We start from the raw sequence: 70,861 nt of genomic DNA, 5'->3' as shown, positions 1-70,861 counted from the left end.
TGTTGTGAGAGTGGAGGAGGGGGTCTCTCTGTTCCAAACCACAAAGCAGAAGAATTTTAGTTGGTAAAATAATGGCAAATTTTTGGAGAAATCGGCCAAATTGATCCCTGCTTTGAAACGACCCAAGCAAGGCAGTCACAAAAGCCATCCTGGTCATTTTACACAGACAAGCCTGAGTTATTGAGGCAAATTCATGGACCTGGCCCCGTGGTTATCATCAGCCTGTTTTTTTTTTTAATTATTATTATTACTATCACAACCTCTAAGGAGAAAAAAATAATTTAAAGTCTATCTAACAAGAAAAACTAAATACAGAGGAATAAGATACTGTCAAATAGGGTTGAGCATGATGGGTCACAAACCATCGTAGTGTCTAAGATTTTTTTGTCCCCCAAGAACCAATTTCTCCCCCTTTGAGGGCAGTATCACCCCAAGTGAGAATGCGTGTTTTTACCTAATGCTATATACCACAATGCTTCACTGGCCAGTCTCACTCTATGTGTCAATCCCTGTTAGGACTTACTCCTCTGTCTGTAATTATATTTTTTACTCACCTCCCTCCCCACCTGCCTGGAAGCATCTTAGTGGAATTTTTGAAACCCCAGAAAACAGCTCAAAAGTGTTGAATTAGTGAACAAACACATGAATAAATGAATTATAAACACTGACTACTACTACAACAATTAAGAGGCCAGTATGTCCTTAATAGCCCTGCCTCTTTATTCCTTGACGACCTGACCCAAGTTTCAAACATTAAAGACCTCTCCAGGCATTGCCCTAGATAAGCAGAGAGGGAGAAAAGCACTCAAGGCTTTTTTTTCAAACACCCACAAGGTCTTGCCCACTTTTTGGAGGATGACAGGTGCAGGAGGCGGTGACAGAGTTTTGAGGGTTGTTTGATGTCTTTGTGACCACTTCTCTACCAGACACAATAAGGTGTGGGAAGTAGTAATTATGTTGTCTCCAAGCTGCATTGCAAACATACGCACCAAAATGAGAACTTAACCTTTCTCCCTGTTGTGCCTGGTTTTGCTATGAGGAGTGATGGCCAACAGCACGGCCGATGGCCTGGGCAAAGCGGAACAGAGCACCCTGCAGTTAGGAGGGAGGGGATCCCTAAGGATACTATGCAGGGCGGCCAGCAGTTCTCAGACACCCACTCCCGCCAAACCCTGAAATGCCACCAGATGTAGGGAGGCCAGTCAGGAAGAGTCAAATCATTGCCAGTCATGTTTCTTCCTTTCAAAGAGCACTGTCTGTCCACCTCAGTTCCCTCCAGCTCCATCATCACCCGTGTCCCCAGACAACTGCTCAACCAGAGTTCAGTCTGTTTCAGGGATTGCTGGCGCAGAGCAGGTTGATGGAGGTACTAGCGATTATGGGTAAGAAACAGTGTATAATAACAGTAATAATAATGGGGTGCCTGGGTGACTCAGTCTGTTAAGCTTCCAACTCTTGAGATCAGCTCAGGTCATGATCTCACAGTCATGAGATCAAGCCCTGGGTCAGACTCCATGCTGGGTGTGGAGACTGCTTAAGATTCTCTTTCTCCTTCTCCCCTTGCTCCTCCCACCCACCATCTCTCTCTCTCTCTTTCTCTCTCTCTCTCAAAAAATAAGAAGAACAACAAAAGTACCAGGATGCCAGCTGGCTCAGTCAGCTGAGCATGAGACTCTGGATCTCAGGGCTGTCAGTTCGAACCCCACGATGGATTTAGAGATTACTTAAAAATAAACTCTTTAAAATAAAATAATAACAGAAGTATTATATATTTACAATATATTTCAATACTTACAAAGTGTTTTATAAATGGATCAAATTTTATCTGTACCACACTGTCTATAATATAAACTAGACCAATACTAACTACCTTTTATAGATAAGAAAGCTGAGGACAAATGGCTTGCCCTTGATCACAGTGGCTGAAAGTCCCGTGGCAGGTGTACTCACCCTTCTAGTGTCCTAAGTTCCAGATCACAAATTGCCAGTTACTCACAGGTGGCCTGAGACAGGTTACTTACCCCCTTCCCTTCAGCCTTGGTTCCCTCCTTTAAAAAATAACGATACTAACAACAGGATTTCTCTGAAAGGGTTGTTGAGAGTTTAAGCGAGGTAAAGCCTATAAGGCACTGAGCAGAGTAACTGGCAAAAGGCACAGGCTAAAAAAAATAATAATAGTTATTAGTATTAGTATTCATATTTAGAGAACTTGAAATATTAAGCCATATACACAAAGCTAAAATGACTTGATTTCAGCAACTCTCGAAGGGAACAGGAAAATATTCAAATTGTCCTACATATTTACAAAAAAATAAATCTGTTTTTTTCTCTTTCAGAAGAAATAAAGACTTAAGACAAAATGACCCTATTAAAGAAATATAAAACATCCTCCTTCAAAACATATTCTTTAAAAATGTGATACACAGGGGCACCTGGGTGGCTCAGTGGGTTAAGCCGCTGCCTTCGGCTCAGGTCATGATCCCAGGTCCTGGGTTCAAGCCCCGCATCGGGCTTTCTGCTCAGCAGGGAGCCTGCTTCCTCCTCTCTCTCTGCCTGCCTCTCTGCCTACTTGTGATTTCTCTCTGTCAAATAAATAAATAAAATCTTTAAAAAAATAAAAATAAAAATGTGATACACACACATACACATATATGCATAATAGAATATTATTCAGCCTTAAAAAACAAGGAAATCTTGCCACTTGTAACAATGTGGGTGAACCTGGAGGACATTATGCTAAGTGAAATAAGCCAGACACAGAAAGACAAATATTGCATGAGCCCACTTATAGATGGAATCTAAAACAGTCCAACTCGGGGCGCCTGGGTGGCTCAGTGGGTTAGGCTGCTGCCTTCGGCTCGGGTCATGATCTCAGGGTCCTGGGATCGAGTCCTGCGTCGGGCTCTCTGCTCAGCGGGGAGCCTGCTTCCCTCTGTCTCTCTCTCTGCCTGCCTCTCTGTCTACTTGTGATCTCTCTCTCTGTCAAATAAATAAATAAAATCTTTAAATAAATAAATAAATAAATAAAACAGTCCAACTCATAGAAGCTGACTAGAACGGTGGTTGCCAGGGGCTGGGGGCAGAGGGAAATGATGAGATCTTAGTGATAGGATACAAAGTTTCAGTCACACAAGAGCAATGAATCTAATGTACAGTGTGGTGACTACTGTTGTAGGTTGTAACATTGCTGTATCACATACTTGAAATTTGCTACATTTTAAGAATTGTCACCAAGAAAAGTGAGGTGATGGATATGTTAGTTAGCTGGAGGGTGGTGATCATTTCATTTCACAATTTATACATATATCAAAACACCAAGTTGTATTCCTATTTGCCCAATTCTTTATCAGTAAAGCTGAAGGAAGGAAGGAAGGAGGAAGGAAGGAAAGAAGGAAACAAAAGCATATGCTTTATATCATGACTTTCACCAGCAGACCTTAAATGTCTTCTCCTAAGCTCCATTTAGTAAAGAGGGATTTGGAAGATAAAAATTAAAGCATTTCCCCGAAGTTAGATAAGAAGCTATTTGCCCAGCCATGTAAAACAATACATCTACCAAAACGTCCCAAATCAAAATGTCAACTTCATGAGGGAAAGAATTTTTGCCTATTATGGTTGCTTGCTATACCCCTAGTGCCAAGAACTGCTCCTATCCATAATAAGTTATGAAAAATAGGGCGCCTGGGTAGCACAGCCGGTTAATCGTCTGCGGTCGGGTCAGGTCATGATCCCAGGGTCCTGGGATCCAGCCCTGCACTGGGCTTCCCTGCTCAGCAGGGAGCCTGCTTCTCCCTCTTCCACTCCCTCTGCTTGTGTTCCCTCTCTCACTGTGTCTCTGTCAAATGAATAAATAAAACCTTTAACAGATTTATATATATATGTATATATACATATATATATATAATCTAGATAATATAATGTAGATTATATCTACCTGATAGCATCTGAAGATGGACCAAGATGCTGGAGCTATCTATTTTCTATATGTATATAGAAAATAGATTGCTATTTTCTAGATAATATTATCTAGAATATATATATGTATGTGTATATATATACATACATATGTGTATATATATACATATATATCTATTTTATATAGATATATATCTATTTTATAAAATATATCTATTTTATATATATAAAATAGATATTAATATATCTATTAATATTAATATCTATTAATATATTAATATCTATTTTATATATATGTATATGTATATATTAATATCTATTTTATATATATATATATATATATATATAATAGATTGCTCCAGCATCTTGGTCCATCTTCAGATGCTATCAGGTAGATAGCCCATTTCACTTTCTGTTATTGGTCCATTTAATCATTTACTTATGCAACACACAGCTATTAATCCCCTACGGTGTGCCAAACGCGGGGCTGGATACTGAAGATAGAGGTACCAGAATAAGGTCTGCTCTGAGAGCTTACAGTCCCATGGCAGAGAGGAAGGAAGGAGTAATGACTGTCCTGTAGGTTGTAAAAGACAATGAACTCGCCTTGAGGTCTTCCCTCTTCTCCCAGGCATTTCCATGGGGCGGCTTTTCCTGCCTGCATTTTGAGGACGTTTGAGTCACTAACTAGCATTCGGTTGCAAAAGAAGAGAAAGAGAAGAGCCTTTCATTTTTATGTTCACTCTGCCCCACCAGCCCCTGCGCCTCGACGTCTTGGGTTGCGGCGATGCAGCAGCTGCATGGCACTGGTTCCCGTCCAGTGAAACACCGTGGCCAGCCCAGATGGATGTAATGGTGCGGCGCTGGACGAGACCTCCAACCACATTAGCCATAGGCCGCATTGTTGCTGCCGCTGCTGTTATTTTAATTATGATTGTACGTTAACTACCACCTTCCTTCCTCTGCCTTCCTTCAGCTGCAATGATGTATGTTACTTTTTGGTAACTGGATTTCATTAACATTTATGAACTCTCATAAAGTAGTAGAAAAAGCAATTTGTGTGGAAGAATTTTCCACCTCATTAAACAGTGTTCTTTTGGGGGTCAAGCTGATATTTTTTTTGTTGTTGTTGGATTTTTTTTATAGGTCCTTTGTCCTTCCCCGAGCCCTGGGGGATGAAAGGAGAGCGGTCCACAGCCGGCGGGGCTCGTGAGCCCTGCAGAGGGCGCTAGACCGAGCGCGGGCTTCTCGCTCGCCTCCGCCGGCCTTTACCCGCCGGCTTTGCAGACCAGTCCCGGTGCCCACTCTGGGTCGCTACGCCCTTCTCCCTCCTGGGCCACGTCTGACTCCTTTCCCGCCTGCGGATGATGTCGCCTGGCTAAGGGGAGTGGGGGTGGCGGTGGTCCCCTGTCCTGAATGCAACTAACACCTGGCCTAAGAGGGTGCTGCGGGGCTTTGTCTGCAGTCCACTGTGCTAGGCAGGCGTGGGTTGTCCCCAGCTCGGCTCTGGCTCTACGACACCAGCCCTTGGCAAAGGCGCACTAGCATCCTCCACCCAAGCCCCCTTGCCTTTGAGGCGAGCTCCAACCCCGGAAGAAAGGCCTGGGGGAAGTGGGAGGAGAGACCAGAATAGAGTCTTTGAAAAGCCCTTCCCGACGTTTCAAGTTTAGTTGCATCGTCTAGCCACCGGCTCCTGGCCCAAACAGATTGTGTTTCTTTTCACACCCGGACTGCAAGCGAGCCGGCCTCGGTGGGCAGGGGCTGGAGCGAGGCAGTTCTCGGCATATGCGGGCGACGCCTGCACTCCCCAGCCAACCCTCCCGCCAACCACCACCAATGTGGCATCCACCCTCTGGGCCTGGGCCCCGGGACCAACCAGAGGACGTGCTGGAGCCACTGAAGGGGGCAAAGGAAAGCAATGCCCGAAAGAAACTCCCCAACGGCGGATCCAAGGGAGCTGGGCAATATGGCAGCGATTTCAAGAGGCTTTGGTTAGGGACGTGCTCTGTCCCCAGCTGAGCTTTGTGACCTGCCTCTGGGTGGGGGGGGGGGGGGTAGTGAAAAGGGCAGGGTGGCCCTAATACTAGGGCAAATAAAGCAGAATCCCGAAGACGCTGCGGCCTGAGTGCGCTGCAAAGTAACCAAGGAACCAGGTGACAGGTGCTGGGGGGAAATTAACATGTAAGAACCTCCTTTCTCTCGAAATGTGAAAATGTAAAAACAATAGTCCAAACTCAACGATCTGTGTGTCCACCGAGATTAAAAAACCAAACTCAGCTCTCCAAGAAACCGCTTATTGGGTGCCTGTGGCATGGTTTCCTGCCGGACAGCTCCCAACCCAGATCTTATGACCTCTAAGACCTTTCAGCAGGTGACTGGGGCGGGGGCAGGAGCGCGTCTGCTCTTCAGCCTCTGGACAGGCTCTTCGCATCAGCCGGTGTGGTGTGGACGCGGTCCCTGGGCTTTTCCGATTTGCTGAGTCAGCCGCCGGCGCCGCGGGCTTTGCTGTTTCCAACCCAGGCGACTGTGCTTCGCTGACTGGTGTGTCGACTTGGTGGTGTAATTATTGTTTTGTTTTCTAATATGTAATTACTCTTTGTCGTCGCTATTATGAATCCGCCGAGCCTGACTTGAGCAGCAAGATGGATTCAAGCTTGGGGTGAGGACTCGATGCGTGGGAAATACTGACTTCTCCCCACGCAGTGGGCCCACGCATCTCTCCGCCGCCCCCTCCAGCCCAGCAGGAAAGGGTGCGCCCCCTGGGGTTCCCTGGCTGGCGAGGGGCCCTTAAGCCCTAACTCCACAGGCTGGGGCTCCACTCTCTGTTAGCAGGAATTGCTGGGACTTTTTTCTTTTTCCTCTTCTGCATATTTATAAAGAGGGAGGGAGATAGAGGGTGGGAGGAAGGTGGGGGGAGGGAGGGAGAAAGGAAAGATTGAGATAGACGGGCCAGAGACTGGAGGACAAGGGGGAAAAAAGAGGCAGAGAGATTGATTCAGGGAGTTAAGAGACAAAGAAGGAAGGGCACAGAAAAAGGGAGATAAGAGGAGAGAAGCAGAGACGCTCGCTTACTTTCAAAATGTTTCTTTCCAAGATTTAAAACGAGATACTGGAAAGTTCCCACCATTGCCCACTGTTTTACCACGCCCTGCATTACTAAATCCCCACCCCCACACACACACCCCCACCACACACACCAAGTGGCCGCTGGGTCCCAACACTAGGGCACCCCCAACCGTGTCTCCCGCTCGGAGCCAGGCCAGCAGGGTCCGGTCCCCCCCACACACACCCGACGGGGCGACTTCCCGGAGGCCTTGAAAGTGCCAGAACAAAGAACTGACGCTGCGAGCGCCTCCAGCTCCGTCCGAGCTCAGTGGGCCCCGCCCTACAGTTGGATCTCAGGGCTGAGCTGGGCCGCAAAGGCCCCCAACCGCTTCGCGGGCGGAAGTTCACGGCTGGGCTGGGCGCCGCCCGGGCCCTGCCCGCCGGCCTGCAGGGCTGGCGGAGCGGAGCGGTCAGCCCTGCAGGGCTGGCGGAGCGGAGCGGTCAGCCCTGCAGAGCCTTTCCCAGGCCGGGAAGTGAAGTCTCTGGCCCAGGAAAGCGATCCGTTTTCTCTAACCATTTGCCCAAGAGCTGTCAGGTTAGCGCTGCCTCCTCGGCCACCCAGAGAAGAATGTGTTTAAAAAAATTCTTGGCACGAGAGTCTCCCCAGGCCCAAATATACCACATCGTGGCATTCGCGGCGCCGACCGCGGGTCCCTAACCTCGGCCACCTTCTCCCGTTGAAATATGCACATCGCTCTTCAATAATTTAGACACCTGGGAGACTGGACAGGTATAATTTTTTTTCTAAACACACGAGCATCCGGGTTGCCATCAATCATGCTTTTGTTTTATGTGAGATGGGCTTTGGGTTAGCTGCCCGGCTCCATCCTATTTGCATGCGGCTACTTAATGGGCATTTATGTCAGCTTTGAAGATCTGCTTAAAAATCTAAACCCAGAAAAGGGAGGATGGGGCGCCCCCACCCCTTGTGGTTCGGGTGAATTTGCCTCTGGGACCCCTTCCTTTCAGGAGACGGGCCCTGCGGGTCTCGATTACAGATGAATTTTGATTCCGAGGTGGGACACGTAATGGAACGGAAAAGATACGTCCTTTCCCCCTAAATCTCAGGGTTTCTTTCTAGCAAACAATGCTCCAGTCAGTATTTGTGTATGAGACAAGTAATTGTGCTCCAAATGCTTAAATAAATCATTGATGGGTGAAATTACACATGCTCACTTAAAGTGTAATGTGATTAAGAGATTATGAGATTGAAGCTAATATCTTGTCTCCCAGCTCCTGGCCCCAAATCTTGACACCAGAAATTTATCAACTACAACTGTCCTGAAATTTACAGATACAATAGGTGTCTATGGACAGCGAGTCAAAAACAACCTCTAAAAATATATAAAAATATGGACGCGTGCATCCATATCACATTGGTCGTGGTTTTCTTGTAGAAGGGCGTCAGAGGGGAAGAAAAAAAAAAGACTGAGAGGTTACGGAGAGGGTGTTTGCTTGTTTTATCTCTCATTTTTAAAAAAGTAAATGGCTGGTGGGGGCGGGGGGGCGGAGAGGGGCGGGAGGACCGTGGCGGGCGCTACGTCTGCGAGCTGATTACTCCCCGTCTGAAAGCGGCTCCATTTCCCGCACCGTGGGTAAGTCCTTTATCGGGGGAAGCCCCGGCCTCGCCCGCAGCCATCCTTCGCCTCGAGGCGCGCGCTGGGCCGGGGCGCGGGAGCCGCTCGGCGACTCCGTAATGACCCGGGTTCGCCGCAGCTGCGCCCTGACCCTTTGTGATGGCGCAGATAGCGCTCGGATGAAATTATGTCCTTCTCCGGGTGTGAAATTACCATGTTTATTAATTGAGCCAGACATTAGCTTTACCTTTTCTTTTTAAGCCGTGAAAATTTGTGATTCAGGGCAAATGATTCTCCGACAGACGCTGCGCTCCGCGCCCGACCCCTCCCGGCCCGCCACCCCTCCCTTCCCCGCGCTCCCCTTCCCCCCACGTCCCGGGCAGTTCGCGAGAGCTTTCTAGGTTTCCAAGCTGGAGAGCCCAAGGAGAAAAAGCGAGAGGGCCTGAGTATGAGAGCGCGCGTGTGCGTCAGTGCGCACGCGGGATTTTTTTCCTCCTCGGGAAGTGTTCTCAAACAATAATAATAACCCCCGACTTGGAATTACAGCATTTCCCCCAGAATTCTTGATCAGTAAAACCCAAATCGTTTTCAAGACAAAGAGGCATCAATCAGCGACAAAGACAGATTTAACGTATTAAATCTTTATTAAAGTGAAGTCATTCTTTTTGAAATGATGTATTGGGTGTTCAAAAAGATTGGACTTTTTTTTTTTTTTTTTTAACAATGCTTACGATGGAGTTGGTGGCGGAGAGCGAGAGCTGTGTCTTGCCCTTATTGTTCTGGGCTGGGGTTGGGTTCCCGGGGCTCTGCTCAAGATCTCGCGCCCCAGGGAACCCTGCCTTGGACTACGGAGAGAGGCTGTTGCCCTCCTTCTGCCTGACCCCACTCTGGTATCCCGCAGAGCAAGTGCCGCCAGTCCCCTCAAATGCCTGCCTTTGTCGCCGCATTAGGGAAACTGGGGTACCACAGGCACGGATGTCCATAAGTTCGAGAAGTTAGCGACCCCGGGGGACCTAGAGAGGAACGTCCTAGGGTGTCCCTTGGTTTTCTGAGAAAAAGCCTGCCTCAGTTCTCTTGATAGCCTCAAGAAGGTCCTTGCGCCCCAAGTCTGAAGGGGAGGGGGGAGGCTTGTGTTTTCTCCCAGCGCATTCTCAGGTGGTCTCCACGTCCGTCCTTCCTCTGGGCCAGGGCCAGGAGTCAGGTAGTTGACCTCTTCCCCCTCACCCCCGCCCCCCCCCCCCCCCCCCGCAACCCGTCTGGGAAAGACTCTCAATTCAGCTGGCCCTTCAGACCTGGAGTCCTGTCAACGGTGGGGGAAACCAGGGCCAAAGCATGTTCAAAGAAGAGTCCTCTCTCCCCCAGGGACAGCTGCCCCGAGTTTTGGGCATTGCCCGTTAAATGGCTCAAATTCTTATCTCCCCTAGAAGAGGTGGAAGGGGGAGGGGGATCTAAAACCCTAGGCTGCTTCTCAGAATGGCAGCCACAATTTTAACAAGATTTATTTGCGTCTCCACCTTCAGACAACACAGACATCCACCCCACTGAAAATGAACTATTGGAATCAATTTCCTTGGAATACTCCACTTTTTTTCTATCATATTTCAGCAATGGGCTGAACACTATAGCTCCTTGATTCAATTTAGTATTTGCATAACCAGGAGAAGAAGGTGCCTTTGCAGACTCAATGAATAGGCCTCTTGTTTGTTGTGTGTGTTTTGGGATTGGACTTCTAAATACAGGTAGGGGAGGAGGGCAATGGGAGGCCACATCTAGGACTGTGTTGCTGCCCCATGAGTCGGAAGCAGAGAAGTCACTGCTGGGAGAGTAACAGACTATTGTTCCCTGCCCCTCCGGATTTTCTTACGCCTCCCTCATACCCACCCATAGAATTCTCTACTTTCGAATATTCACGAATTGGATCCTCTTTTTTTTTTTTTTTTAACGAATTGGATCCTTCTTTCATTTGTTCCAGGCACTCCTGCTTTAAAGAGAAATCACTTTGGTAAACTATTTGAAATAATTCAGTGGCAAGGAGAGATAGCGATGCTATTTTATACTCTGCGTAGAGGAAAGGAACAAGCAGATTTTTCAGGACAGTCTTCAGAAATAGAGCCAGTTTTAATAAGATCCCAACCAGTGCACTAATTAAATATTTCACAGGTCCCAAAGTTAATGTGCTAACAGGGGGGACTTTTCCCCCCACCAAGTCATACAAATTGGCCTTCTGTAACACCATCCCCCTCCCCCAAGATCCCCTCCCATCCCCACCCACACACACATACACACTCCCTGCCGCAAACTCCTACCCACCCATTTTCTGAATGGCATTACAAAGAATTTTGTTAAAGAAAAGTCAGACTAATTGCTGCCAGAAGACCCGTCTCTTAGAGAAGTCTGGTTTTCATAAACCAGATTCTGTAAGGGTTGTGGTTAAATCTAAGCCTAGTAGAAGGTTACTAGGGTTTTCTCAGCAGAAGAGGGAAATACAAAGAAACACTAAGTTCAGCCAGAATGCTCAGTGGGGAGAAAGGGGGAAGAAGATGGTGTGGGAGGGAAATTCAACAGGAGTCCCTGAACTTTTGTTTTTTTCTAGATTCCTCTCCTTGGGAGAGCTTTCTCCAAACTCACTAAGACCCACTGAGATCATTTTCCTAACTACCTCTAGCATTGTACGGTCACAGACCAGTGACTTGCTTCTCTTAATGTGGTTGGGAGTTCTACTAGAGAGTATAGTAACAGACTTTCCAGCCCCAAGATTCTCTGTGGCACCCCCTGCTCAGTCAGCTCCAGCCTTTCTCTCAGACCTCCTGACTGATTAGTAGCAAAAGGCCTCTTCAGACACGTGCAGGTAGATACCCCCCACCCCCCACCCCAATCAAGTCATGTTGCTGGAGGGGTGGTCCCAGTCCAGACATTCCTGCCAGCCCTCTCCCCATCTTACAAGCAAGATGCTTCTTGGCCTTGAAACAAAGTTAGATGGCAGTGGTGTAGGTGGGGTTTAGAGAGATCAGTGTCTCTTTAAGTGTTTGAAAAAGAAACCCCTCTCTAAGACAGGTCTCATTATTAACTGGTGACTGAATTTTAGATTTTCCTCATCTGAACTTTCCTCCGTTCTGCTATTCCTGAAGCTTTTATGGGCACAGTCCCAGGATGGTTAGAAGTCCCCTGGAATTCATCATCAGGATGGGTCTCCCCCCCATGCCACCTTGATTCAGGTGACCCTGAATGCTGGAGCCACCAGCTTGTGTCTTGAGATGAAAGAGGAGAAACCTGCTCAACTCCCAGCCTCTGGAGAACTTCATGGGGATCTCCAAGACCCTTCTTGCTTGGAGAAATATCCACAAAGTCAGGACTCATCACTCCCCATGTTCCCTGGTATTCCAGAAAACAGTTTCCTACCTGGGACCTATTATTTTGGGTCCTTCCATTCAACCCGCTATTGAGGTGTGTGTGTGTGTGTGTGTGATAAATAAAACATCCAATAGTGATGCTCACTGAGCACCATTAGGGGGTTCTCCCACTCCTTGCCATCCTGATCTATCATATTTAACTTCTTCCTCCTCCCCAAGATTCCTTCTGCATTCCCTTCCCAACCCCCAGTCTTACTGCAGGGTTGACAAGAGGGATGGAGGAGGTCTTGGTGTTACTGTCTTCTTTTTGTTGTATAATTACCAAAAGATCATGATATAAGCCCATGAACAAGAACTAAAAAATCCCTTTTCATCTCTTTCCCACTGACAATCCTCATGGTTTAGGTTTTGAAGGATTTTAACCATACTTCAGTGGTTCACATAACCATAAGAAAGTAATGTTTTTGCTCTCAAGATATAAAGCTACTTAGCTAAGAGATGGGTCTCATTTTCCAGTTTCCAGGATGAGTCAGGACAGCCTTCTGCCCAGAGACCTATCACTTCCCCATCCCACAGGCTGAACATTTCAGAGGATGTAAGACAGCACATTTCCTATTAAAACTGTGGTCATGAAGGTCTGACAAAATAAATACCTGGACCTTGACATCAACAACAAATATGGCTTATCTGCTTGGTTAATCCAGGGGACCTCAAGGATTCATTTGACTCCAGATATGGGTCAAGGCTAGTGGTGTTGGCATTGACGGGCTGTATGTATGGAGAGATTATAACCCTTTCAAGTACTTTATGAAGTGCTTCCTTAGCCTGGGTTTGTGCCAAGTAAGGGGAATCACCAGAAAGCCCCATGGTGTTTCATGCCATAAAGCGCACTGTATTCTAAGACGGAAGAACACATGGCATGTCCCTTTACATTGCCTTTCTCCTCCTTGATCATCATGAAATAAATTGTTGCAAAAGGAAAACTACCTAAGTCCCTGAAATCCACCTAATATAGGGTGATTTGAGATTTGAAGAAAACTGTTCATTACTCTGACGTTCTCATTTTATAAACAAGCAGCAAAGCTGTGTTCCTATAATAGAACTACAATGTCTTCTGTTTGTGTATATTTGCATAATAATTGCTACACAAAATCAAACTCCAAGCTTCATCTTTTGCATTCGGCTTCATTATTTTTTTTCTACAGCATCAAAAATATTTTGTCTATCTGCTTCTAAGGTCTTTTCCAGAGTTTATCTTTTCACTCTGTCATTCCCTCTTTCTTTTTTGCCTAATCAATGAAAGCTTTTTGCTCCCTAAGCTAGAAATCCAGCCCAACTATCAAATCAGGAGACGTAAGACTTGCATATTCACCAAGAGGATATTACCATAAGGCAGAGATCTTCAGATTCAACTTTTATTTGTGCCTGTCACTGGCAACAAGAGAGGTTGGATGTGTCCAAGGGAATCAGTGCTGGGGATCTTTTTTTTGTCAAAGCTGTGTGATAAACAGACTACCAGTAATATCCTTTAGACAGGATCCTTCCCTGCTGCCTATTTTTGCTGAGCTTGTTTTTGCCTGTCTTTTTCTCCCACTACACTGCCCCAACACTCCACAGAGGCAGTCGATTTCTGTAATTTCAAGGAAAAAAATAACTGAGATGAAACATGTTTTCTCTTTGAGGGTGACCTCTGACCTTTCCTATCCAATACACCTGACACCAGGGCTTTAGAAAGAGACCCGTTTAGGTCTGGGATGCTGATGTTACCTTTCTCTTTTTCTCTTTCCTTTCTTTTATTTTTCCTTCTCTCTCTCTCTCTCTCTCTCTCTCTCTCTCTCTCTCTTTCTTTCCCTCTCTCTCTTTCTTTCTTTCCGTCTCTCTGCCCGCTTCGGTCCCTCCCTCCCTCACTCCTTTCCTCCCTTTTCCCCTCTCTGCCTTCTCAGAGGCCGAACTCAATGAAAAGTTGTTGCAATCCTCGCAGCTCCCCGCTCCGCCCGGGCCGAGGAAGACGGGCGGAACACGCAGGGTGTTTTGTTAAATGCTCCCGTCGTTCGCAGGGGCTGGGACTTGATAAAAGGAGACAGTTTTCTGAAAAGATTTGATTGAAATGGCGTGTGCCAGGGCTGATGGGAGCCAGCGAGGGACAAAGCGCCGAGAATCCATGGACACCCGAGCAATTATGCCTCCGCGCTGAAGGTGGATTAGCGCGCTGGAAAGAAGCATATGTTTGGCCCGGGGCGACACTTCCCCCCGGCTGAGCTTAGAGAATGGGAGCGCGGAGAGCGGCTGGACCCGGAATATCAACTATCTGCGAAGCCCCCCTCCCCAGCCCAGCCCAGCCCAGCCAGTCTCCCCGCCCCCGCCCAGAAAAGTCAGAGCGCATTTTTACAAAGAGAGGTGGAGGAAAAGGAGGAGGAGGAGAGGGCTGGGAGGAGGGGGAAAGGGATGGGGGCAGGGAATCCCAGAAGTGCCAGTGGGCCTGGGATTGGCGAGAAGGGCCACCCAAGGCTTTTATCTCGGGTCATCCTAATGGGACGTCCAGGCTTGGGTGCGGAGACCCAGAGGAGGTCACCGAAACGCTCCTCCATGAAATTTCAGTAGTTCAGTCCGGGATGTTCGCTCAAACGGGTGTTGGAAGGTCAACCAAATTGTTGCAATAAAACAAGGTCTTAATGACTCTTTAAAGATTCAGGTGGCTAATGGTCAATGTCGCGGGAGGGCAGGAGGCGCTGAGCGCGCGACACAGGTTCTCCGCGTCCGGGTGGGTCTAGATGAAGGCAAGGCCTCGGGAGAGGTGTCCGACAGTGAGGTGTTTGGTGAAATGGGTTGAGTTGTGGAAAGAAGCTTGGGGAGGCCTGGTCAGAAAGAAAGGGTGAAGGTGCCTGGGGTCGAAGTCCCACGCAGTCTTAGCTGCTTAGAGACCCAGGCCAGGGATGCAAAAACTGCGCGCCGCCCTGGGAGTCGTGGAGGCAGAAAGTTTCCGAGATCCTGCCTCCGATCATTAATTAAAGCACCGCTCCTGTGAAAAAGGCCCTTAAAACTCTGACCCGGAGCCTCCCGGCTCGCTCTCACTGCACCGGTGAGCGCGCGCAGGGAGGCAGGAGGCTCAGGCAGGTCCCAAAACTCTTTCTCAAGGTTTTACAGCAGCTTAATTGGGTCTAACCTAGTCGCAAGGGTCGGTGGCCGCCGCCCAAGCTGCCCACACCCCATCCCGGGGCTGCCCTCCCGGCTCCCTACGGTCCCCAACCCCGCCTCCATCCAACCCCAGGCTGGGCTCGAACCACTGTCTCCCGTTCCGCCGTCACCAGTCCCGCCTCCCACCTCTAACGCCAGACTTTCAAAATCAAGTTGCACTTTGCTTCCGATCCAAAGAGGCACACGACGGTATTCGGGGGCGAATTTAGCTAGGGTGGCGCCCAGGCCGGCGGGCGGGATCTGGGTGGATCTGGCGGGGTATATGGAGGGGGTGCGGATCGTGCCGCTTCCTCCTAGGCTGGGGTCCTGGCGCCCGGAGCTGAGATCTGGCGCTGGGGACCGACTCCATGCTGCGGACAAAGGCACAGCCCAGACTTGGGGGCTCCAAAAAAGACGGGGGTGGGGGGGAATTCTGAAATAGGATTTGGTAGCTGACAAAGCAGACGGAAATTTGATCCTAGCATTAACTCAGCGCCTTAGGGGGAAAAAAAATCTTTTAAGCTATATTAGCTAAATTTAGTTTGACCAAACAGTTCAAATAAAAATATAAATAAATCTGTGTACATAGATGTGTATATTTCCCCAGGAGAGACTAGATTCTAAAAGGGTGATGAACGAGAACAAGAGAGAGCTCAGGGGCAGAAACAGGGGCCCAGGCTTCCTGACTTGCAAAATTTGAGATTTAGGGTGGATAATGGGACAGCAGGGCATGGTGGTGCAGGGAGAGGCTGGACCAGGAGACTCCACTTCTGTTTGAGGCTTGGGTTTAGGATTGTAACTGGAATTTAGTGTATATAATCTTAATTTCCATAGAAAAATCACCAGCAGCAAAAGCAGAGCATAGAACTGGGCCACAAAAAAAAAAAAAAAAAAAAAAAAAAAAAAAAAAAAAAAAAAAAAAAAAAAGAACAACAACAAAAAACCCCCACCTGGTCCTGCTGTTGAAAATATTCCCACCTCTAAGGGGAAGTTAGTATGGAAAGTCAAAGTAATTCTGTGGAGTTTCCCCACAGATGATCAGACTCGGTTTCACATTAAAAACTGAGAAAGAGAAAGAAAAGGAAGGAAGAGAGGAGGGAGGGAGAGAGGAAGGAAGGAAGGAAAGAAGGAAGGTCCATGTTATAAATACCATTAAGTATCTCCACTATTGAAAGTTCATGTCACCTGCACTTGCTTCTCCTCTAACATAGATTTCTCCAGTAATATCCTAAGTGTTGCTTTTTTTGTTGAGAAATACATCTCTGTGTGAAAGCAAAATTGGCTATGCTGTTCTTTTCAGGCATCAAAGATGAAAAAGAAACAACAAAGTCGGGGCACCTGGGTGGCTCAGTGGGTTAAAGCCTCTGCCTTCAGCTCAGGTCATGATTCCAGGGTCTTGGGATCAAGCCCCGCATCGGGCTCTCTGCTCAGCGGGGAGCCTGCTTCCTCCTCTCTCTCTCTCTCTCTCTGCCTGCCTCTCTGCCTACTTGTGATCTCTCTCTGTCAAATAAATAAATAAAACCTTTAAAAAAAAAAAAAGAAACAACACAGTTTTACACATGAATAACATTTAAAGTTAGTTGTAGCCCCCACCCCCCCACCCCGGGGTTCAACCTCAAATTTCCTTCATTCCCTCCTGTGCTTTTGCAGTCATGATCCTAAGGGGCAGAATATTATTTTTCAAACCCAGGAACCTCTCATATACATGAATTACTTAGGCTTCCCTCCCAATATCCTTCTCTCTTCCCACTCTGGATAACCATCCTGCTGTCCTCAGTGGGGAAACCCCAGTTACTTCTTTGGAGGGAGAATTAAATTGTGTTGGTGATTTGATTGAGAATGTTTCTCATCTATATCCACGTGGGCACAGATGAGTTTGGGCTACTGCTTTGGTAGAAAGAAATCAATGTCATGTTCAATCATACAACTGCTCTCTGTTTATAAATACTCCACCTCGGACTAATTCATCCCTGCCTTCAGAAACACAGTTGAGTAAATTCTGATCATTAATGGGATTTTCAGTTCTAACTCAGGGTTAACTTGGCAAATAACATATCTACAGACAAGCTTCTGAGAGGAACCCATAACAGGGTCAAACTTTTTCAGTTTCTCTCCCACAGAGTATTCACAAGGAGGACAGTATCCTTAAGAGAAGTAAGTAGTAACTGTTGGAAACTGAGATGGCTATCTGCGCAGCAATCAAGGTTAGTATAGAAAAGAATTGTTCATTGACATTCACAAGGAAAAATACCCCTGAGCATCCTAAGAGGGGATGCAGGGGTATGAGAACTGCTGTTACCTGGTGTGTTGTGTGGTTTCATTCTTCTCAGATGGGTGGTTGGGTGAGGCGAGCAGTTGACTTGGATTTGTCTGTGGTGTGGGGGGTATTTTCTCTCCTTGCATTCTAGATTTCTTTTTTACCATATGATACTAAGCGATGGGGAAACATAGATATGTTTCTTCAAATGTCCAACTTGGATAATCAAGCACATTAAAGAACAAATTTCAGTCCTCTGGCCTCAGGACCGCTGACATCTCTGTACCTGTAACTCAAAGAATGAAAACGCTGGTTATTTATGTCGTACTTTCCGCCTCTTGGATCTCCAGTGAGTTGACCCGGTTTTTATGGCCCTTTTACCCAAGCAATGAGGATTCTTCCCCTCACTTCTCCTCCCTCCCACCCCCCAACCCTATAACTGAGTGGCTTAGGAGATCTGTAACTGGGATGAAGCAGCTGTTGGCTTCATGCCGTCCTCTAACTTGATTATTCTTTGGACACGTTAGGCAAGCATTAGTGATTGATAATGACGCTAATTAACCCCTTTCTTTTCCAAACAGTACTCTGCTGCCAGCAGGATGCTATAAACAATAAATATAAAACACTGCATACATCAAAATCTGTTTAAAGCACAACTTCATTTGGGCACATTCAACCACACTGCTTTCAGTTAACAATTTCGCTGTTTGTCCAAGCACTTCTCCAAAAACCGGAGGGAGGAGGCAGAGGAAGAGAGACGGTTAAGAAAAGGAGCCTGCGGCTTTAAGGCCACAAAATGCTGTCATACCTGTCAGCTGCAACAAAGTTAAGCTCTAATGAAATCCATGCGTAATTTTTTTTTTAAATTTCAGGTCAATACTTTTTAAAAACTTAATTAATCCAGCTCTGTTCTTAACCTATTTAAACTTAACACAAGGTTGATGACCACATAGGACTTTTTTCTTTGTGGGGGAAAGTAGCTCTCCTGCCTGCCATTAAATTAGGATGAATTTACTTTTGATTGAGAAAGAAATGGGGAGAGCCTGTTTCATAAAGACTGGTAGAATTCAGATTTTTAGCAGGATTTGGGGAAACCAGGGCAAACTTGATCTGATTGTGCAGCCTAATATAACCTGAGTTGTAAAGAAATGTACATTAAATTTGGAATTTTGATAAATGAATATTCCTAGCAAGTGAATAAAATGTATTCAATTAACTAAAACCCTGTGCACTTCTGAACTGAAGTGGAATCGACTGTAATTGATTTATTTGAAACCAGAGGTTAAGGACTGAATTAGCTAAGTACAACTGGGTATTTCAAGCCACTGACTTCTCAAATGTCAAATCCCTTCTATTTTAAATATTATTTCAGCTGCGGGGCATTGCAGTCCTGATGGTAGTTCCATCAAGAACTCAAATTATATTAATACTCGATTTTGGGGAGGAATGGATTGGATTGTGATTTTTAAAGGGTGTTGGAGAATAGAAGGGGTAATAAAGGAGCATTGTGTTTTTATAAAAATTGGGTGTGGTGATTAGCATAGCCTAGTGAGCATCCTTATAATTCAAGTATGTATCCTAATTTGAGTTAATCCAAAGAGAATCACAATTGTTAGTATATAAACATGTGACCTGTCAAGAATCACCATGTGATTTAAAAAATACACATTGGTCACAACAGATAAAGTAAAAAATCTATATAGTCTTCAATTAGTCCCATAAAAATTTTTAGTAATAACCCCTCTACTCCTCCCTACCTCTTAAAATATATAACTTCTTTTAAATTTTTGTTAAAAAAGAAAGAAAAAAAAAGTCACAGTATCCTACTTCTCAAAATGTCCAACTACAGAATAAAAATAACTAATTCTGTGCATTTGGAAACCATTGTTTATTATGACCTTGTAATGTTCTAACCCACTATTTCCTTTCTATCTTTCTCAGGATGCAAGGATTATATTGGGTTCAGGTTTTCCAACATAACAGGCATCTGTAAATCCAGATATGAATGAATGGTATTTAATAAGATTGTTTTCGTTTTAAAATGAGTATTTATGTGTCGTTGGAGAAAGAGCAGCAATGTATGGCTGTTTATGAATGCTATTGTGCCTGAGGTTAGGATCCCCCACACAATCTGAGATGCAGCCAAGAAAAACAGCCCTGATAGACAATGCTTCACTTCACCTGCTACGATGCTGTGTGCATTTCATTTCTGTCAAGAGTATGTACAGTTAGGGTTCATTCGCCTCATTATTTTGTTACATCTACGGTTCCAGTTAACCAGTCTCTCTAGGAAATAATAAATAACCGCTTTAAAAAACAGTTGCCGCGTGGCTTTCTAAGGGTACACTTTCCATTTGAAAAAAAAAAATTTTTTTTTTAAACCCACCATTGTTGTGAATTCTCTGGCTTTGGAAAATAGAATTTAGACTCCACCAACTCTCGTTCGTCTGTCGAGATTGATTTCACACAGCCTCCCATAAGGAGATTAGAAAGCAAAAGGCTGCAAAATGGACACTGTCTAATGCTGTGCTTCCTTAGTCCTTCGGAATGTCAAACTGGATGAACAAATGCTAAATTTCCTCCAGTGTGTATACCTAGACACTTTTTCTATGACCTTTCCTATAAACCTTCCAGTTAACTACCCCCATTTTCTTCTTAAAAACCATTTAAAATCTCCCTCACTTCCAAAGCAAAGTCTTTCCAAATCAGACTTTATAAAAGCACTAAATTCGCCATTTTTACATACAGGAAGTCCTTCCTGCTCTAAGAGCTGAGCACACAGCCCCGTTACTGTAGAAGATAGATAGGAAAGGTCTGGAGAGGCAGGACGCACAGCCCTCCCCCATCCTCTCCATCCCACCTCAGACCACGGTTTGTATTTCTAAAAGGTCCTAGGAGGAGCCCCTCCGTGATAGAAAAGGGTGGGTCAACATTTAGGGAGGGCGGGCAGAAAAGATTCTGGGAATCCACATAATTCCCCACTCATCTCTGCTATCTCAGGAGATCCCAAGAAGAGCATTGTGGTGAACTCATCCCTAAAGAAAATACTAAAATAAATGGGAGACAAGGTACCCTCTCTTTCTCTCCTCTTCATGCATTTCTGCCACCATTCCTTTTCTCTTTCCAGAATACCAGAGCTAGATTTTGCTCATTTACATGTCTCAGGCACAGAGAAGCCTGAGCTAGCAAGTAAAGGTTTAAGTGGGTATTTCCTTTGTGCTAATGAACTAACAATTCAAATTTCAGTTATCCTCTAAGACAGGTTCCAAAGTAGTTGGAGGTGGGGGGGGGGGGGGGGCGGGGGAGGGTCTTCTGTTCTGTTCTCCATCTTCCTTGTCATCCTTAACATTTGGTTCTGAAGGTTTTATATGGTGGTTTCCAGAACACAAATGAAAACCTAAAGGATCAACATAAATAAAATAAAACTTTATTTTTAATAATAAAATTAATGTTTCTAGTAAGGAAAAGATAGTATGTCGTTTCTTTAGCAGTACAAACAATATTTTATCCAAAAGAATACATTGGGTTTTATTGTGTCATTTGTCTGAATACAGACTCCGTGGAATATCGAAATGATACCCTGCTCTGAACTCCAAGTTGAAAGTAAGTTTTTATTATACTTGAGGGAAACAGCGGGTTCAGCTGCTTATTGTGAGGAGCAATTGCCAAGGGAGAGTTAAACTCAATTACTGTAACCATACTGAATAAAAAATACGGCCAAGAACAAAAATACGCCTGGGTAAAGACAGCCACTGAATAAAAAAAAAATCGACATAAAGCGTATCAAATATTTATTTATCTGGGCAACAAAGGACTATGATACATTGACAGGCATGGAAACTACGCCAGCACAACTCAATACAATACAACTCGAACTGCTTCCAAAATGGCCAGTGAAGATACAGAATACCAGGTGGTCCCAAATGTTTGAAGTTCTTTGAACAAAAAGAGAGAGCGAGAAAGAGAGAGACAGAGTGTGGGGGTGGGGGGAATCCCTTACCCTTGGTTTAAAGACAATACTCATTTATTGCTCAAATGATGCTTTCAAGGGAGGACAGTGAAATAAAATAAACTTTTTTTTTCTCCCCACAATACATAGAAGGGTTATCAAACCACTCAAGTTTAAAAATCTTTCCAGGGTCCGATATCAACTTTTTTCTTTCAGTTCAATGAAATGCTAAATGTAGTACTAATTATATATAAAATTTTATTTTACTTTTTAAAATTCTGTTCAGCTGTTTCATTGTCGTCTTTCACATGCTACAACAGGGCTAAATTCATGAATCCCAGAGGGGGGAAAAGAAGTCCCCCAAAACTTGAATTTCTAAATAAGTACCATGAACCACATGAAGAACTAATAGGGAAGATTCAAAACCCACTAAACAAGAGGTAAACGAGATCACCAGATAAATTAAAAAAAAAAAAAGAGAGAGGCTTAAAACAGACTCACCATATTTACAATTCCCATTAAATTACACATAAATAAATATATACAGAGACGTGAACACGGATTCCCTTATATAACTGTGAATCGTGTTGCCAGAGAAAGTTCAAGTTGGTCGCTTTACCTTGGAGAGGAAAAAACTTCTACAACTGAAGACATGACATGGAACTTCGTGTATTTGTGTTCAAGTTTATTCACAATACTGATAAAAATGTCATTTTCCTTTACGCCTTTCTTTTTAAAGTATGGCTACAATCTGAAGTATGTAAGGGAAGGTGGTGATTCAGTCCCATGAAGCGCATATAGTATTTTCTTTTTTAATTTTTATGTTATTATTATTATTATTTTTTTTTTTAGAAAAAAATGTTTTTAGCTTTTTTGTGGTGGTGGTGGTTGTTGAGTTGTTGGGTTTTTTGTGTTTTTGTTTTTTTTTTAAAAATCGTTCACAAACTTGGACAGAACTTTTCTTTGCTGGCTCCAAGGCCTGTTCTGTTCTCTTAGGCTCCACAGGAGGGCAAAGGGGAGTTGGTGCCGACGAGGGACTTCGAGGCTAGGGGCCCAGTCAGCAGGTGCTGGCCCGCTGACGGCAGAGAGTCCCCCAACGTCTGGGGGACTGAAGGTGGTGGCGGTGGTGGCGGCAGCATCAGCAATAGCAGCAGTGGGGGGGGGGGGGGGGGGCGGAGCGCTGGTCCCGGAGCTGTCACCTGCCCGAGGCAGTAGGGGGCTGGAGACTGGGTGGGTGGGCTCGCCGGACTGGTGAGGCGGGAGAGGCAGGGCAGGGAGGACAGCCTCACTTTCTGTGTTTCTCCTCTTTGTCACTGCTTTTGGCGCTGTTGTCCGTGTGGCTGTTGGGGTTGTTGCTGAGGTACATTTTGTCCATGGCCTTGAGGGCCTCGGTGAGATAGTTCTGCAGGGCTGTGACCGCGGCGCACACCGCTGGGCTGCCGAAGCCGTGGGAGATGAGGTTGAAGTGGGTCAAGCAGCTTTGGATGCCTGGCTCCAGGATGGGGTTCGGCCGCGAGTTCCCCAGGGGAGATCGGTCCTGAGCCAGCAGGTCAGTGAACTCTTTGCATATCTGTCTGCAGCACAAGTGAAGCAGAGAGAAAGAGGGAGGTGGGGAGTGGGGAGAGAGAGAGTTGAGGCTCCCCTGTGGGCAGCGTGAGCAGCAAAGAGAAAACCTTTCTCCCTGCAGTTACCTCCACCGGAATCCAGTGAACCCTGACCTGACCCAAGGCCCCAGAGACAGACTTGGGGAGGGGCACAAGCCGGAAGACCCAGTCACCCCTCCATTTCCACTGAATGTGGCCCTTCCTACCTTCACAAATTCTCCCTCTGTCGCTCCCCAGCTACACCTAACGGCTAGCCCCCTTCTTTCTCACTCACACCAAATACCCCTGACACAGAGAAACATTGCACATGTTTAGAAGAGAAACAAAACAAAGGAGGAGGAGAGGGATGAGGAGTCAGAAACAAAAGCATTTCCCAATAGCCAATAGCATGCAGCCATCAGTTGTCCTGTTCAAAATATCAGAGAGACCTGCTTCCAGCTCTGTTCTAGAGAGACCTCAGTTGGTGGGATGAAATCCTACAAATCAGGCGGATGCAGACAGAAAGGCAAACTTTTCTTGGGATTGTTTTGCTTTTAAATAAATGCACAAAAAATCGGTTACTTGGGGACAATGCAGACTGATACTGACAGCCAGCTCAGAGAGAGAGACAGAGTGCTGGGGAGGAAGAGGGACAGAGGGAGCTCAAGCAGGCTCCAAGCCCCAGTCTGAGAGGCAGGGATAGATCTCAAGACCCTAAGATCGTGACCTGAGCTAAAATCCAGAGTGGGACGCTTACCCAACTGAGCCACCCAGGTGCCCCTCAGACTGATTTCTGAGAAGAAATAGATGCTTCAATTTCAATTTCCCCATTTCGAGGAAAAATTGTGAACACAGGTGTGCTTAGGAAGCTAAGGGAAGAGAAAAAGCTGAAATCTCAGAAAGGGTCTTGAGAAGTCGGAAATACAGACAGCAGAGGCCTGTACACTGGAAGCTGTCTGTGAATCTGGGAAGCAAGGCCTAGGTGGGGTCTTCCTGGGGCAGCATCAGTCTGGAGGGGATGGGGGTATTGGTATGAGGCAGATGGGGAAGAGGGAGAATGGGGGAGCACTGGCAGGCTGCCTTCTCCAAGGCCAGCTGATGTCCCCAGGACAACACTGCCCCACCTGAGGCCTCAGCCTCTGCCCTCTGGTTCCAAGCCCTCCTGTGACATCAACTTTGATAATTAAGGGCTTCCAAACAAGCCTTTTAATTTCCAGAAAACATATCAAAACAGTCATTTTCTTTTCACACACCACCTGGAGAAGCCTATTCAGCCCAAGCACTGATGGGAATATAACTTGGGCCATTCTGAAACCTATTTGACATCTCGCCTGTAGGCTAAACCTTGTGGGCTGTGTGTGTGTTTGTGTGCTTGCGAGAGAGACAGAGACAGAGAGAGACTTTCCAGGAGGGAGGTGAAAGAAAGGCAAGAAATGGGATAAGGGATTAAGGCTGAAACTAGGACAACTTCTGGCTTGCACATTTTGCAGGCCACTGCTTAATCCTTGCTCTCGGAGAACATATTGATAGGAGACAAAAACTGATACAAGCAAGCCTGTTTTACCCGTTTACAGACTCAATGCTGGTCTTTCTAAAACAACATAGTCACCAATCCACACTCAGCTTCCAACACACCCCTACCATACTCCACCCCCATACACACTTTTTTTGTTTTAACTTAAAAGGGGGAGCAGAAGAGAGGACAAGAATAGGAGCACACCAAGGATCCCACCTACATTTCCCCTTTAAGGCTGAGTATGGATTCTAAGACTGGGTTGGTAATTTCAATTATTTATGACAACAAAGCTGATTAACGCCAAACGAAGAGAGGAGAAAAGTGTGACCAGAAACAATTCTGGTTGTTTCTCTTGACAGTAAGACAGAGACCCCGGAGAGGTAAGGTAAATGCCTTACTTTGTAGCCAGAAGCATGTTTTTTCTTGTCACTTGCTCATTGGGATCGGAATGTTGTCGGTTGAGAAATTCAGCTACTGCTTTGGCAGGAAATTCAGTTTCACACACGTACCCAAAGTCCCGGGCTAGGTGGACTGCTTCTCCTGGCAGGAGGCGAGAGGGGAGGTGAGCGCAAGAGAATGAAAAGAGTTGAGGTCAGATTTTCCTCCCAACACTCTTATTTTCTTAACCCAGATGTTTAAGAAAACACAAACTACTTGTTTTCTCGTTTCAGGCATTTTATTTCCTTCTCTGTAGGATCTGGCAGATGAATTTATCCGGAAAAATGGCCACTTGTCCCAGTAAAGCCAATATGACTTGAAAATGTAAATCCCATCCACCACCCTCCGGTCCCATCCCCCACCCACCCTGATCCCTGATGACATTTCCCCAACTTCTCTTTTAAAATGTTCCTTGTATTCCAACCTCGCACCTATCAACACATTCATAAATGATATTCATAATTACTCGCTGAGTTTTTCTGCAAGGGGAACAACTCAAGGTTTACATTTTAACTTGATCGCATATAATTATCTGTTCATCCAAACCGATTAACCAAGAGGATTTGAGGGTCACTCCACTGAGTCTGTCTGTGTTGCTGATTTTCGAATCTTTGGTTTTAATTTCCTGAACCAGTTGGCTTTTACTGCAGGGCTTCCTGCCATTAGCTCCAGCTCCGGAAGAACGCATGCGCCAATTAGAGCATCAAAGCCCTCTCTGCAGAGCTTGTTTCCATAAAATGGAGCGGATCACAAACAATAACAGTTCTCCAGAAACTGCCTCCCTGGAACAGGACTCAACCCCCAAACTCACGCACACTCTCACACGCACACTCTCACACGACACCCAAAGCCACTTCGACCATTTCCTCTGAGCTTAATTCTTCTGGGGTATGCATAGTGGGTTCTGTATGTACTCATGGTATTTTTAATGCAAAGCTACTGTTGTTGAGCTTCTGGCCCCGAAGAACTGCTTATTATTTAACAGTTATGTTATCATCTTTAACACTGTTCACAGATTGCCTCCTGGGAGTCCTCCTCAAGTGTGTGATTTTAAACTTTACTACAGTTCTTTATAAAGCTGGAACCCAAATTCCACTGTGATCTATCTCCTCAACTCTAAGGTGTAAAGAAGACAAAATGCCTTCTTTAAATATAAATGGTAGTTTTGATATCTACCTGATCATTTAAGTGTCTTTCTTTTTCCACTGGCAGGAGACATTTCCAACACAACACAAAGGAAAACGCAAGACAGCTTAGACATTCCTTCTAACACATCTAAACTTAAGCCAATTTACTATCAGAAGAACTTAAAAGGAATCAGGAGGAAGTAGGAATGTGAGTGGATTCTGATGACAGTGTATCTAGGGCACAGAGTGAGAACAGGGGTAGCTTTTGTTTTAAAGGGGTTGGAAGCTGTGTGTGTGTGTGTGTGTGTGTGTGTGTGTGTGTGTGTTAAAAACTGCCATGAGGAACTTTCAGCAAGGCTTGTGTTTCTTTTTTATTTCCTAGCCCAACAATTCAAAATCTAAGATTGTTCACTTACTTTTCTTCCCCTCCACTAGAGAAGCACAATTAAGTAAGAGATAAGGGAGCATATGTTTGGAAAACAAAAACTAAAAGGGCATATAACCCTGAGCTTTCAGGACGGTCTTAAATCAGGATGCAGGTCAAAGATTCCCAAATTAATTCAGGAAGTAATGGTCACGCATTTCTCAAACGCAGATGTCAGAATAGCTTAAGTGATTTACTGCTGAGCTCTGTGGAGGAGACAGGAACTTGGAGAGAATATGCAGTTCTTAAATTTTCACTTTGTTTAGGTCAGAATTGGGTTCAGGAAGGTGGAATTTTATGGCAAAGGGGAAGAAGAAAGGAGGACAGGAGTAAGTGCAAATAGTTTTTTGACGTGCCAGGATTCTGTTCCCTTCCAGCTATATTCGCCAGAAAAAAAAAAAAAAAAAAAAAAAAAAAGAAACTGCCCAACTGACACAAAATACAACCAAACATCTGGCCACAGAGTATTATCCATTTTCCCAGAAGACAGTTCCCTTCTTGTTAGCAAGTGGACTCGCTTACCCTCCACTAGTGACGTGAGCAGGGTGACATTGGCAGCTTTACGTCTCCCTGCTGGCAGATTTAATCCTATTTTGTCCAGTTTTTCTCTTAAAGATCTTCCTCCATTTTTAGACTTCGCCCTGTTTCACAAATACATGCAAGAAAGGGATTTAGAAAACATTGGGTGGCTCTGAGTCACATTATAGTCACTCTGACAACCTAACATGTGCTTTTTAAAAATTGAGAATCATGGCCCCGAGACACTTAAGGGAGGGAAACCTAGGAAGGAATGGTAGGGAAAGCTCATGGGAGACAAAGGCTAAACTGTAGAGCACCCCCTGTGTTCAGTTATTCCTGCAACCCTGGTGGCAGGTTGGAAGGTTTTGATTCCCCAACTCTCTAAAGAAGAACCACAAACAAACAAACAGGGTTCTCATCTCTGGGGTTTGAGGTATTTTTGAGTTCAACTGATTACTGTGTATTTTCCCTGTTGTTACAATCACACAAATCCCAATGGGGTCTTTAAATTGTCTTTGCTAGAACCACTGTTAGGCTGTTCAGAGTAACCAAAGTTATCATCACTCTCACGTTTCCTGCTCTGGCTTTAACCCCAATGGGAAATTCATTTTAACAACTGTTTACATGCTATGTCAGTAGCCTAACCGGAAATGTCAAAAGCCGGTATTGGCCTTTAAAAATTTCACTGATTTCAGAGACAATGGAGGTGGTTCTAAATAGATGTCTACATAGACTCCCATAATCAGAAAGTGGTTAAGATAAATTGTTTAAATAAAACAGCAAATTAATTAATTTCAGATTTTATTCCCTACTCAAGTGCTCTTTAATTGTGTGGATTAGATTATACTCCCCTAGGTAAACAGTCTCCAATACTGGGGGTGGGGGAAGGGGAGGAAAAAGCAGAGGGCGGTTTCAGATCTGTCAGGGAAAGATTACCAAAGGAAGCCAAAATGACTGTGAAGGAGGAAGAAAACAACTGGAAAAGCTGATGTCTGAAACCTTCCAAAAATGGTTTTATACGCTTTGTGTGGAACATGCCCATCAGAGCGGGACTATGGGTCCACTGATGAATAAATAAATAAGGGGCAAACTGTGAAGTTCTTGGTCTACTTAAAAAAAAAAAAAAGAAAAAAAAAAAGGAAAGGAAAAAAGATCATCTGGGAAAGTTCAACCCAACACCCACCACTCACAAAGTTGGGTGGAACCCTAAGAGGGGGAAGCCCAAAGCAGGGAGAAACCTGCCCTGAGGGAAGGTGCTTCACCTCGCAGACCCTTATCAAATCTTATCATTCCGACCTCACAGGGCTGAGACGTGTATCCCTAGCCACGTATGTAACATGACTGGTGGGTAACGACTACACATAATGCACGTACACGTGTCATGCGTGCTGCCTGGAGCACGTCGCGGCAGCAGTACCTGGGAACCACTAATGTGAGCGCCTTAGGCACCGGGAGTCGCCGTCTGGCCAGAGGTGACGGTGACGCGGGGTGGGGTGGGGTGGGGTGGGGTGGCTGGGCGGCGGACTCAAGAGAAAGCCAATGTCTTCTACTTAAAACCCTATTCAAGGGACGGTGGGTTACCTTCGGAGACCCTACACGGAGGTAAGACAAAGTAAGGCGCCTGAGAGGAAGTTTTCCAGGGCGTGCAAGGTGTACGCGAGGAGGGAAAAGGCGGCTGCACGGCGCCCCGCCGCTGTAGCAGCCGGGACTGAACCCGCGGTGCAGTGAGCTGCGCGTGCGCGCGAGCAGTTGGGTTGGGGGCGGAGGGCCCGGGGAGCGCGCTGCGGCGACGAAACCGAGCGCGCGCTGGAACGTCGAGCGCGCGAGAAGGCTACGGAGAGCGCAGGCGCGCGCCGCCTCATCCCGCCCCTAGCTCCCACCCACCCCGTTTTACGCCCTTCTCCCCGCCCCTTTCTTTTCCCGCGAAGGGAGGGCCGTGGCGCGAGGCCCGTCTGCGTCGCCGCCCAAGCGCAGGCGCAGTGTTTCCCCAGGCCGCGGGGCGGGGCGGGCAGGGCGGTGCCGGGCCTCACCTCCGCAGCACTCCGCCCAGCAGCGAAGCGTTGAGACACTCCGGCGGTGAGAGGCGCCGCTGTACTTCCGCCACCGTGACCTTGTACTTCGAGGTGGAGCTGAGGAGCGAGAGACGACCCGGAACTGAACAGAAGACTTCGTTGGGGTTCACGACGCCGCCGAAGAGGTTGTCCTTGTTTATGGGGATGGCGGAGACGGCGTTGCTGTTGGACTTGGACAGGGACACGGGGCCTGCGGAGACAGACGGGGAAGCTGCGTGTGGGCGTCGGGGGTCCCTCCCAAGTCCTGCCCGACCCCGGCTCTCGCCCCGGCTTGCGCCGCAACCCCCACTTTCCTTCCAGCCCTGAAAAATCCTGTGGTTCCTTTACCCCACCTTCTGTCCTACTCCCTGCTGTATTCCCGTTCTGGGGATCAAGCCTCATCCCCTCGGCGCACCCCGCCCGGCGGCCGGGAGGCGCCCCCACCTCGCCCCACCAGCTTGGATTGTGCTTCTGCCTCGACCCTTTCCTGTTAGCCGTCAGGGTGCTGTCTAGAAATGGTAGTGAAATTGTGACCCTCAGGGCTCTCATCCGAGGAGAGGTGCTGCAGTACGGGCAGAGGGTGCAGGGGAGGGGATTACGTTTGCACAGCGAGAGCAAGCTATGTGTACTTTGGAGGTTTTGTAGGGTGGGGAGTTCAGTGTTGGGGAGAAATTGTTACAAAGATCAGCAGAGAGTTTAGATGGCTGAAGTGGCCTGTATGTGAACATTTCAGCTAAGGCACCAAGCTGGGAGGTGGTGGATTCTCTGGTCACACACACGGCAAGTGTCCCATCCTTTTGATAAATAGGCCCTTTCCTATGTTTAGTTTTAAAAAGGACCGTTTAGAAATGCATTCCACAGTCCCATTTTGAACTGGGAGAGAAGAAAGATAAACAGGCCTACCATAGGCTCTATCAATGCCCTTCTGTTGAGCAAAGAGTTAATATCCTTGTCTGCTTGAGTGTCTTCATTGGCAAGTGGAGAGGATATATTCTTACTAGGCAAAATCACAAGCTCTTCCTTGTCGGCCCCACCATAGAAAAAAATTCAAGACCAGGAAAAAGTGTACTACCATGTTACATTTCTCAACACCAGTATAATTCAGATGCATTCACAACCATTTACGTACTGTATGCATTTGTATTTTAAAATTCCACAAGGAGACATATATAATAATATGCATACATTCTCCTCAGTACTCCTCCCTCCTTAATGGGGATATTCTAGATGTATGGGGAGGTGGGGGGCTCTAGGTTTTGGATAGATCACTTGTGACATTAATAGCTCTGGGGAGGCTAATAGAGACAATAGGAGTTAAACGAACTCTTGAGAGATTACTAATAAAAGAGCCAATTATCATGTCGACTTGGAAAGAGCATCTCTTAAGATTTATCCCTTGCACATCTAATTTGACGTGACAAAGACTTCACAGATGCAAAAATGAAACTTTAAACTAGCTAACAATATACTGATTGGGGTTAGAAATGAGAACAGTTTTATATAGCATCGTCCTCTGGTGGTGCCTAGAATCCTGCAATGTAACATTGCTACTATAACAACAACAACAAAAAGCTGCTGTGAATAGCATTTAATCCAGTAAACTTTATTTCTACTCACTAAACACAATACAAATTACAAATCCATCCAAATCACTTGACACTTTTTAAAAACAATTTCTGCTCTGAACAATTATGCTAATAATCCTGACATCTTCAAGATGCTAATTTTATCCAAAAGCCAAATTTTTGTTAACCTAATTCACAAAGTTTAAAAACCCTTAAACAGCTAATGAGAAATTAAATTGAAGAACATGAAAGTTTTTTTCTTCCTCTGCTAAGGAGTGGTACAAAAGACACAACTCTCATACTGATGTTGAATTATTTGCACTATTTTAGCATTATACACTTCTTAATACTCATGGCCACTTACACAACGGATTAACTAAACTATTAAACCATTTCAAAATTGAAATGCCACTTCCAAATCAGTTCAACTATTACAGATTTCATGTGTCTGTCTAGATATCATTAAACTAAATTAAATGGTCAGATCATGAACAAAGCTAGCCTGTTGCCATTACTAACATACTGAAAGCCGATCATTTAAAGCATGGCTGTTCTATGCCATCTATTTGCTAATTCTGAGCCTTTAGGAAATCCTATTTGAAAAAAATAAATACAGCTCTGAGAGTTCTTTTAAATAGCACTATGCCTGTAAGGACATGCCTGGAATGTAGAAGGAAATGGCTTACCTTTCTTAATTACAGTTTGATCTGGGATGTTAATACCCGGGTCTTCTACATGCTGCAACAAAAGGATACACATGGATGTAAGTGTGTAATCAAAACAAAAGGAAATGAATATTCTGTGCAAGATGGGGGGAGGGGAAGGTGTAGAATCAAAATTTCCCCCTCCTGTATAGTGACATTTATATATAAACATCTCTTCTTGGCTTATTGGAATTTGAGGCTTTGGAACTCAAGAGGTTTCACTGCGCACCCACAGCCAATTTCTCCTCCCCCAGCAAATAATCCATGTTTGAAGGAGATGGGGGAGGGGGAATAAAACTTTCTTTGGAAATTAAACCAAGTTTGGGAGCACCTAATCTTTCTCACAAAGTCAGTTTAACCTTTAAAAATGCACCTAGCTTTAGTTTGGCGCCTCAGCGGCTTCGGACTTTAGCGGTTCCAGTGTTGAGGCAGCAAAAGCTAGGGAAACACAATAGAAATGACAGAGGCGGGAGTAACAGGGGAGTGTTGTAAGCGTTTTAGGTAACGTAATAAAAAGCAAAGGCGTATACACACCTTCACTTATGGAAAACTAAAAATAATTTTTAAAGACGATTACAGCCTAAACTGGGTGTGAGAAACAAATATGAAAACGATTAAAACAAAAGCAAAAACCTCTGAGGGTATTTTTCCCCCTGTTGTCCAACAGCGGGTTTGTTGGTGTGGGTTTTTTTTTTTTTTTTTCCTTCTATCTCATTCTCTCTCTCCTTTTTTTTTTTTTTTTAAACAGATGGATGGGTATACGTGTGTGTGCTAGAGTCAAAACGTGATTAGAAAGTAAAATGAAATCATGTTTTCTAATGCAGAAACTGACAGGCAATATAATGTCTGGCTGTGTTTACAAATTAGCACCAGGGCTGCTGAGATAGAAGATTTCGCAATCGTTACCAAACACAGGCATTACCATTTAAAAAACTATTACTTCCTTCTCTAGTCTTTGTCCAACAATAATACCGATTCGAACATTTTCCATTCTGTCTTGGATTTATGCTCCTGTTAATTGTGCCTGATCGCAATGATTCCGGGTGGATGGTACTAAGTTGCTTTATTACAGGTTTTATTATACTCAATGCTCTCATTTGTAACTTGCCTAAAGTGCTTCTGGATTTAAGTATAATTAAATTGAGAAATGTTCAGAAATGACTACTGCTGCAGTTCTTGTGTTTTAACTATATGGGGAAATATGATCCCTTTATGCATGCACCCTAAACCCATAAAGTAAATGTAGTGTGGCATAATACTTTTATTTGTGTTATTTCTAGACCTTGTCCATACAGGGAAGATTGTTAAGTTTAAAACCCCACTGAGATATTAATGATTAAATAATTTTCACCATCAATTTGATTTTCTTAAATATTTAGCAGTCATTCTTATTAAGGTTAACTGTTGCAGCAATGGGAAAATTGAAAACAACCCTTTTCCTGACCCAAATTCCTTTGAAAGAATTTTTTTCTTAATAGGTGGGGGAGGGTGGGGAAGAGCAGCAACTGGGTTTCCTTGTTTTTATTTATCTTTTGGTTAATTTCTCCTACTGACTAATTTCACCACAAAAAGTGACTATACAGGTGTTAAGAATTCACACCAGCCACTTTGGAATTTTTGCAAAGTAGAGCAATTCTAATTCACAGTAATTCCAAAGGGCTGCAGTGCATTTTGCAATTCAAATATGTCCAAAGAGCAGGTTAGAAAAAGGATTCAGAGACTCTTTGGGAAGGGGAACTGAAATGATCACAACTTCCAGGTTTGTTTTTTAATTGCTTTTTCTCAACTACTGCTCCTCTTATTTTACTTCCCAAGAAATGCACAGTTTCCAAAAACATTTATGAACACAGACATACACACAATGCTTTCTAAACCCCACAATGGATCAAGTGCCTGCTTTCCTTCTTTCCATGCAAGGCTGCTGAATATAACCAACAAATTTCAGTTATTAACTGGGCCAAATGAGAGCTGTAATAAATTTTCTATTTTCCTATGTAACTTAAATAATGTTTTAAATTCACCAAGCAAGCAGGTAAGTTCATCTGACCATTTTCTTTGCAATCTAATGCAGTAATCATTAAACTGTCAACGGACATATTGCTGCAATATTTGATGCACTAATTTGAAATAGCATTTTAGTAAAAATCACATCCAGATACATTTCCTCTCCAAAGAAAAGCAGCATTAACAGAGCCTTTACAGCTTTAATAAAATTATTGGCTCATTCTAATTCCATTTCAGGAGGGTTGTGAGGAAACCATAAATACGTAGAATTGAAACAGAGATGCTGGTTTAAATTTAATTTCAGAAAGTATTTTCAAATTATCAATAGCCTGGTTTACACTGTAAACAGTAAATGTGCTAATACCATGCTTATTCAGAAATCGTTTTAAACTGCATTTATCGATAACTGGATTAGAACTCAAATAATGTATTGCCCAATAGTCTCAAAACATTTAATTTAATCTAGGGTGTAGCAGGTTCTGATAGGAGTTGGAAACCCAGCTAATGATTTATGAGGTCAGCACTTAGCACCCCTAGGAGGAGGAGAAGGCTTCATTTTAATGTCCCTCTGCTCCGATTTGCTACTTAACTATTCTCTAATCAGGGTAAGCTACACACAGAACTTTTAGACATCACTAGTGCTTATGAAATCCGGTAGAAATAATTTTCTTAATATGTTGTTCACACTTTATTTTAAACTCCTAGGGTATTTAATGAGTTCTTTTGGTTGAATTTAACATCTTTTCCAGGATAGGGATAAATCCCCCTCGCCAGACGCAGCGGTGGAATTAGATCCTCTCCCAATCGAAACAGTTTACTGTCCTGGAGAGGGGCAGATATTGTTAATGGTGACATTCATCTGATTTATTTCTGTGTCGGTGGAAATGGTAATGCAGGCATTGTTTGAAGGAGCTCCAGGAACCATTGTTCTAGGGCTATAACTCTCAACTACTTTTTAATTTTTTAATTCGGTCGTTTATGTGGGTTCTCCAAGTGTCCGCCCAAAAAATAAAATGGAATTTTGAAGAAGTAAATGCCATTGAGGGAAACCCCGGGCCACAGTCTGTGTGTCCTGATTAATCTTCTCTGGGGGTGGGTGAGCAGGGGCTGAGTTCTCCCTCGCACCGCCTGTGCGGCCTCTTACCGGGACGTCCTCGATGGCGTGAGGTAAGGAGTGGATCGGGAGGTCTCCGAGTCCTGAGCTAAGCCCGTGTGGGCCGTGCAGGAGGTCTTCGTGCCGCCGGTAGTCCCTGCGAGGATCCAGGCCCGAAAGCTGGTGGGGCAGCCCCCGGTGCGTGTGCAGGAGCCCAGACTCCTGGCTCTGCCTCTGGCCGGGCCAGCCCGGGTGCTGCGGCTGCGGCTGGGCGTGCAAGGGGTTCAGGCTGTAGGGGTCGTTGACGTGGGAGTAAGGATCTTGCGACTGGGGGTAGATAGGCTGGTAGGGCGGGGGGAAGTAGGGGGGCTGGAAGTCGGCATTGGGGGTGTGGGACAGCGGCGGGGCGCTCGTGTAGGGAGATTGACCTACAGTGCCCAGCTGGGGCAACCGCGCCGTCCCGTTGCTGGTGCCGTCGTGGCGGTCCTGAGAGAGAGAAGAAGAAGAAGGGGGGGGGGAGAACAAGAAATCAGGCGTCGAGTTACATCTGTCCACTCTAAATCCACTCCGCAAGACTGCGTGGGAAACCGTTCATTCCCGTCGGCAGGCCGCCGAAAGAAATGAGCTCTGAGTTGTTCATTTCGGTACCCCAGAAGTGAAACGGGCTTCTTCCAAAAACGCAGAGAATTAGATCGTGCAAATGTGGGGGCATGAGAGGCTCTGTTTAGGCGTTTCTTTCAAAGTGGGGGGGGGGGGACAGAAAAAGGCCTCCCAGAATACAGCCCATTAAGCTGCAGCATGAAACCTCCCTTAAGGAAAATTAAAATTCCTGCTAAATATTGAACAGTAGAAGCGGCCTTTTCTTTTTCCCCCGGATTTGAACCTGCCTGCCACTGCGTTATTGTTTACCCTGTTCCATTTATTTGGAGGGAGAAAAAAATCATACACGTTCAAAGACTATTACCATTTTCATGACTATTTAAATAGAAACATTTCGTAGAGGGGCTGTAACGAAAGCACACCTTTAAATTACCAGCTTAAAGAAGGTTTTAACTGCAGGATGGGGTTCTGTCTTTTCCGCTTTCTCAGTTAGGAGCATTTTTCTCAATAGGGTCGATTTACAATATGGATGGGGAGAGGGGGGACGTCAAGTCAAGGTTTAAAATAGAAAGATTCAGCCTTATTGGGTTTAAAAGAGAGAGGTGCAACCCGGCGCGGAGGCTCCCGCCCCTTGCACCCCAGCCCCAAAGGGCAGAAGAAACGCCAGACTTTATGTTCCTCTATTGCGATTCGCTTGCCAAACAAGCGAACAGAGTTGATTCCAGGGGGTGCGAACCCTGGGAGGTTCAGCCCCGGCCCTGAGGGCAGGGGACACACCGGGCAGCGTTTTTCCTGCATATGGATTAAGCATCAAACGTTGAGAACAACTCGGGAACAAGTGAAGACGCAAAGAAATAAGGATGAACGTGGCTAGGAACACGCCTGGGGAAGTAGCGGCGAGGTAGGTCTGCGCGCCGGGAGAGGTCGAGCGGGGGCGGGGGGTAATGCATTCGATTAAAGAATGAAAAAAGCGAGAGAAAAGAGGGAAAGAGCGAAATGCAAATGGGGAAAGGGTGCCCTGAAGGAAACCTGAGCGCGAAACCCGAGGTTGGGGCAGCTCCGCAGCACCAGGTTTCCAGAAGAGAATTCCTAAGGAAACAGGGATGGGGGTGGGGATGGGACTCACCATAGCTGAAAAACTGTGAACTAACATCTGCGAAGAGTCTGGGGTAACGAGTCAGGGTGGAATAAAACAAGCAAGCCTGGAGAGCCCGGCTGCCCCGCCGCCCGAGCGCGCCCCACACAAAAGGCGCCGAGAGCCCCGCGCCACCCAGGACTCCAGTCACGGCGCAGACACTCCCCCGAGCGCTGGAGCCCCGCTCTGGTCCATCCGAACTTGAACCACCGATTCGAGCGGCGCCTTCAGCTGGTCGAACCCACGGTCTCTATCCTGCCGTGATCGGTTATGATTCAAAGTTCCTTAAAAAATGAAAAACCCCAAAAAAAGGAAAAAGAAAAAAGTGTGTGTGTGTCTGTGTGTATGTGCGTGTTCCTTAATCCGTGTCTCCCCTCTTTTCTTAGCGGCGGCTTCGCTTGAGCTTCTAATAACCGCGCTGGGCAGCGTTCCTGGAGCCTCCTAATAGCAGATATTCATGACTATTAATATTACACGAATACTTAATAAGGGAAGAATGCCTGGAAATCGAGCGTGAAGCGGAGAGGCAACTCGCGCCGGAGCCGGCTCTCAATGCAGTCCATTGACGGGAGCCTCAGTGTAGCAAATCGGAGGTGGGGAGAGGGAGCGCGAGAGACAAAAAGCGGGCGAGAGAGGGAGCGGGCGAGCGCGCGGGGGGCCGCGGCGCGGCGTCTGGCGAATCACAGGGAAGGGGCAACATTTTAAAAGGTTGCAGGGCATGCAAAAGTGAAAGAGAAAGAGGGAGCGAGGGAAACCGAGGGAGAGAGCGCAGAGAGGGAGAATGTGTCTGCGTGCGTGTGTGAGAAAGAAAGTGTGGGTGAGAGAGTGGAGCCCAGAGTGGGGAGCGGGGAGGGAGGGAAGGAGGGAGAGCCCGAGAGGAGGAAGGGAGGGAAAGAGGGAGGGAGGGAAGGAGGGGGAGGGGGCCGAGCCGGAGCGCACGGAGGGGGAGGCCGAGGGGGAGGGGGAGGGGGAGAGGAAGCGAGCGAGGACAATCAGACCTAAAAGGCTGGGGCAGACCTCGGGATACCGTGGGGGCCGCGTGTCGCGGGCAGGAGCTGCCGGGGACCGCGTCCGAGCATTCATCGGGCTCTCCGCGCGGGAGGTGCTGCCCGGCCCTCTCCGGCCACGGACTCCTCCGCTCCGCAGCCGGGCCTGGGACTCGGGATTCGGCTGCCCGCCTCCGCGCCGCTCTTCCATGGCCCGGCGCCCCGCCCGGGACCGGCCAGCCCGCCCGCTCCACTGGCCCTCGCCTCGGCCGCCGCTCAAGCTTCCCTCGGACAGCCCAGGCCGTTCGCTTTGTGGCAGCTGCCGCCCCGCGCTCAGCTCTCGGGGCAGGGGCTCGGAGAGGGAGAGCCGGGACGCGGTCCGGGGCGCGCAGAGACGCTAAGCGGCCCAGCCCGGGCGCCGCTGGCACGGGCTCCCGGCTCCCGGCGCAAACCCGTCCGACTGGCTGGGCCACTCCCGCCCGACACCCCCCCCCCCCCAATCCGCTGACACGGCTCGCTCGCTCCCAGCGCGGCAAGGCTGCCGTCGCTGCCAGTCCGCCCGCTGGGTTGTCAGAACAAGCGGCACCTCGCCTCCTGCGTGTCCCTGCAGAGCCCCGACATAATTAGACAGCCCTGAGCCGGCTCGGAAACCCGAAATCCCTGCTCCGGCGCTCGCCCACCTCAGTCAAAGTTGTTGAAACAGCCCTCACTGTTCTCTCTCTCTCTCTCTCTCTCTCTCTCTCTCTCTCGTTGCCTCACTTACACACACATTCACACGCGCCCCCACAGGGTCCCTCAAGTTCTTTGCCTCCCACCTAGGTCTCATAGGCGCCCACCGCCGTGCAGAGGTTCGAACCCCGCACGCCGAGGGCTTGGCACCCAGAGCTGGGATTCGGCCTCCGCGAAGGTGAAATGCTCGAGCCTCGGGCCACAGCCCTAGCGGCCACAATTCACCTGCGGAGACTGAGGAGCTAACTCGGACCAGTTCGCAGAGTACCCCCGCCCCCCGCCCTCCCCCCCCCCCCGCCCTCCCCCCCCCCCCCCCCCGCCACGGGCCTGAAAACAAAGCGGCTAGTGTGCCCTGGGGTCTCTGCGCCCCGCACGGCGCACAGCAGGAGCCCCCAGAGAAGAGCTCGTCCCCGCGGGATGTCACCCTGTGCCCCAAGGGGTGAGGGGAAGGCGAAAAGGAAAGCCCGGGAAAGGAGAAAGATTTTAAAATAGTCGACGGAGAGGAGAGGGGGAAGGGAACCAGTGACACACCGTTCACACAAACCCGGGTTCTGATTTCAAGTGAAGACGAGACCCACGCTGCTGCGCCCGCACAGACCTCTGCTCCAGACATTTCCAGCTCCAAATGCCAAAGAGAAAGAAAGGAACAGAGAAGAAAAAAATATCGAAAGCCGGGACTACCACCTATTTAGGTAATCATCGGCCTCGGCCCCCTCCCCCTCCTGTGACTCCTCCGCTTATTTCAGCGGGGGGTTGTGAGGGAGTAGCGAGGGAGCAGCCAGGCGGGTTCCCAGCGCCTCCCGCGGGCCGGCCAGTGGTGCTGGGGCTTCCCCGGCTGCCCTAAGAAGCCGAGCTCCGGAGACCCTGGATTTTAAAATGGGCTCCAAAGAGGCGCATTCCACCGGCGCCGCGGGCTCCGCGCACTGGAGGTCGTGTGCAGCCGGGCCAGGATTCCCACGGTCACTCAGCCGACCGCCGGGCGGCTCCAGGGCCCGCAGCTTGAGGACCCGGCAACTAGGCGGCTCCACGCGGGGCAGCCCTCCCACCTCCGCCCCAGGGATGCTCTCAAAGTATCCCTCAAAGGGAGAAGGTGCTTAGAACTTCTTCAGTAACACAGATACCCAGAGCGAGCCCCGCAGCAATTTGGGAGAGGGGCGCTTCCAGACTGAACCCGATAACTGGGAGGTGCAACACAGCTCTGAGCGAAGTGTGCGGGCGCCTTCTCCAAACAGAAAAGACCCTTCTTTTTTAGAAAGGGGGAGGGGAAGATAGAAAGGAAGGAAAGGGGAAAAAATGAATAAATAAAAGAAGGACTATGAAAGATCCGAGAGGACTTAAGGAGGGAAATGGGTTTTTCTCTTTCCTTTCTCTTCCTGGTGACTCGGGCTCCCAGAATCTCGCTCAAGACACACGCAGGGTGCACAGACGCATGCCCAATTGCCAGCAACTGCCTCAAAAACCCATGCTCCTCTTTCCACTCTTAAGCAGTCCCAAAGCTGGCCGGAAAATAGAAGGGGGGAAAGTGGGACACGAGCTTCCAAGGAGGAAAATGAAAGAAGACAGCGTCCACATCCTTCCTCTCCAGCTTCTCCCTTGAGTTCTTCGGGCGAATTGGAGAGGCCGGCGCTGCGTTGGGGAAAGTTTGTTCCACCCGCATTTCGCAGCTGGCTGCGAGGAAAGGAGGAGGAGCGGGAAGGTAGAGCTCGGAGCCTGCGGCCGCAAGGATAACCAACGCCGCGCTTACCTCGCAGTCCTCGTACTTGATATTATCCGTCAGTTTCCAAAGCATTTTCATGGATCGGCGTGAACGGATTTGCCCCCTTCTCCGCCTCGCACCCAAGTGGAGCTACTCTCTGGGTAAGCGCAAAGTGTCGGCTGCCGGCGGTGAGCGCAGGAGGAGGAGGAGGAGGAGGTCGAGGAGGAGGAGGAGGAGGGCGAGGAGGAGGAGGAGGAGGGCAAAAAGGAGGAGGAGGAGGGCGAGGAGGAGGAGGGTGAGGAGGAGGGAGGAGGCGAGAAGGGAAAGAGCTCCCGTGTGCGCTCGGAGATCTCCCTCTAATGGTAGAAACTTTTCCCTTTTCCAGCTCTTTACCAACAGCCTAATCGCCTCATTAGCATATCAACAATAGTCCAATTGCTTGCCAGCACCGCAATCTGCGGCCGGCCGCTCCGACCCAGGTATAAAGGCCTCTCGGAGCCGCGAACTTGCTTCTAAAGCGCACGCCTGCCTGTGAGCCGAGGAATCTCCCCTGAGACCAGCCGCGCGCCCCGCTCCCAGCCACCTCCGGTCGCCGCCGCCGCGCCATTCCGCCCCTCTCCTCTTCCTCTCCGTCTCCTTCTCGAGGGAGAAGCCTTCCGCAAAAACCCGGCACCGTGCAGGGTCCAAGCGGCGGCGCCTGGGGCTCGGCTTTCACCACCTCTCCCTCACCCCTGCCTGCGCTAACCGCGCTGTCCTTTCGGCCCCGTCCAATTTTATTAGAAATTATTATCCCTTTCGCAATTAAATATAATCATCAAACCAAGACCGGCAAAGTCACTCCAGGATTTCTGCCCAACAAGAGATCGCCTCCGCTCGCGGCAGCCACCACCTCGGGCCGCAGCGCCCTGGGAGTTTTATTGGCTTTGCGCTTACCCCCCCCCACCCCCCCCACCCCCAGGTTGAGAATTTTGCCAAACAGCTCCAGTCGCTCGGCTGGGGTTTGCGATCCTTTAATTGCCGCGTGTAAAATAAAAATTGTACCCCGAAGAGGTTAGTTGACAGCTCCAGGGGTTAAATGATTTTCCTCTCATTTGTATGAAGCTAGGGCTGACTGATAATTCAACGTGGTGTTGGGGCTAAGGGTTTCGTAGGTGCAATGTGGACAAAATACAGAACTCCTACGGAGACTCACAGCCGCTCCTGGAGTTGTGCGGAAATACCGATATGTGTGCTTCGTGTCATGCATGCATCAAAATAAGTCGCTGGGAACCAACTCTTCGCTGTGCTAATCTGCTCCAGTTTTCCCAAGATCCCCCTTTTTAATTAAAGCAGGGAGAGTTCCTTCATGATTTGGTGATGTTACTAAAGCGGGCGCGCTTGCGGCGCAGTGCCCGGCTGACGCGGAACCCCCAGGCCCCGGGGCCACCCCCTGGTCCAGGTTGGCCAGTCCAGGCTTTCCCGGCTCCACACAGGGACCGGCTCGCCCCAGCGGGGCTTTATAGATGTTTTCCTTCTGTTTTGGCGAATTGTTTTAAAGAAAAAATTAAAAAGAAAGACGTGATGTAATCCTTTGAAATACGGAGTAATTAATTTTTCTGGTCAAACTTCTCATTTGTCCTCCATAAAAAAGTTTTTGTGTGTCTTTCTCTCTCTTGAATACTGCAAATTCACCAACAGTAGGTCTGCCTCTGAGTTGCTCTAGGAACGACTTCTGATTCCATCTAGGCCTGTCTTTTGCAAATCTCCAGGCCTCCCAGGTCTCCAAAGTGTGTCCTTGCAGAGGGGGTAAAGGGTGTTGCAAATCCAAGATTTTCTTAACAGGTGGAAGGAAGGCAAGAGGAGGGAGGACCCCTCCCTCTCCCCTCCCCCTTTTGCTGAGGGCAATTTCTCCTTCCGGATGGCTGCTGCAAATTCCCCAAGCCGGGCAGAGTAGGCCAGAGGCCCTCCCAAAAGTTAGAGAAATGGCTCAAGCTGGAAGGGGGATTTAGAGCATGAGGGACACCCTCCTCCGGCTCTGCCCTGCACTCCTTTTCCCCACCTGCACACTATCACAGTTCTCTGGCTGAACACAGCCCGAGGTTAAGCGCCACGCTCCACCCGGAAAACGGTCAACTTCCAGCACTCGCACCACTCACCCTGAGGGGCTGCCCCAGGGCCCGCCGCCCAACACAGTGGCTTGAAGTTGGGAGGTGGGCCGCCGCAAGCATTTACACCTTCCCAGCAAGCGGACACAGCCTCAGAGCATGAGCTGTAGGCCAAATCCTAGGCCTGGGAGCGTGGGATTTTTACACCCTCGGACGTCGCCGCACTGGGCTTAAGGAAACTTCCAAGTTTCACTTTCTTTCAGATTGTGGGCTGGGGAAGGCATTCAAGGCCCTTTATCTTCTCCACCCATCCCCCCCTTGCTGACCAGCGCCCTGCAGATTTCTGGCTCCGCACCCTCTAGGGCTTGCTAAACTGTTGTTATATTCCCACCGAGGGTGCCTTTGAGGTGCAGATCAGGGCCTGCGGGCTCTGCGCCACCGCCAGAGTTCTGGGCCTTCAAGAAAGGCCCAGGCGAGCGCCCCAGTAGATCCTGGAGCCAGCGGAGCCGCGTTTGTGGGAACGTCATTACCACGACAAGTCTCTTCATTGCATGTCAATGCTCTGTCCCCACCAGCACCCCAGGGCAATAGCGCCAGGCCTGGGGCCAGAGGTGGGGGGTCCAGGCCTGAAGTGGGGGCGTGAAGAGGCCATTGGAGGGAAAAATGAGTATCAGTGTGAGACAGAGACACTGGCAGAAACAAAGAGACAGCAAGGGGTCCGAATGACTCTTCTCTAGTCCTCACCACTCAGTGGGACCCGAGGGCCCAAAAGGCCAAGCCTGAAGGATCCAGCCCCTCCAGGCCCCAAATCCACGTGCCCCACCCGAGAGGCAGGCTTCCCACCACTTGCCAAACTGTGAGCCTGCAGGAGCCAGGCCCAGGGTTCACTCCTTTCCCCTTTGGGCCATATTCTCACTGCACCCAAATGGTAGGCCCTCTGGAGGCTCAGACCCAGGATGATCCTGAGCTACTGGTGCCTTCTCAGACCCGAGGAGTTTGGCTGGGAGGTCCACCGGGTTTGTGGAGAAAACTGCAAGGACCTCAGCCCAAGACCTCCCCCGGTCTACACCCTCCATAGAAAAGAAGGAAGAAGGACCCTGAGGCCCACTGGGGCAAGGAAGGGAAAGGTGTGGATTCCCAACATTTGTGTTTGGTGTGGGTCTTGCATCCTTAAACCACAAAGTCAGTCTAATTTGGGGGATGAAATTGCATTTTTGTGAGGTTTAATTGGGAGGAGAGGTATAAAAAAGCTCAGGGTTAATAAAAATAATAAATAGAAGGAGAGAAGTAAAAATTGCAAGACTATTTCCTTTCCCCAACTCCAAAGAATATAGAAAAGACGAGACTTCTCTGAACTTTATTTCTAATGGCATGAATCTGAAAAAAGAAAAAGAACTCACCCCTGAAAAGGGCAGAGCCTTGACTTCTCTCTGGGAAGTTCCCCACCTTCGGTTCAAATTACCCTGCAGCCTTTTAGGCGCACAGAATCTTGCCCTAACTAGGCCTCCCTTGGCCAGGAGGTTCGGTGGGAGGTGGGGGGAGGGGAATAGGGCCCCACGGTTCCCATGATGAAATCGGGGGGAAAAAGGAGAGAGTCTGCTACCCTCACCAGCTTGTGCAGAGCTGCCTTGGTTTCCACAGGGGAAATGTCTGGAAGTTAGGAGAGAGCCGGAAGAATGCTCCTGTGGCCCGGGTTGGGTCAGGACTCAAGAAGAGCAGGATCAAGGGCCCATTTGGCCTTGAGGTATCCGAGGCCTAGCCGGCCGAGTTTGGCAGACTTCGGTTTCTGCAAATTTTGGACCTCCCTTATCACCCACCATTCACCCCTTATCCAGTCACCCCAGTCTGTAGCCCAAGAGGCGAAAACTGGCTTCACAACTTGGACCGAGAGAGAGGCTAAACTTTGTGCAAACTCTTTTAAGTATTTCCCCCAAAGAACATTCTCGCGGGCGCGCCCCGTCCATCCGGACCCCTTTCCATTCTCCACACCCACTAGGCCCCCCAAATTGGAGACAGGAAGAGAGACAGGTGCACCAGAACCCCACCTCATGCGTCACCCTGGGGTCTAGGGCAAGAACGAAGGCGTACAGAGTAGTGAACCTTCCTTACCACGCACTGCAACCCCCGCCCCGCGCCCTTCCCCCTCTAGAATTAGTCATCCTCCCTTGTTTCCACCAGGTGGGGAGGGGGGGCGTGAAAGGCCGCAGCGCACACCACAGGTGACCCCCTGGGGCCACCTGTGGAGCGTGTGCCGGACTTTCCTCCGCTCCGGACCCGCCGGCAGCGCGTGTTTTTTCTGCCCTTTCTCTCCTGGGAACTCTCCTGGGCGCTGCCAGGCGCGCCTCGCTAACGACTCTCCTGCCCAGGGCCAAGGCTCTTCCTCTCAGCCTCCCCCCTCCCGGCCCCCTCCCCCCTCAACCCCCGCCCACATCAGCCCCAGCCAAGGCAAACCCCCGTACCTGCCAGTCCCCCATTTTGGCAAGTATGGACATCGCGGCTCGGCGCTCCAGGCGATGGATCCCCGCCGGGCATGGGCTGTAGGGCTCGGCCGGGCCCGCTCCCTGGAATCGCTTAGACAAATCCTCCTTTTTTACCTGCTCACCAACATCTCACCTGGTCATAAAGAGCTGGGTTGCTACCTGCCGACGCATGCGCGCTAGCCCAGGAATTCACTCAGCCAGCTCTAGTCCCAGCGCCTCGCAGAGCTGACCTGGGAAGTGATGGATTTATAGCCACGGCAATCTCGCCATCAGCTCCAGCTTTTCCCAACAGCCCCAACCCGCTTTCCCGGTCGGTTTCTGACCGGGGAACAGAGGCAGACTGCTTGCTGGGGTGTGCAAGGCTCGATGCGAGTGTGAGTGGGTGTGTTTTCGCACTCAAGCAATGGGGGCATCTACGCGCTCTTCCCCAGACTCTCCTCCCCTCCTCGGAACTTTGGGGCTGGGAGTCTCCACCCCGAGGTGGGGAGAATTGGAGGTGGGGAGGGGAAAAGAGCAAGGCCCGGAGACTGGGCCCGACCCGATAGGTCCCGCACACCTGTACGCATGCGGTTGGGCCAGACCCTAGGGCGGGCCTCCCCACTAGCCGGGGAGATTCAGGACAGTCCGGGCCCTCGCGGATCGGAGTCCGCAACCCCCACGGGGTTCAGCGTCCAATCCCAGATCAAAATGTTTCCCAGTAAGTGGAAACGTTCGCGATTCTGTTTCATTTCTGACTTCTAGTTTAGTCTCCTCCCACCGCAGACACACAAACACACACTCTTGCACACTCATACACTTACACTTCTATTTAAGGTGGCCCCCTCCCCCACTCCTCTATGAGTTCCCTGCTCTTTATCTTTTCCAATAATAAGTCTTTAAAGGAGAATGGGGGCGTTGGTGGTTCTGGGATGGGCAACTGAGGTTTGGGCTGGGGTTTGCTTTCCCATGACAGATAAAATCACTCAAGTGATTTCACCGCTGCTTCTAATTAGAAGGGAGATTTAAAGGAAGCCACAGGATTTGGGGCTCCCGAGGAGCTCACCTCCGCATCAGGAACCACACCTGGTTGGGAGGGAGGCCCGGGTGAGGAGCTTAGCCTCGGGCCGCGCTCCTCCGAGACCCTGCCCGCCCCATCCCGACAGCGACGAGATCGGAGAATCCGGGGCTTGGGCCTGTAACCCCTGGGACAGGCTCTGAGGCAGGGCCGTTTACCCTCCCCGGCTGGCTGCCGTCGCGGGGACTAAGAGGAACAAAGAACCAGCTTCAAATCGACCACGACACATCAGGCAAAATGTGTAAGAGGTCAGCTCAGAAGCTGAGGAGTGAAGACTTGTCCCCATACTCAAACTGCCCCTTTCTAGCTCTGAGCTCGAGCCTCCATACCTGCCCCACTGGCCTTGTACCCTCCTGGCATGCACAGAGATGGTGTGGTTGGTGACTCTCAAGGAGTCTCCGTGTCGCCTAGACATTTGAGTCGTCCCTGGGCTGAGGGACTCTCATCCCTGTACTTATTCTCTTGTGGATTTGAAACTTTCTTGGACCTGCCTTAGAACCTTGCTCAACAAGTTTGGTGTGTGTTTGAGTGCTTTTTTTTTTCTCCTTCCGAGAACTTTAAATAATTAAAATTATGGCCTTTTTAACCCGTAGTATCTCCACTTCACTTTCCCGGCTTTCTCCACACTGTCAGAGCAGGTCGCTGAACGTCGAATTCTTTAAAGTCCCCAGACAGACGCGGGAGGCGCGTCCCGGAGATTCCGGCGGGGGGCGCTGTGCTCTCTTACAAAATGAACACCGTTCCCGGCCGCGGCAGCCTCACTGCTCGCGCGCGCTGGTGGCGCAAGAGCTGGAGGGACCTGAGACCCGCTGGCGGGGCCCGGCCGAGCTCGGGAAGGTCCGGCGAGCGTGGGCTGGGTCTGGGGCTGGGGTGGGGCGCAAAGAGGACCGTCTCCAACTCTGGTACCTTTTAGGGGCGGGGGGGGGGGGGGTGGCAGGGCGCGTGCGGGAAAGAGAAGGCAAAGCTACCAGCGCGGTTAAGCGCGAAGCCACGCCACTGCGCTGGGTTGCATGGGAGTGGACAAGAAGATTTGGAATCGAAGTAGCCTAGGCCTTGGGCATGAGGGTTTCTGTTCGGATGACTGGGGCTGGGGTCCGGGTGGGGAGGGGACTGAGAAGGAAGACTCCGGAAGCAGCCGGGAGCAAGCATTTCGCTTTGGAGAACGACCACTCGGGGTCCAGACTCCGCGCAGCCATTTACATTTACTGGCTGAGCGAAGTTACTGAGCTCGTTTGAACCTCAGTTTTACTCATTTGTAAAATGGGTAATTTGTTGTGAGAATTCACCAGAGAAAAGCGCTTAGCACAGCACTATCCCACGTTGCGCTCTCATGGAAAGCAGCGGAGCCTGGTCAAGGACCGTCTACTCCGCCCTTCCCCCACCCTCAGAGTCCCTGAGGCTGGTTCAGTTCAAGATGCAGTCAACTCCATTGGCCCTCCACTGGCACACTGCATTCAGACACTGTGGTCAACGGCGCCTCCAGCGACTTCCTCCATAAAACCCTCTTCTTCATGTGTGGGCCCTCCCCCTTGTTCCCCAGATACCCATTCTCCACTCTGGGCCTTTCCCCCCTCGACCTCTCCAGAGGCCAACACCAGCCTGACTCTGCCTCCAGATGGGAGCCTTGGGGGGCAGGCGGGGTGGCACCTCCCAACTTCACCCAGCACCCAGACGCGGGTCAGATGCACCCAGTACCAGGGCAGTCCCAAGACCACTGGCTGCACTTGGTGATGCAAGTCAGCACCTAGCAGTCTCCAGAACTGTGGCCTCAGGCCTCCTGAGAACCAGAGAAAAGTGAGACTTTTTTTTTTTCTTGTTCCTTTTTTTCTTGCTGGGTCAAGGGAAAGGAGATCAGCAGGAGTCCTCCTCCCCTCTACCGACCCTGCCTCCAAAAAGCAGGTTCCGCAGCTAATAGGTCCTGAGACTTCTCGACCCAACCGCAAACTTTTCTGTGCGCTGCTCTGTGCAGGCAGCCAAAGCTGCGGGGAGAGGCTGGAAAACTTGATGTCAGCTGGCGCCAATCTCCCAGTTTCATGTAATGCTCACCTCAGGCTCTCTGCAGACCCTGGTGCCCAGAGGTATCCGGGTGGAATTTTTCATATCCTGTAACCCGCCTCCCAGCTCCAGGAGCCCCAAAGTTGCAGCGGGAGCAATCTCTCCCTTAGGGTAGAGCTGTGCTCCAACTGCATTCCTCCCCACCCCAGAACTTTCTGGACTTACCTCACCTTTTCGTTTTTTCACTCCGCATCAAGTGCCCCTCCCCAGCGTTTCCCACCCCGCCCAGTGGAGGCTCCTTAAGGCACTTGGAAATTTAAACTCAAGTCTGAGCAATGGGTTAACTCAGAATTTCACACCTGTGGTGGCCTCAGCTTGCTTTTCCCTTAGAGGAGTCTGGAATTATTGCGACAGATTGAATGACAACTCACTGCACCTGGAGCTTCTTCCCCTACAGAAGTTCATATTTCTGGCCCTTGAACCTGACAGAACCTTCAACTTTTGGGTCATTCATGGGCCCCTCTCAGTGGTAAAGTGGACCCCAGGATCAGAGCAGGGAAGGGAAAGGTTTGACTCTTCCGGGGGAAAAGTGAGGGGAGCTATGAGGTGACTTGCCACGCCAGGACCCTCCAGCGATTCCTTCAGCACACAAAAGCCCTCTCATCTCTCCAACTGGATTAGAGCAAAGGATTAGGGTTACCAGTAACCGCAGAGGAAGCCAGACCTCTCACCGAAGTTGCCCAGAGAGAGTGCAGAAGGGACTCACCGCGTCCCTGAGCTGCGCTAACCTAGGTGCCTCCCAGGCAGGCACTTTGAACTGGGAGTTCTTGGAGCATTGGGTACAGAAGGCCCGAGGGGTGCAAAGACAGGAGGCCCAGAGGCCAAAAACTTAAAGGTGCCCTGGAGGTCAAAGGACCGTGACCCCCTTCACGCGTGGCCCGGGTTCCACCAGGCCCCAGGCGACAGGTGCAGCCGCAGCCTCCGCCGCCCGCTGTGCCAGGGCTGCCGCCGCTCGCTGGTGCGGAACCACTATCGGAACGAGTTTGCGCTTCTGTTTACAAAGCAATCCTGCCATCAAAAGAGGAACAAAATCACCACTTATCACACCCTGTCATAAAGTAATCTGCCCCGGAGGGAAACCCTAGCGAAGAACCGCGAGGAGTGTGTGTGTGTGTGCATGCGCGCGTGGGGCGGGGGATGCGGGGACAGCAAAGGAAAGGGGAATTCGCCCAACTCTTCCAGAGTAAATCTCTTGGACAGGCAGCGTCCCTCCAGGCCGGGAAAGACTGAAGGTAGACCCAGCTCTGGCTCCGGGGTGCGAAGGGGAGCCCGGTGCAGGACTGGGTAGGGCAGAGTGCCCGATCAATCTCTTCGTCTTTGGAATCCACTAATTTGTAGCTCTCCCGCCGGATGCCTACTTTTCTAGGGTCTTCAAAGATGCTCGACTCCCACCCCACTCCCCACAGATGAGCAGAGAGGAGAGAAAAGTGAGTTCTTGGAAACTGCGAAGTCCCTCTTGATCTCCTTCCCTGTGGGGGCAGTGCAGGGTTCACTAGCAGTCTTCAGTAATTCCTAACCAGTGGCGGAGGGTTTTGTTCCCTTTAACTCCCATGGCGTCCCCCCTCCCCCACCCATACTTGTTGCTGAGGAGGATATGGTTAAGGCCGCTCTGGCAATACAGACCAAATGGTCTGGAAATTGCGGGACGGGTGCAAAATTATTGGGAAGTTATAAGCAATCCCCGTGAGTGTCCAGTCTCTTTGGGTTATCTTCATCCCTTGCCTTGTCTAGAGTGAAATGAGAAATCCTTCCCGCGATCAAACCTATGCCCAGCTACCTCTGGGGGCTTCCTCTGGGGCACAGGTGTCTCTGCCCCTTGTGTCACCCTTTGAAGGGCAAAGAGAGCTGGCTTTCCCACCCTCCCCATTTCCTTTCCATTGTGAAGACTTTTGTAGTCTAGCTGTCAGTAATTCAAGACTTCATAATACAACCAGAGTTTGGGCGTGGCATAGGTGATCCTCAAATCCAGTACGGCTCCCCCCACCCCCACTCTCCTAGTCAAGGGTGCAATTTCCCCTGCAATCAACATTAATGTACCAGGACAGCATCTGGTGAATTTGTATCCAAATGCCTGTGATCTAGCCTAGATTTGGGATTCTTGGGCTCCATGACACTTGCAATCACTAACCCAGAGAGATCACTTTGGCTCCTAATGGGATATTCTGAGCTGGGGCATGCAGAATTATCAATGAGAAATTATCATTTGTATTTTTAAAACCTTGGGGGGAATTGTTTCGTCCTTTGTAATTCCTATACAGTTGAAAACAGAGAGTCCACGTCATGCTTGCATCACTGTGCAAAACATCTGTAAGGTGGGGGACTTGTCTTTCCCAAGACTGGGGCGCTAGATCTAATGCTGGCAGAATCTCCAAGAACAGGATGGGGGAAGGTCCTTGTCCCCTCTCACCGCACACAAGTTATTGTGTAATCTTGGGACAATAAGTGACTTAGGGCAGTTGTGTCCAACCTTTGTTGGATATTAGAATCACCTAAAGAATGTGAAGATCCTGGTACCGGAGTGGCACCCAAATCAATGGAATCAGAATTTTGGAGATTAGGACCCAAGTATAAATATTTTTAAAAGTATCCCAGGTGACTGCACTGTGCAGCCAAATTTGAGAACTAATGGCTTAGGGCAGTGGTTCTCAAAGGGTGGTCTATAGGACAGCGAGGTGAGCATCATATGGGAACTTAATAGAAATGCAAATTCTTAGGCACCACTTTAGCTCTGCTGAAAACTCTGAAGGTGAGGCCCACCAATCAGTATTGGAAACAGCCCTCCCAGCCATGCTGGTGCGCGCTCAAATTTGGGAACCACTCACCTGGGGAAATGTATGCCTCCAACCGAGGCGGAGTTTGCAAGCCGCCGCTATTCGTCTTTGTCTTAGCGAAAAACTGCGACCCCTGGGTTTTACCTGTCCATCCTTTGGCAACACAGGGCTTGTCTCGGCTGAGGTGCGGAGACGTGTCAATCTTCCAGCAACTTCCCAGCATTAGAATTAACCAACTTAGGAACAAGTTCGACGTCACTGCTAAACAACCCCCTGCAAACTCAGCGTTTCCCCGCCTCTCTAGGTGGCGTCGGCCGCTTTCGCGGGTTACACTTTAGAACGACACCTGGGTTTGACTTGGGGTCAGATGGAACTTTTTACTCAACCTCTGAGCTCTGGGCTTCTTTTTCTTTCTGAGTCTTTCTCTACCCTTTCTCTCCCCGTCGCCCCTCCCCCACCTGCAACTCCTGGAACCCTGCTAGGCACCTCTGTCTCACTCGCCCAGGCCACGTGTCTGGGACTTGTCCCGGGAATCTTAAGTCCGATCACAACTCTCCTCCATTCTCCGACTTCTTCCGGCACTGCCGGCGTGCAGTCTCCCTCCTCTCCATCTTGCCCCAAATCGGTCGGGTTAAGTTTGCTGATCGGTTGCGCACCTAGTCGCCGCGCCCTCTCGGACATCCCGGGCCCGGTTCCTAGGGCAAGCTTGCCGGATCTGTACCCAAAGGGCGCTAGGTTGGCTAGGCGGAGCGGCTCGGCGCCTTTCCCTGCGGCGGGCCGCCGGCGCGGCTGGGTCCCGGTTGCCGGCTGGCACCGCGGGGAGCGCGCCCTACCCTCGGGGCTTCCCACGCAGCTGCCCCTCGGGTCACGCAATCTAGAAAAAGGTGCGCGCCCAGGTGCCCTGCCGCGCCTCGGTCGGGGCCTGGTCACCATCCGGGCTCCCAGTGTCTATCCTTAGGGCGGCATCTGGGCAAACAGGTGGGAGTGCTCCCAGGCGGCGCGGAGGGTCGCGCCCGGTCCGCTGGCGAGCCGCGCTCCCAGCAACCCCCCCCCCCCAACTTTCGGCTGCCGAACGGGTATTCTCCGGGGTGCGGGGGCCGGGGGCGGAGGGAGCTGTGTGGCTTGGAGGCCGGACCCGGCGGCGGCGGCGGCGGCGGCGGCGGGAGGAGGGGGCGCCGCGCCGGGAGTTGGGCGCCCCCGCCGGGCGGAGGGTCCCTGCTGCGCACGGGCTGCGGTCTGGAGGGCGTTCTGGCGCCAAACCCGGGAGGGCCGCGGCGGGGGGTGGGGGGAGCCGATCGGGCTCCCTCCCATTCACAATTGAGAGTCTGGTGGAGACAGAGAGTCTCCTAAATTGAGGCACGTCTCCTGAAAGTCTGGGAAGGAAGCCTCAAAACTTTTCGCATGCAAAGCCGGGGCTGTCCGAGCGCTCGGTCCCGGTTCCCTTTGTGCGGGCGCTTAAACGCTCGCCCATTTCCCGCTGCCCGGAGGGGTCTGCGGTCGTGGCTGGACTCCGGCGAGGCTCCGTTTACTTTCAGTTTGTCTTAGCTGCCTAGTGGCAGAACCGGCTGCACTGCGCGCTCTGAGCTTTTCTCAAGGATTTGCCCCTTTAATTTAGAAACACGAGGTAAGGCCTTCTTTTCCAAAAAGTGGAGATCGGGAGCTTGGCCTTTCTGTCTTCCTCAAGGAAGCTCCTGATGGTGGGCTCAATCTGGCACACGCCAGATTCCACTGCTTTTTTTCACGCGACCACAGACTTTAAAAGAGCAAACTTCGGTTGCCATGAAAACCTGTCCAACTTCCATGTTGGGATCTCATGCAGTTTCCTAATAATGGAGCCTTACTGCTTTTCACGCGCTGCCAGAAGACTTGCCCACAGTGGGGGTGCTCTGCTGTGCGTTTTGAGGCCGTGCAAGACTATCAGGGATCTCCAAGGAACAGGCCAGCTATCTCTGGATTTCCAATTACATGTTCCAAAATCAAAGATGTGTGTGTCTTGCTTCTTGAGTCTAAAGAAAAAATATATTTTTGGAAGTCTTTTTTTTTCCCCAAAAAATAAAAGGATGCTTAAAACGGCTCTGGAAACTTGGAGGGAGGCATTGTTCAAATGGTATTGTGTTCTACTGTATTTATTTCTACACGGCAAGTTGCATTGGAAATTTAAGTTGATAATTGAACAAGGCCAGATCAAGCATGTGAGGTTTTTAGAAAATCGAGACAGCACACATCTCTTCATCTGTTTCCAAACTCAAAGTGTATTTTTTCTAAATCTTACAATGTAAATGGTACAACCTTCCTAATTGGATAATTTCAGCCTTTATGTTGTGGATATAAGAATTATACAATTGTCCTTTGAAGTGCAGTGCTGAGGAAAATGGAAAGGAAGTTTTTTCTTGGGAAGCGATTGCAAACAAACACCAGAACCTGACAATTTATACACACAGTTCTCTCTCTGACTTGACCTCCCCTTTCTGAGAATTACTATTTAAAATACCAAAGTTATGGGATACTAAGTTAACTGTGGTCTTCAGTTTAAATATTTGATTTCTCATTTTGAAAAACTCATTTTTATTTGCTTCAGGAACTTTTGAAGGAAAAATCATCTGAGACACTTTTTTGAACAGACAATAGCAGTTGACTGATTTTAATTTCCAGTTATCTTAAAAATTTTTAAATCTTCTTTTTTAGAAAGATATTTATTTATTTGTAGGAGAGAGAGAGCGAACACAAGCAGGGGTAGTGGGAGAGGGAGAAGCAGCCCCCCCCCCCCAGCAGGGAGGAGGATCCGGGGCTGGAACCCAGGACTGGGGATCATGACCTGAGCCAAAGGCAGACACTTAACCGACTGAGCCACCCAGGGGCCCCATTTTTTTTTTCTGATTTTAAAACTATAGCTAGAGGACACTCTCAAGTGTATGAATAAAGGATAAAACTTAAAAACTGTTTAAATACATATTCTCTCCTTTCATTGTTGGAGCGCACAAACACCTTTATATAAAATTCAGATTAAGTAAAACATGTAAAAAAATACATATCCAGTTTACATATTCTTATTGTGTTCAAATATTTACACACAACCCCACCTCCCAGGATATTGACAAGATTTTTAGCTTTTTTTTTTTCTTTTTCATTTCCTGCTAGAAAGAGAAACTAACAAAGCAAAAATTCTTTAAACAGTAGGATTTCCTTGGCCCTGGTGTATCTCAATGCCAACACTAGCTAGGAACAATCTGATGTGATTTTCAACAGCAGCCTGGCTCAAACCTCCCAAAGAGCGGGATTTCAAGATGCTTTCCCTAGTTTTATCCCAAGGGAGAAAGAATCATTATAATGCCCTTCACCACAAAGTGTGTTCTGAGCCTAGTACTGGTACAGGTTCTGAGCCCAACACCATTCAGCTTGTTGGTAGCCAAGGGAGTCAGGACTAGGTGTCCAGACGGGTGGCCTTTCCCTCGCTACACCTGTTCCCCCACTGAGTTAGTCCATGACACTGTGTCCTAGACTGTGCTCGGGATTAAAGGCCTGATTCCAATACCCTTTTAACTAAATGTTTGTAAACCTAAGTATCGAACCCACTTTAAAGGAATTGAGATTAAATATGACCTATGTACCCATTGTTAATTGCAGATGGGGAATCTTCAGGGTTGATAGAAATGACCAAGGCCTTGATTCTGGTGGTGCTAGAGAGACGGCTCTTGGATTTAATGTTGATGTTGCACTGGTGACTGTTTCCCACCAAACAGTCAACCTCTACCGAAAGCTACAAGAAAGCCAGAAAATGTAAAACACTTCTAGTCTAACTATGCCTGCAATGTCTCATCATTGTCAAGACACTTGCTTGATATTTTAGAGTACACAATTCTAGTATTAGCAGCCCACTTCTAGTAATAAGTGATGGCAGGAAAGCGGGACTAATACTTCTAGAGTCACTATTTGGGAAGAATTATTAGAGAGCGACAAGAAACAAGCAAAAATAAGAAGAAAACATTAAATGAGTAGGAAAGTAAAAAATTGAAGTATCTACTAAAAGAGAATGTTGATTCATCAGTAATCATAACAGTGAAAATGGGTTATAATAGCAGCTGAAGGAAATCTTCACCAGCAAGTTCAACTAATAAGTTCATGTGACATAAAATCTTGTTAACTTCTTTAATAAATTCTTTAATATTAAAAAACATTCTGAAGAAGACATTCTATTTATAAAGAGTGCTTTTGATAATCTCTTAGCGGTGGCACATTTGGAAGCAAAATTGAATCACCGTGACTACCACTGTCTCTGAAAATCTCTTTTCCAAACATTTTTCAAATACACACACACACACACACACACACAAAATCTCTTACATGTTAGATCTGGACGTTTTTCCTAAACATTTGCTGCCCCCATGTGTTCCTTTAGAAAACTGAGTGTTAAGGCGAAATCCCATTTATTTAGCATCTCCTAGACAGCATTCAATTTTGATATACAGAACTACAATCAGAGAAACGCTGAAATCATTGTAGGAAGAAGCACCAAAGGCAGGGCTGGAGAAAGGTGGAGAAAAGATCTCACTTTTGCAGCAGACTTCTGATGTAATCTCTAGGAATTGCATAACTTCTTTATGCCTTTGCTTTTTAAAATATTAACATGGGTGGCTGGTTGGCAGGACGGGGTATGATGGGAGCCAGATTTTCTTTAAGGCCCCGTCTAGCCTCATATTTGGTCATTCTCATTGAGGATAATAAAACAGAAGTAGGAAAACCTAGTGATTCCATTTCTGGCTAGGTAGTTAACTTGGAGATGTGCCCAAAACTCATGAATGAATTTCCTGTTTCATCACTGGAATCCATTACCTTGGTCCTCTGTCATCTTGACAAACCTGCTTCTCAATGTCTGAGTAGCTCCGAGCCTAAGGAGACAAGAAAGAATTCATTTTCTTTAATGACCAACAATTATGAAGCCGACTGCTTGTGATTTGAAAACTGAAAATCATCTTCACAGTTTATAGTACGTATTAATAACAGGTGCTTCTACAGCTTTAGCTGTTCATAAATCTTCTGTGCAAATCCATGGTAAACTTCACAAAACTATTCTCTCCCTATTTCCTTGATAACAGAACCCTGATTTTACTTAGTTATCAGGCCACCACGTGTTTCAAGAAAGGCTGGGTCCCTCCCTTACCCAAGGGGATGAATCTTGGTTCATCTAAGAATTAGGCTACTCACTAACTCTCACTGCCTTCTTTTTTTTAACTCAGAAGTTTTTGTTTTAGTATTATTATTATGGAGGTGCAAATGACATAGATTAGTTTCAGCTGTATAATATAATGGTTTGATATTTGTATGTATTGTGAAGTGATGACCACAATGAGCCTAGCTAATAGTCATCACCATGAATAATTACAATTTTTTTTCTTACAATGACAACTTTTAAGTTCTACTCTGTTAGCAGTTTTCAAGGAAGCAATACAGTATAACTAACCCCAGTTGCCATGCTGTACATTATATCACCATGACTTATTGCTTTTATAAGTGGAATTTTGTAACTTTTGACCCCTTCACCCATTTTCCCAACCCTCAGCTTCACTCTGACAACCACCAATCTGTTCTCTGTATCTAGAAACCCAGTTTTTTTTTTTTTTTTGGAGGGGGGGTGTTTTTTTTTTCAGATTCCACATGTAAGTGGGATTCTATGGTATTTGTCTTTCTTTGATTTATTTCACTTAGCGCCTATTCTTAAGGTCCATCCATGTTGTCACAAATGGCAAGATTTCCTCCTTTTTGCAGCTGAATAATATTCCTGTGTGGGGGTGTATATATATACACATACCACAGTTTTTTTTTTTTAATCCATTCATCAACTGATGAACACGAGGCTGTTTCCATATCTTCGCTATTGTAGAAAATGCTGTAGGGGTGCCTGGGTGGCTCAGTGGGTTAAGGTTCTGCCTTCAGCTCAGGTCATGATCGTGGGGTCCTAGGATCAAGTCCCGCATCAGGCTCTCTGCTCAGCAGGGAGCCAGTGTCCCCCTCTCCCTCTGCCTGCCTCTCTGCCTACTTGTGATCTCTGTCTGTCAAATAAATAAATAAAATCTTTTTTTAAATGCTGTAATGAACATAGGGGTTCATATATCTTTTTGAGCTAGCATAATTTTTCTTTGGATAAATACTCAGAAGTATTGCTGGATCCTATGGTAGTTCTATTTTTAATTTTTTGAGGCACCTCCATACTGTTTTCCATGATGGCTCTGCCAAGTTACATTCCCATCAATAGTGCACAAAGATTCCCTTTTCTTCACATCCTTGTCAACACTTGTTATTTCCTGTCTTTTTTATATTAGCCATTCTAAGAGATGTGATCACTGCTCACTGTTAATCAGAATTTTCTGAGAAGCTCTATAAAAATACTGACTCCCAGTCTCCCCCCAGAGATTCTGGTTACTTGGTCTAGAGCTTGACTGTTTTTGAAAACTCTCCAAGTGATGCTAGTGTGCAACCTGGATTGAGAATCACCTGTCTAACCCAGTGATGATCATTCCGTTCACTTCTCTGGCAGTTAGTTTAGGAATGAACACATGATGCAATTTTCAGCCTTATAAGAGGAAATCTGATTGCAGTGGGGCATCTGGGATAGCTTTCCTCACTCTTAGAAAGGAACAGAAGATGAGGTTATGTCTTTATTTTCCCTTCTAGGTTTTGGTTATTACCATCTGAGGGTAGAAGGAATGTGATGTCTGGAGCTGCTGCAGCCACTTTGTGACCATGAAGGAAGCTCCCACCTGCAAGGAACAGCTGAGTGGAAAGACTAAAATAATTCCAGTCTTTGATGATCTTGTTAAACTGCTAAATTAACTAACCCCGTAGCTGTCCTACCTCAGGACTTAATATGTATGTGAGTAGAAGACATTTAATTTAGAGTAGAAGACATTTAATTTAGTCATCATCCTGATACCCTGATATTTTTTTTTTTAAAAGCAGGCACACTTATTTTAAATGAGGTTCCTTGAACAATGCACATGGAAATCCTGGGAGTTCATGGAATTCTGCTAATATTGTATAGGGATGTTTTATAAGTAGGATTCTGTAATGGGTATGTATATCTTAACATAGTAAAATGTGTGACGATATAATTTCAGAATGTTCTTCCTTTCACTTCTGTCTTCAAACTAAAGCAGTCTATTCATTTGCAAATACAAAACCAAGACTGGGCAGAGATAACCTACAAGTAGAAACTTTCTTATTCACCTGGATAAGATTAAGCCTAAAGATAAAGACATTTTTCTTACAATTCAGACACAATCCCTAAACTATCATAATGTGTACAATTGCCATTTACTACTATCCTCTTCCAAGTAATTACTAGTGGTATAAACTTCATTACCACTTACCTTGAATATGTAAATCATTAAAATGATACCAGGATATCAAGGTTTCCCAATTGTTTCCTTTCATTTTCTTTTTTAAGATTTATTTATTTATTTTTGAGAAAGAGAGAAAGCAAGCATGAGCAGGGGGAGGGCCAGAGAAAGAGGGAGAGAGAGAATCTCGAGCAGACTCGTCACTGAGCCCCGACCAGGACCCAGTCTCAGGACCCCAAGATCATGACATAAACTGAAATCAAGAGTCAGATGCTCAACTGATTGAGCCACCCAGGCCCCCCAAGATTTGCTGATTGTTTCTTATCAATTGCTTGGCTTTAATGACCAAAGTGTTTGCAAACTCCTGTACTCAAATCTGTTTTTCTTTGAAAGAATTTGGCCTCCTTTTTTTTTTTTTTTTTTTTTTACTTTTGGCTTTGGTTTTCATGTTCATCATTAACGGAAATATCACCACGTGATGTACTGCGAAGCCCTTTGACTTTTTTGTGTGTCTTCTTCTTTGCACACATGAAACATTAATGCAGTCGCTACGTCCCTAGGGCACAAGGTTCTAAGTCATATTCAGATTTATGAGCCCTCCTTTGAATATCATATATTAGCGCTAGAATATTCACGTGCTAGAATACTATGCCTCACAAAACAATGCGGTAAATGTTTCTACCCTCCGTTGCTTGGAGGAACTTGATTCTGGTCTCACATTCTTGTGTTTCCTAAGCATTACTGGCATATTGTAAAACATGTGTCTTGCTATGTGAATTATATGCACGTGTACCCTGACTTCAACAAGTGCATATGTATAAGGGAGGTATTACTTTTAGTCGGATTACCATCTATCACAATGTGAAATTTAAAAAATCCAAATCCCCAAAGGCATTAAAATGTAACATTTCAGGTTAAACATAGGCAGATTTTCAAACATTCTCTCCATTACCAGATGGCTTAATATATAACTGAACAGAAAACAGACTTAGGGTGTAGGAAATATTCATTTTTTTAAAGATTTAATTTATTTATTTGTCAGACAGAGAGCACAAACAAGGGGGGCAGCAGGCAGAGGGAGAAGCAGGCTCCCCGCTGAGCAGGGAACTGAATGTGGGGCTCGATCCCAGGATCCTGGGATCATGACCTAAGCCGAAGAGAGATGCTTAACTGACTGAGCAACCCAGGCGTCCCAATATTCATGTGTTCTTATCTAAATAATGATTCTGTTATTCCACTTCTCCCTCTGTACCAAGAAACCAATGATAGTTATAGACATTATTAGCAATATAACCAGAAGAATCTTCTGAGAGCCACCAGTGTAATATGTGTCCTTGGAGCAAAGGGCAGAGAGACAGGTGTGAAGTAATGACCTTCAGAGCCCAAGTTCAGTTTGGTGGAGGAGCCAAGTGCTGGGTCTGATTGCAGTCCACTCATTATTGCGAAGGCTTTGTCATTTTTGCAATGCTTCTCAAACGCCAGCCCCATTCCTGTGCTATGCCCATTGTTTCCCAAAGCCGTAGGACCTGTTTAAAAATAGAGTACCTAGCCTTCTAAAAAGGGCTACCGTCACAGGTAGGGCCATGCTCAGTTTGCAGTGGGTAGGAATGTGGGGGTTTTCTGAGCAGCATGGAATGAGGGAAAGGGACTCAGACTGGCGTTGAAAGAATGGGACTCCAATGTCACCCTTGTCACAAGCTACCTGTATGTCATTGGGCAAGTGGCTCCATGTCTTGAGGTCACATCTCCTGACTTGGAAAGCAAGATGATCTCTGAGGCTCCTTCCAGATCTAAAAGCCCCTTGAGTCAGATTCACGTGTCTGTCAGCTGAGTTCCCAAACAGCAGCCTAGAGATCTCTTTTCTGGAAGGGAAACGTACAACTAAGAAACATCGTCTAAAGCATTTAGTCCCCTTCAGAGGAAAGTGAAGTTAAACAGTTCAGGAGAGATGAAAGTCGGTCCTGTTTCATTTTATTTATTCTTTTTTTTTTTAAGATTTTATTTATTTATTTGACAGAAAGAGATCACAAGTAGGCAGAGAGGCAGGCAGAGAGAGAGGAGGAAGCAGGCTACCTGCTGAGCAGAGAGCCCAATGTGGGGCTCGATCCCAGGACCCTGAGATCATGACTGGAGCTGAAGGCAGAGGCTTTAACCCACTGAGCCACCCAGGCGCCCCTCATTTGTTTGTTTTTTAAGGAGGGTCTGTGCCCAGCATGGAGCCCAATGCAGGGCTCAATCCCAGGACCCAGAGATCAAGAACAGAGCCGAGGAGTACCTGGGTGGCTCAGCTGGTTAAGCGTCTGCCTTCGGCTCAGGTCCTGGGATCCAGTCCTGCATCGGGCTCCCTGCTCAGCAGGCAGCCTGCTTCTCTCTCTCTCCCTCTCCTGCTTCCCCTGCTTGTGCTCTCTCTGTCAAATAAGTAAATGTTTTTTAAAAAAGAAAAATAAAAAGAACTGAACTGAGATCAAGAGTCAGATCCTTAACCTACTGAGTCACCCAGGTGCCCCGTGAGGCGGTCCTATTTTTTTTTTCAAGATTTTATTTATTTATTTGACAAGATCACAAGTAAGCAGAGAGGCAGCGGAGGGGTGGGGAGAGCTGGCTCCCTGCTGAGCAGAGAGCCGGATGTGGGGCTCGATCCCAGGACCCCGAGATCATGACCTGAGCTTGAAGGCAGAGGCTTTAACCCACTGCCACCCAGGCGCCCCTCAGTCCTATTTTAGATTATCTGTTACTAGGCAAAACATTTTTGTCTGTGGTATCTCTCTCTTTATCCTAACTTACAAAATCCAGGTAAGTTCTGCTACTTCATCCCATTCTTAGCTCCACTGAAGAGAGCTGTGTAAACACATGCCAATAATACTCAGAGACATAATAAAAATTATGACATTTCCTCAAGGGAACTGATTCATGCAAGCCTATGAATGTATTATGTATAATAGTCTTTATAGGCAATTCTGCTGTTGTATTTTTTATAAAAACAGAAATAGTCAGGGCGCCTGGCTGGCTCAGTTGGTAGAGCGCGTGGCTCTCGATCTCAGGGTCATGAGTTCAAGCCCCATGCTGGGTGGGAAGATTGTTTAAATAAACTTAAAAAAAATCGTGAATAAAAAAACAAAATCAGGGGCACCTGGGTGGCTCAGTGGGTTAAAGCCTCTGCCTTTGGCTCAGGTCATGATCCCAGTCCTGGGATCGAGCCCTGCATCGGGCTATTTGCTCAGTGGGGAGCCTGCTTCCTCCTCTCTCTCTGCCTGCCTCTCTGCCTACTTGTGATCTCTGTCTGTTAAATAAATAAATAAACTCTTTAAAAAAATAATAAAATAAAATCAGAATTAGTCTTACAAAGCTATTTGTTGTCTGTCAAATCCTCTTTGCATGTAAGATTGCTACATTTGAATGTTTAAATGCACAAAGATCAGATAAAGAATACATTTATCTCATGGGAGCCTGGGCGGCTCACTTGGTTAGGTGTCTGGCTTTGGCTCAGGTCGTGATCCTGGGGTCCTGCAATCGAGTCCTGCATCAGGCTCCCTGCTCTGCGGAGAGCCTGCTTCTCCCCCTGCCTACTCCTCTCTCTCTCATGAATAATAAATAAAATCTTTAAAAAAAAAAAAAAGACTACATTTATCCCTATCCACGCAGTTCTGGGTGCGTGGGCCTGGAAGAGAAGCTAGTCAATTCTTCCTCTTGCCTTTACACAGAGCAAAGGGAAATATCAGCTAATTTGGAAACTATTCTATTTTCCGATGTCTTCAGATACTTGGTTCTTTTTTTTAGAGCTTATTGCAATACTTGAGGATTTTCAATATCTGGTAGTTTTTTTTTTTTTAATTCTGTAGAATCCTTCATGTTAGTGGCTCACATCAAATTTTTTCTTGTTGTCTCTGTGTGAGATGTAGACAGCTGTTCGGATTCTTTATACTATAACCTTTCTCATTCTTAGCAATTACTCTGGGTGGGGCAACATGGTCTGGTCTTTTCAATTATTCAGCATATACTCATTGAGTCTCTTCCGTGTACCATGCCCTATTGTAGATTGTGGGGGTAGGACAGTGAAAATAAAGGACAGAAATCTTTGCCTTTGTAGAATTTATTTTCTAAAGAGAGAAACCCAGCAATAAACCAGATAAATAACTAAAATATATAGTATGCTAGGCAACGGTATGGGCTAAAGGAAATCTAAATGAAGAAGGGGAGTTAGGAAGTACTGGGAGAGTGCATGATATGCATTTTAGATAGGGATGCCCCCAAGGATAAGGTTACATCTGCATCACCAGGGAAATCAGCAAGTGCAAAGGCCCCGAGGCAGAAACGTGACTGGCTTATGTGGTTGGAGAAACTGGACAAAGGAAAGAATAGTAACTGATCAGGCCAGAGAGAAATTGTGAAATGTTGGAGGCCTAGGAGCTGGAGGTGCTCCTGGCAAAGGGCCTTCTGAGACACTCTAATGACCTTAGCTTTTCCTTTTGAGGTAGAGAAGAGACTTTGAAGGGGTTTGTGCCAAAGAACGACACGATCTGACTCATGTTTTAACGGGGATGCCTTGACTGCTGTGTCACCATAGGGAGACAAGTGTAGAAGCAGGAAAACCAGTTTGGAGGCTGGAGCAATTACCATGAGCCTGCTTGAGATCACCTGGGCAGTGCTTTCAGATAAACAGGAGGAGGCCCAAGACGGAGCTCTGGGGTTCTCCAACGTGTAGTGTCAAGGGGGTGCGGGGTCCAATAAGCACACCTGAGAAAGGAACCACCAAAGAAGGAAGAGGAATGCCATCGCGCGTGGACTCTGGAAACCACATTTTCTGAAGAGGGAGTGAACTGCTCTATCAGATGCTGCTGACAGTTTGAGCAGAAGGTAGACCCCTGGCTGTAGTCACAGAGAAGTCACTGCCTGCGGTAGAAAGCCCAGAGACATTCTAATCAGAAAGGTCCCTGGTTTTAGCCAGATTCACTACATAACATGGGGCTCCTGTTAAGCTATTTACTCATCCCTCAGTGTTCTCACTGGTAAAGAGGTAGAATAATTCCTACCTCAGAGTGGTAAGAACCTGAAAAGATAATCACTGGGTGTTATATGCAGTTGTACTGGGACACCTGGGTGGCTCGTTCGGTTAAGCAATTGCCTTTGGCTCGGGTCATTTCCCCTGGGTCATGGGATCGAGTCCCCAGTCCCGTGTCCAGCTCCTTGCTCAGCAGGGTGCCTGCTTTTCCCTCTACCTCCTTGCTTGGTTGCTTGCTCGCTCTGACAAATATAGAAATAAACCTTAAAAAAAAAAACTAATGATGTATTGTATGTTGACTAACTTGATTTAAATGAATAAAAAATAAAAATAAATAAAATGCATACAACTAATAAAAATTAAAAATAAAAAGGTGATGCTAAGTAAGGGTGTATTGATATGCTCTTGCCGCCATAAAAAATTCTAGAGACTAGGGGGTAGGACACAGTCTGCAGAAAAAAAAAAAAAGAACAACAAAAAACCCACTACAGTCTGTGTGGCTTAAATAACAAAAATTTATTTTCTCATAATTCTGGAGGATGGAAGTCTAAGATCAAGGTGTTTCAAAGTTGATTTCTTTTCTTTCCTTCCTTCCTTCCTTCCTTCCTTCCTTCCTTCCTTTCTTTCCTTCTTTCTTCCTTTTTTAAGATTTTATTTATTTATGTGAGAGAGAGAGAGCATGAGAGGGAGGAGGGTCAGAGAAAGAAGCAGACTCCCCACTGAGCAGGGACTCTGATGTGGGACCTGATCCTGGGATTCCAGGAACATGATCTGAGCTGAAGACCAAGACACTTAACCAACTGAGCCACCCAGGCACCTAAGCCAGGGTTGATTTCTGATGAGAGCTCTGACCTGGCCTGTATACTGATGCCTTCTTGATACATCCTCCAATGGCCTTTCCTCTGTGCTTCTACAGAGAGAGATCTCTTCCCCTTCTTCTAGGAACACAAGTCCTAGTGGATTAGGGCCCATCCTTATGGCCTCACTTAGCCTTAATTATCTGCCTACAGGCCCTATCTCCAAATGCAGTCACATTGGGGTAGGAACTTCAACACATGGATTGGGGGATGGGCAAGTACATTTGGGTCCATTACAAAGCCCTTAACACTTCTTAGTACTCAAAAATGTTACTTCCTGAGGCCTCTGGCTGGCTCAGTCAAAAGGGAACGCAACTCTTGATCATAGGGTCATGAGTTTAAGCCCCATGTTGAGTGTAAAGATTACTTAAAAATAAATAAACTCAAAAAAAGTTATTTCATATCTCACTTACTCTAGTACTGTTATGTCATTAACACTTAAAGGTTTTTCTTATTTTTAACTAATTTCTTATTTAATTCAATTCAATTCTTATTTTATGTTATGTTAGTCACCATACAGTTAACTCAATTCTTATTTAGAAATTTAAGAAATAATCTAACTTGGGCGCCTGGGTGGCTCAGTGGGTTAAAGCCTCTGCCTTAGGCTCAGGTCATGATCCTAGGGAGCCTGCTTCCTCCTCTCTCTGCCTGCCTCTCTGCCTACTTGTGATCTCTGTCAAATAAATAAATAAAATATTAAAAAAAAAAAAAAAAGAAGAAGAAGAAGAAAGAATCTAACTTGCCCAAACAAGGTTTCATTAGCATCTTGAAAAATGAACTTTAAGAAAAAAAAGTTGGCCAATACTGCCATCTACTGGAATTTTCTCAAAGCTCATTTGTTGGATTTAATTTATTCATACCTTATATGGTGTGACTTGCTCATTTTTCTCTTTCTAATGAGTGTAAAATTGGATGATTTTGTTCTCAGTTTAATCCCACTAAAAGAAATACATAAGTATTCTAACATGACAGATTTGGTCTTTTCCTACTTTCAGGATCCATTCTGAACATGACAAAAGTAAGCTGTGATCAGGAAGGCATAGATGGAAAGTCTTTGCTTTTGGAATATGTGCAATGATGGGTAGATAATGATGTATCATTTTTTATTCTAGCAAAGATTGGAAACAATCTAAATTGTAACTAAGATGCTTTAAGAACTTATGGTATAGTTACATAAAGGAATACTCTTATGTTACCAGACGGAGGCACTTCTCTGTGCTGAAATGGATGAATCTCCAAGATCATAGTGTTAAAAGAAAAAGTCAAGTACACATCTGTCAGGAATTGTATTTGGGGGCGCCTGGGTGGTTCAGTCAGTTGAGCATCTGCCTTTGGTTCAGATCCCCATCCTGGGTCCCACGGTCCTGTGATCGAGTCTTGCATCGGGTTTCCTCCTCAGAGGGGAGCCTGCTTCTTCCTCTCCTGATCCCTTTGTGCTCTCTCTCTCTCTCTCTCAAATAAATAAATAAAATCTTTAGAAAAAAAAGAATTGTATTTTGCTTCAAATAATAACCTCATAATAAAGGTTTAAGTGACTTCTCTTGCCAATAGGAGGAAATCCGGATGTAGGCAGGTCATAGCTTACAAGATTTGATGAACGTCAGGATGAGCTTTTTTTTTTTTTAAGATTTCATTTATTAAAAAAAAAAAGATTTCATTTATTCATTTGAAAGAGAGAGAGAGAGAGCATAAGCAGGGGGAGAACAGAGGGAGAGGGAAAAGGAAATTAACCCAGTGAGCTGGGAGCCAGATGCAGGGCTCGATCCCAGGACCTGGAAATCATGAACTGAGCCAAAGGTGGTTTCTTAACCACCTGAGCCACTCAGCTTTCTCTAATTGCATTGATCTGCCATTCTGAGTGGGCTGTTTCAAGATCTAGTCATCAAGGACACCATCCAGCCCGCAGAAAGAAATCTTGTGAGAAGTCTGACATACACCTGTGCTTCCATTCCAGTATCTAGAACTGAGTTACATGGTCAACATTACTGGCTAAAAGAAAGGCTGTTAAATGTAGTTTTTCAGCTGGATAGCAATGAGCAGCCCCAACTAAACTTGGGGTACTGTTGTAAGAACAAGGGGCATAAATAACATGTATATGTATTTGCTTTGGAAACAGTTAGACTATCTAGAAATACAAAAGTACCTAACAACAATGTTATCTTTGCAAAGACCTGAACTGACTGAAAGAAAATCCAGGAATGGAGATCATTTTTGCACCTGACCATTTTGTACCTTTTGAATTTTCTAGGATGTTCATTTCTTCTATAAGAAAAATTTGAATGCAAAAAGGTGTCCATCAAAGCTATGTAGGATTGATATTGCAATAGACAAATGTCTCAAACCAATGCATTGCACTCCTCAAACTTACACAATGTTATATGTCAATTATAGCTCAGTAAAAAAAAAAAGAAAAGAAACATTTGACTTTGAGATTTTACATTGAACCTACTTTGTTAGCTAGAATGTTCCCAGAAGGAATAAAGTGGAGAGGAGAGATGAAATCCCTTTAGTGGAAGAAAAGACTGGGAGAAATATGACTGTGTTTTCATTATGCCCACTGGGAAGAAAAGAGCTGGAGTCTGGTTTCAGTTGACTCACCCCCCGCCTTTCATATGACTATCGGGCTAGCACACGTGTATTTCAGCCTAGATGAGGTTTGATAAGAGTTTGCAAGAACGGAGAGAAATACCAACTCAGTGGGGGGAAATGAAATCATTGTCCTTTAGCACTCCCATCTTTTCCTTTATGATATACCTGCACTCTGACACCTACGCCATTACATTTACAAATGAAAAATACACGTTCGAACTTTGGAATCAGGTAACCTGCATGGAATGCCCAGATCAGTTGAACACATTAGAATGCTGACATTCTCCTTGCTCTAAGAGGAAGATTTCAGGACCTTGAGGGGTTTGCCCAAAGCATCAGCTCATTGCCCGGACTGGCCCTTTACCCCCTTTGCTTGCCAATGCTTGAAATTCTTTTAACACAAGATAAACCCTCTCATTCCGCAATTTGGAGATAAATCTTAAGATCTGATTGAAGGTAGGGCATGTGAAAACGGAGCTGAAATGACAAGGCATAGAATCCCAGAGAAGCTGCTGCCGTCCCCACTGAAAGAGAGAGGGAGCATGGCTATGGTTGGAGCCAGCAACACAGCATGGTGTCACAGAGCAAGGTTATCTCTGGGTTCATGGGAAAGACTGTCAGCCTAAGGCCCTGAGATAGAAAGAAAGACATTCCCTTGGGGCACCTGGGTGGCTCAGTGGGTTAAGTGTCCCCTAGTGATTTCGGCTCAGGTCATGATCTCAGTAGTAGTGAGATCGAGGCCCAGTCTGGCTCTGCATGAGTGGGGAGTCTGCTGGGATCCTCTCCCTCTGCCCTCCCTGTACTCGTGCTTGCTCTCTCTTTCATAAATAAATAAATCTTTAGAAAAGAAGAAGAAAGAAAGAAAGAAAGAAAGAAAGAAAGAAAGAAAGAAAGAAAGAAAGAAAGACATAAAGACATTCCTTTAAGGGAAACCTCTCTGACTGAGCCAAGAAGCTTAGAGGAAGAAAGCTAACAGTGCTAAGGAAAAACAGAACTGCATTCCATTCCTAGAGGAATATCCATCGTCACTGGGGAACAGGTTTAACAATCTATATAGTCAGGGCACCTGGGTGGCTCAGTCGGTTAAGCGTCTCCCTTCGGCTCAGGTCATGGTCCCAGGATCCTGGGATCGAGTCCTGCATCGGGCTCCCTGCTCAGTGGGGAGTCTGCTTCTCCCTGTCCCTCTGCCCCTATTCTCTCTCTCTCTCTCTAATAAATAAATAAAATCTTTAAAAAAAATCTAGGTAGTCAAAAGTTACAGCACTCCCAGTTATAAAACAAATAAGTTCTGGGAATACAATGTACAGCCTGGTGACTATAGTTAATAACACTGTATTGTATATTTGAAAGTTGCTAAGAGACTAGATCTTAAAAGTTCTCATCCCAGTGAGAAAACATTTGTAACTATGTATGGTGATAGACATTAACCAGATTTATTGTGGTGATCATTTTATAATACATACAAATACTGAAGTATTATATTGTACAGTTTAGCCTAATGTTATATCAATTATTTATCAAAAAAAAAAGATGTAGAATTAGTAATGAAGGTGTCCTCTAGCAGTGGGCAGTGGCTTAGAGCTTCCATTAGTCAATGGAACTCTTTTCTCCCCACTACAAAGTGCACAGAAATATTCACCCAAAGAGTAGAGAGTGTTGAGATACTTAGTATTTTTTTTAAGATTTTATTTATTTATTTGACAGAGGAGACACAGCGAGAGAGGGAGCAGAAGCAGGGAGAGTGGGAGAAGGAGAAGCAGGCCTCCCACTGAGGAGGGAGCTCAATGTGGGGCTCGATCCCAGGATCCTGGGATCATGACATGAGCTGAAGGCAGAGGCTTAATGACTGAGCCACAAGCGCCCCTAAAAAGTCTTTTTCTTTTTAAAGGTTTTATTTATTTATTTGACAGACAGAGATCACAAGTAGGCAGAGAGGCAGGCAGAGAGAGAGGAGGAAGCAGGCTCCCCACTGAACGGAGAGCCCAATGCAGGGCTTGATCTCAGGACCCTGGGATCATGACCTGAGCTGAAGGCAGAGGCTTTAACCCACTGAGCCACCCAGACGCGCCTAAAAAGTCTTTTTGAATGAATGAAATGAATGAATGAATGAAGGAGACATTCCTAAACCAGTGACTGTGTAAACTATAAAAGAAGGATGATCCTAACATGAATTTTACAGAAAACCCCATGAGGGAAAACACACATAAACCAAAGAATAAGTAAATGTCTGAAATTGTTAGGTCTCAACACTCACTCTATCAAATGTCTTGAAGGAGGAAGGGGACCAAAAAGGGAATTTGAAGTGATATCTAAGATTAGTGCTTTTTTCCTTAACAATTTAGATTTCTTCAATCATGAAGCACACACTAAAAAATCTTGAGAAAACATATATTACTTCTTCTTTTGGGAAAACACATTATATCAGAGATTTGGGGCATGGTTATGATCGGTTCTGCTAAAAACTGGTATATTCTGCTTCATGGGCCCCTCAACACCCAGAGAGTTTGGGAGAGAGGAGTGATCCATTCGTAGGCTCTCCTAAGAGAACTGACATTCTAGAATTCGCTTTAGGCCTAGGTGGCCCTGGGATTTGAAAAATCCCAGAGAGGGACTGGCTATGTTCCCTCAAAGTTCATACTTCTTTCCATGAGGTCGGGGCACAGGAAAAGTGCCTAATCCAGGGATTCTAGACCCGGGGTGTACATGGGAATCCTTAGGAGAGTTTTATATAGTATTGATGAAACAAAAAAAGAGAATTAAAGGTGAAGCCCCTCACCGGAACAACACAGTCAGAATCTGTGGGATTGGGACTGTGGTGAAGCCTGACTGTGCAGGCAGGATTGAGAGCCAACAGGACAAGACACTCAACACATATGGAAAGATGGCACCGCTGGAGTCCTTGAAGCATGTTCCGGCCTGAACTGGAGCTCATCATCATCAAAGTTAAGGGGGAAGGGGCTCATTCTAAAATAGGGAAGTTGGGGTGTCTGGCCGGCTTGGTCAGGCTCTTGATCTTGGAGCTGTGAGTGTAAGCCCCATGTTGGGTGTAGCGATTACTTCAACTAAAAAAAGGAGTCTGGGAGGTGCAGTTGGTTAAGCATCTGACTTTCCCTTTCAGCTCAGGTCGTGATCTCGAGGTCTTGGAATCGAGCCCTGCGTTGGGCTCCCTGCTCAGCGCAAAGTCTGCTTGGGATTCTCTCCTTCTGCTCCTCCCCCACACACACTCTCTCTCTCAAATGAATAAGTAAAATCTTTTTTAAAAATTTAATACTTAAAATAATAGTAATAATATGAAATAAAATAAATAATCCTGGCAACGAATGGATCAAATAGTGGGGCTGATATCTTGGGAAATAGAAAATAAGAATAACAATGCTTCATCTATCTTTTTTTTTTTTTAATTCTGTATTTTCCTCTCAACTCACCTAGGTCTCCTTGTGTCAGTCCTCCAAATGAACTACTTCCCTGGCGTTAGGATGGCCCCTGATCTTGGGCTTTACTTATAGGCCTTTGAGTTAAAATTATTCACCTTCTCAGGCCTTTAATCCTTAGAAGTCTGTCCTTACGTCTATGCCACGTTTGTATCACCCCCAAAGTTTCTGAAATTAACCTTGGGAATGTATCTGAGAAAGAAAAACTCTGTTTATCCCCAGAGGATGAAGTAAACACCCCATTATTCTTTCCCCAAATGCATTACTTCTCAAAAACTTGAAGGTCTATTATCTTTTATAGGTTCCTATATAAGCAGCATGAAGACCGCCAAGCACTTAAAGCTTTTATATTGTTCAATGTCTGGGGCGATTAAGGTTGTGTTCTTTCTTGGTTTTGAATAGCTTCAGATTGCTTCTTTAATACCAGAGTGGAATTCTACTGTCCAAGAGAGCTTGGGGGACAAGGAGGATGCCTTTTAATAGGGTGAAATGTATGCCCATGGACAACAGATGGGGTGAATCAAAATCAAGGCGAGATTTTTTCCTCCCAGAAGTCTCAAACTTTTCTTTTTTTTCTTTTAAAGATTTTATTTATTTATTTGACAGACAGATCACAAGTAGGCAGAGAGGCAGGCAGAGTTTGGGGGAGGGGGGAGGTAGGCTCCCCGCTGAGCAGAGAGCTTGATGCGGGGCTTGATCCCAGGACCCTGAGACCATGACCTGAGCCAAAGGCAGAAGCTTTCAACCCACTGAGCCACCCAGGCACCCCTCAAACTTTTCTTTCTTTCTTTCTTTCTTTTTTTTAAGATTTTATTTATTTATTTGACACAGACAGAGATCACAAGTAGGCATAGAGTCAGGCAGAGAGAGAGGAAGGGAAGCAGGCTCCTTGCTGAGGAGAGAGCCCGACGCGGGGCTCAATCCCAGGACCCTGAGATCATGACCTGAGCTGAAGGCAGAGGCTTAACCCACTGAGCCACCAGGTGCCCCTCAAATTTTTCTTTATTTTAACTGACTTCTAGTTCAAATTTGACACCCCACAAATTAAATCACCCTGTTAGGAACTCTTCCTTTCCTCCCTCCCTTTTTCCTTCCCTCCATCCCACCTTCTCTCCCTCTCTCTTTTTTTTCTTTTTGACAAATGAAGGAACTTCTTAAGTTTAAAAATTATTTATTAGCACTGACCATGTGTCAAGCATTTATGATACTTTAATTAATACATTAATACAGACTCTAGATTCAGCACTTTCTTTTTTGTCATACCCAAACAAGGCAATTCCCCCCCCCAACTTTTTAAAAAAAGTAAACTCAAATCATCAGAAAAGCTGGAAAATGGTGTACAAACACACAAATATCCCTCATCTAGATTTAACAGTTCTTATTACCTCGCCATTTTTGCTTTTTTCTCAGATAGATAGACAGATGATGTGAGATAGATACACAGATAATAGATGATATGTGTATGTGTTTATGCGTATGCATGTGTGAGAGAGATTTATAATTTTTCTAAGTCATTTGAAGGTCCGTTGTAGAAACCATGATACATCACCCTGATATACTTCAGAACACGTCCCCTCGAAATAATCCATCAAGGCTAGATTTTTTTTTTTAAGATTTTATTTATTTGAGAAAAAGAGAGAGCATGAGCAGGGGGCAGGGCAGAGGGAGAGGGAGAAGCACAGACATCCTGCGGAACAGGGAGCCCAACGT

General features: G+C 46.9%; 1 protein-coding gene and 1 non-coding gene across 18 annotated transcripts; one reads left to right on the top strand and one right to left on the bottom strand.

The window, feature by feature from the left end:
- Positions 1-21,152: 21,152 nt before the first annotated feature.
- Positions 21,153-44,187, bottom strand: TFAP2A (transcription factor AP-2 alpha). Of its 17 annotated transcripts, none has more exons than XM_047734760.1 (8): positions 44,041-44,187; positions 34,780-34,837; positions 34,403-34,640; positions 31,237-31,288; positions 28,965-29,196; positions 26,938-27,056; positions 24,825-24,966; positions 21,153-22,901 (listed from the first exon to the last, which is right to left on the bottom strand). In XM_047734760.1, the coding sequence occupies exons 1-8, from the start codon at positions 44,111-44,113 to the stop codon at positions 22,613-22,615; spliced, it is 1,203 nt and encodes a 400-aa protein (XP_047590716.1). In that variant the 5' UTR covers positions 44,114-44,187; the 3' UTR covers positions 21,153-22,612. The 17 variants fall into 17 exon arrangements, with proteins under 17 accessions (XP_047590716.1, XP_047590721.1, XP_047590720.1 ...); XM_047734765.1 differs by having other exon boundaries at positions 34,403-34,618; positions 34,784-34,837; positions 44,041-44,180; XM_047734764.1 differs by lacking the exon at positions 44,041-44,187 and adding an exon at positions 39,546-39,842 and having other exon boundaries at positions 34,403-34,618; positions 34,784-34,837.
- Positions 44,188-60,272: 16,085 nt separating this feature from the next.
- Positions 60,273-60,345, top strand: TRNAE-CUC (transfer RNA glutamic acid (anticodon CUC)). Its single transcript has one exon. It is a non-coding gene; the product is annotated as a tRNA-Glu (tRNA).
- The last annotated feature ends 10,516 nt before the right edge of the window (positions 60,346-70,861 follow it).

This window comes from Lutra lutra, chromosome 6 (genome assembly GCF_902655055.1).
Source record: "Lutra lutra chromosome 6, mLutLut1.2, whole genome shotgun sequence".
Taxonomy (NCBI): Eukaryota; Metazoa; Chordata; class Mammalia; order Carnivora; family Mustelidae; genus Lutra; species Lutra lutra.
The sequence above is the reverse complement of the archived record's forward strand: the minus strand, read 5'-3'. Positions and strand labels throughout refer to the sequence as shown.

Bases quoted from the DNA above. Each gene is read 5' to 3' on its own strand.
- TFAP2A (XM_047734749.1), bottom strand. From the start codon at position 37,283: ATGGAAGAGCGGCGCGGAGGCGGGCAGCCGAATCCCGAGTCCCAGGCC. The intron at 27,057-28,964 runs GTGAGGCCCGGC...TTTGTGAAACAG, and splicing joins CTGGGCGGAGTGCTGCGGAG to GGCGAAGTCTAAAAATGGAG. The intron at 22,902-24,824 runs GTAAGGCATTTA...CTTGTGCTGCAG, and splicing joins AACATGCTTCTGGCTACAAA to ACAGATATGCAAAGAGTTCA.